The 72,089-nt window shown below is 36.7% G+C and overlaps 3 protein-coding genes and 2 non-coding genes across 5 annotated transcripts; 1 reads left to right on the forward strand and 4 right to left on the reverse strand.

Moving 5' to 3' along the window:
• Window positions 1-6,899: 6,899 nt before the first annotated feature.
• On the reverse strand, window positions 6,900-9,760 carry LOC112775721 (protein FAR1-RELATED SEQUENCE 1). The gene is made up of 3 exons (XM_025819553.3): window positions 9,037-9,760; window positions 7,514-8,950; window positions 6,900-7,434 (listed from the first exon to the last, which is right to left on the reverse strand). Exon 2 carries the CDS (start codon window positions 8,458-8,460, stop codon window positions 7,543-7,545), a length of 918 nt encoding a protein of 305 aa, XP_025675338.1. The 5' UTR covers window positions 8,461-8,950; window positions 9,037-9,760; the 3' UTR covers window positions 6,900-7,434; window positions 7,514-7,542.
• On the reverse strand, window positions 8,539-9,493 carry LOC140182246 (protein FAR-RED IMPAIRED RESPONSE 1-like). Its single transcript, XM_072228386.1, has 2 exons — window positions 9,037-9,493; window positions 8,539-8,933 (listed from the first exon to the last, which is right to left on the reverse strand). Exons 1-2 carry the CDS (start codon window positions 9,491-9,493, stop codon window positions 8,539-8,541), a joined length of 852 nt encoding a protein of 283 aa, XP_072084487.1.
• An 899-nt stretch (window positions 9,761-10,659) lies between the features above and the next one.
• On the reverse strand, window positions 10,660-12,973 carry LOC112775723 (uncharacterized). The gene is made up of 3 exons (XM_025819555.2): window positions 12,420-12,973; window positions 12,156-12,246; window positions 10,660-11,100 (listed from the first exon to the last, which is right to left on the reverse strand). The coding sequence occupies exons 1-3, from the start codon at window positions 12,487-12,489 to the stop codon at window positions 10,998-11,000; spliced, it is 264 nt and encodes an 87-aa protein (XP_025675340.1). The 5' UTR covers window positions 12,490-12,973; the 3' UTR covers window positions 10,660-10,997.
• Window positions 12,974-42,375: 29,402 nt separating this feature from the next.
• LOC112781823 (small nucleolar RNA R71) lies at window positions 42,376-42,483 on the reverse strand. Its single transcript, XR_003192577.1, has one exon. It is a non-coding gene; the product is annotated as a small nucleolar RNA R71 (small nucleolar RNA).
• A 7,261-nt stretch (window positions 42,484-49,744) lies between these two features.
• LOC112780591 (small nucleolar RNA R71) lies at window positions 49,745-49,852 on the forward strand. Its single transcript, XR_003191416.1, has one exon. It is a non-coding gene; the product is annotated as a small nucleolar RNA R71 (small nucleolar RNA).
• Window positions 49,853-72,089: the final 22,237 nt, after the last annotated feature.

Here is a 72,089-nt window from a genome sequence, read left to right on the forward strand (position 1 = left end):
TAACGTTGTTGTCTCTTTTGTTCGAAATAATATTATCTGTCGCTTTGGATCACCACAAGCAATCGTGAGTGATCAAGGCACTCATTTCTGTAACAGGAGACTGACAAGTTTGTTAAAGAAGCATGGCATTGTTCACAAGGTAGCGACGGCTTACCATCTCCAGAACAATGGACAAGCCGAGGTGTCCTACAGAGAGATAAAGTGCATACTAGAGAAGATTGTGAATCCTCACAGAAGAGACTGGAGTACTAGACTGGCAGATGCGCTTTGGGCTTATCGGACCGCTTACAAGACACCAATCGGAATGAGTCCATTCAGCCTAGTCTACAGGAAAGCGTGTCACCTTCTAGTGGAGGTAGAGCACAAAGCTTTCTGGGCGGTAAGGAAATGCAACATGGGATTAGAGAGAGCCGGGGCTGAAAGGAAGCTGTAACTACAAGAATTGGAGTGCCTTCGGCTAGAAGCATACGAGAACTCGAGGCTATACAAGGAACGGGTGAAAGCTGTGCATGACAAGAACATCAAGAGAAGGGAGTTTAGATCGGGGGAGTTAGTCCTAGTCTACAACTCAAGGCTGAGACTCATGCCAGGCAAGTTGAGATCAAGAAGAGAAGGACCCTACAGAGTAGAAAAGGCAGAACCATATGGAGTCTTCCACCTGAGTCATCCTTTAAGCCCCAACTTCTTCAAGGTCAATGGCCATCGCTTGAAGCTATACCATGGTGACAAGATGAAGAACAATAAGGAGCTGGAGATCTTCCTCTTGGCGGATCCAGCAACAGCAGAAGACTGAGCTTGTGGACCGTCCAACTTAAGGACGTTAAAGAAAAGTGCTAGGTGGGAAACAACCCACCATGGTATGATCTTCCATTTTTATTCTTATTCCTATTTTATTTTTTATCAGTGTTCAGTTTTGCATAATTACTTCTATATATATGAATGCAATATAGAAGTAATTATGCAGAACTGAACACTGATATATATATAAAGCATTCAACGTGCAAGCATCTATGACGCGTACGCGTCATTCGTGAATGCGCAACACATTAGAATTGAACAGAGAGTTACGCGGGAGTTGAGTAGGAAGCGTGCCTTGCGCACAACGCGTACGCGTCACTTGCAATTTTGGCAACCCACGCGTACGCGTCCAGGACGCGCACGTGTGGACATGGAAATCGGCGTAAATAAGTGTTTGAACAGAGAGTTGTGATGGTCTGGCGCTGGCATTGTGCTAGAGGCACAAATTCACCCACGCGTACGCGTACGCGTCATTTTCGCTTTAAGGCCATCCACGCGTAAGCGTGTTACGCGCGCATGCGTCATATGCGATTTTGGCCCCAGTGCATTTCGAACAGAGAGTTGTGCGTGCATGCGGCTGGATTCGCGCGACTGGCACGACCAAGGGCACGCGTACGCGTGCCAGACGCTTACGCGTCGCCTTCACTTTTGCGCAACCCACGCGTACGCGTGGGGTACGCGTGCGCGTCGCATGCGCCGCATCACTTATCCAGCTCGCCGCATAGATTTCAATTCTTTCCCCCTCTCTAATCCTAATTTTCATTCAATCCTAATTCTTCCTTCTTTCTTCTTCCTTCTTTCCCTCTTCTTACTTCTTACTTCTTTCTTCTTCCCTTCTTCCACCACCACCGGAGACCACTAACTCCGGCAACTACAATTTCCTTTTCTTTCTCCTCTACCATTCCTACTCCTATTCTCTCATTCTTACTTCTACTCACCTTCCTATTTTTATCTTCTTCCTAAGGTTTCTTTTCTTCCTCTCCTCTACTCTTTCATTCTTCTTTCATTTATTGCATTTAATTATTTTTCCTTCTTCTCAATTTTATATTAGCTTAGTTATTTATGGTTTCTTTTTCATTCTTTTATCATGCATTTTTATGTTGGTGTTGGAGCTTTATTTGGGTATTATTTTATTATATTTGAGCTTGTGAATATTATGAAGAGTAATTTGACAATTGACATTTTATTATGGATCTCATATACACTTGAATTAATTATTTTAATTCCTATTTTAACTTGCATACCAAGTGTTTGTGAAAAAGCTCTCATGGCATTTTGAATCCCATTCTATTTTACTCTCACACTTTAATGCCTCTTTTCACAACACTTGCAATCCACATGTATTGGGATTATCATTCACAATTGTCATCATACAAGTTCTCTTTAATTTGGTACATTTAATAATTGATGCTTGAGTTATGCTTCTCATGCCTATTACTTGCATGCCTTTAACCCTCTTACATCTAATTGTTATGAATTGCCTTCATGATTCTACTTAATGTCTTCCATGCATGTTGTAGCTACCATGTATAGGACATCCCTTTTCCTTTGGCATTCATTATTACTTGGACTTTATTCCTTCCAAATGTTAGTTATCTATACTTGAAATTAATTCTCCTTCTTCCTTCTTTAGTATGGCCACTAAAAGAGGAAAGGAGAAGGCTTCTGACAAGCCGCCGACAAGGAGAGGAACCAAGAGAGCACCAGCTAAGGCACCACCATCTACAAGCGTCAAGCCACCAACAAAGCGGGTGAAGAGGATCATCAAAGTTGATGAAGCGGAGAAAGCTTTTCCCGCACGGGACTCCACACAGTTCACTAACCGTTACTGCGAGCAGATGTTCCCCATCCTAGCCAAGAGGAAACAATAGTGAACATCTACTCATTCTCCCAACACATTTTGTTGATTTTGTGGAGCCCCGCATCGAAAGGATACAGTGGGGATTCTTGAGGAGGCAACTGCGGGAGGCCAACCTATCATGGGTAGTTGAATTCTACTCTAACTTCTACTCGCCTACCCTACAGTCTGTCTATGTTTGTCAGCAGCAAGTCCCTATCTCCGACGATGCTATACAGAGAGTACTGGATCTTCCACCAAACCCAGAGGGATTGGATGCATATTAAGAGGCCCAACTTAAGCGCCAGATGTATCAGTTTGACTAGGACAGCGTCCTTGGCGTTATAGCCCAACCTGGCAGCACCTGGATCTACAGGAAACACCGGTTAAAACCCAAAAGTATCTCAGCCCAAGCACTTACATTAGAGGCTCGCGTGTGGGCACAGATTATGTCCCACTATATCTTTCTAAGCACTCACGAGTCCACCTTCACAGCGGACATGGCTGTTCTCATCTGGTGCATCCTTACGGAACAACCTCTCAACCGACCCCGACTCATCCGGTAGGCAATAGGACATGTGCAGATCACAGGTAACCTACCTTTCCCCACATTGGTTTCAGATTTAGTCTCTGCAGCAGGTGTCTCCTATCGGGCTGGGGACACGAAGGCCATGATCCCGAGGGCCAATCAGTATGTCCCGAATGAGAAGTCCATCAGACCCCCAGTCCCTTCTACGAGCTGGCCTCCAGGCCCATCTTTGGACACTCCTCCTTCTTCTGCTCCACTATTATCCACACCACAAGCACCATCCACCCATCAGATGTTCCTTCAGATCCTTCAGAGGTTAAATTGGCAAGACCGGCGGATGGAGCAAATAGAGCGCCGCAACAAGCGTCGATACACCTATCTGAAGGAGCTCATTGTTCGTACTCACCCACCTCCGGAACAGAAGGACACCCCGGACTCCCCTTCACCTAGTTGCACAGGGAGCCATGTCGAGCCAGACAGCGGAGGCGATGCTACCAGCCCCACCTTGCTCCTTACTGATGGCACAGAGGACCGTGCCAAGCCTTAAGTGTGGGGAGGTCAGTCCTTGACTTCCAGAGGTAATCTCTCTCTTTTAACACCAACATTTTATTTTTCTCTTGTTAGATAGGATAAATTGCATGATAGTAGTTGCTTGCATATATGTATTGCTTGGTTGAAGTAATGAATTTCTTTTTAAAACCCTATTTTATGGTATTTCACTCATTCAAATTAAAATTTGTGTTAAACTTGTTTGAAGATTGTAATTTGGAACATGATTTATAGCCAAGAACACACAACCTGTGAGATTTTGAGCTTAATTATATGGTTACATTATTTAACCATGATTTTTATTCTTGTGTGTTTTCTTCTCTATGATTGTAATCTATGGTTTGTTCCATTCTATATGTCCATTGTTTATTATATTTGCATGCATACATATGATTGAGGCCATCATTTGTTATTAGCTCACTTATCCCAAATAGCCTACCATTTCATTTACCCTTGTTTGCCACTTTGAACCTTTTAATCCCCATTTGTTCCTTATATTACCACATCACTAACCTTAAGTAAAAAAATAATTAATTACCCCATTTGAATCTTTGGTTAGCTTAAGATAGAGAGTGTGTGTCAACTAAGTGTGGGGAATTGTGCGAACTGTGTTAATGAGAATGTGTTTTGTTTTTATTGACAAATTTTGATAATTTGGGTGCTTGCTCATGTGAAACTATAGAAATCATATGCATTGATATATTATGGTTTCATTTATATAAAAAAAATAAATAAAAATAAAAAAAATAAAAAAAGAGAGAAGAAATAAATGAATAGGGGACAAAAATTACCCCAATGTTAAGTCCAATAGAAAGATCAATGCATATGTGGTGGAATTAAAAATTGATACATGAGTATATGATGCAAAAGTGGGATTTTGGGTAGCTAGGCATGATTTTAGAATTATATAGAGTGTGTGTGTGTTAGTTGAGAACTTAGGTTAGTCAAAGATTCATATTATAGCTCACGTGACCATACATATATCCTCACCTTTACCTTAGCCCCATTACAACCTTGAAAAGACCTCATGATGTTTGCATTTGTATACTAGATATTTGTTAATTAGTTAGATGAAGAACAAAGTTTTAGAAAGCATGACTAGAGGAGATTAGAGTGGATTAACCCTAGACACCTGAGAGATTAGAGTGCATATACACTTCCAGTGAGGGTTCAATACTTGATTCTATGTTTCTGGCTTTCATGAGCTATCTTCTTGAAAGTTTACTTGCCTCTTATTGTGTGATTTGAATTAGTAGAATCTGATTATTATTTGTCTTGGAGAACTTGCCTACTTTTAACCAAGTAGATAGAAACATCTTAGCATATAGTTGCATTCATATACATAGGTTGTATTGCATGAGTTTTACTTTCCCCCATTCATTCTTTTGGTCTCCTTGAGTTTAGTATAAGGACATGCTAATGTTTAAGTGTGGGGAGATTGATAAACCACTATTTTATGGTTTATCTTGTGCTAAATTGAGTGGTTTTTATTAGTTCTTTGCACACTTATTCATACAAATTGCATGGTTTTACAAATCCTTCCCAATTCTGTTCTATGGTTGAAAACTTGCTTCCTAAGCCTTTAAATTATCAATTTTTAATGTCCTTTTATACCATTCGATGTCGTGATCTGTGTGTTAAGTGTTTTCAGGCTATATAGGGCAGGAATGGCTTAGAGGATGGAGAGGAAGCTTGCAAAAATGGAAGGAATACAAAAAACTAAGGAGCTGACCAGCGAGGATCGACACGCACGCATGGCTCACCGTGCGCGTCACTTATGCGTGACTGACGCGTACACGTGATTGACGCGTACGTGTGACACGCGCAGAAGACCATCGACGCGTACATGTGACTTACGCGTACGCGTGACGTGCGTCACGTGCTGAAATTGCAGAAGATGCTGGGGGCGATTTTGGGCTGGTTTTGGACCCAGTTTTCGGCCCAAAAACACAAACTAGAGCCAGGAGACTCAACACACATTCACATACACTTAGTTTTAGTTTTATTTTTTGAATCTTAGAGAAAAAACACTACTTCCTCTAGGGTTCCTCACATTCTTAGATTTTTAGTTTTATGCTTTTGGATTGGATCTTGAGAGAGTTACTACCTTCGATTGAAGTATCTATCATTACAGTTTGCTTTCTTATTTCCTTACTCTTTTACTTTCCATTCAGTTTGTTCAGAGTTACATATGGATATCTTTGATTTTGGGAATTATTAATGCAAGATTTATTTTTACATTTAATTTCATTATTTGTTTGATTATCATCTCCCCTTAATTTATTAGCTCAAAATTTGCTTTTACTAAATTAATTTTTATTACCATGTCTCCTTTCTACTCCCTTTACATGTTTGCGAAAATGGCAACCATGTCAATGGAGTAGACTCCCAACTTGACTTTGGAGTTGATTAATAGGAGATCCTTGAATTGGAATACTCAAGTGTTAATTTGTAATTGGAAGTTGTTGGCTGACTCTCTAGTCACTAACTCTAATCCTTCCCTAGGAAGGGATTAGGACTTGTGAATCAGAGTTGGTTAGTTACTTGACTTTCCTTTATTAGGTAAAGGATAACTAAGTAGAAGCAACAACCTCTTACTATTATACTTGGGAAAATTCAACAAGGATAGAAATTCCGATTAATCTTCTCGTAGTCAAGGCTTTTTATTTCAAATATATAAAACCTCTTGTTAATTTTTATTGCTTTAATTGATAATCATTTTATTTTTCTAATTCCCAACTCTAAAACTTCTCTAAAAATTCCTGACCAATAAATTGCACTCTTTTGTCAACTCGTTGGGAGACGACCTGGAAATTCTACTCCCAGTATTTTATTCTTAAATTGTGACAACTCTTTTTAAATTGATAAGTGAAATTTTCGTCAGTTAAGAACTGTACTTGCAACGCTGTTTTCATTATAAATTCTTAATCGACAATTTTCTGCCCGTCAAACACCAAAAAACATAGTGAACCAAAATTAATACACTGGCCGAACCAAAAGTTGCAAACACACAGAAATTCTAAGAGCTAATTACAAAAAAATGTTTCTACCAGTATTCGGTTTCAGAAACACCTGAATTCTCTGACATAGCAAAATAAATTGACTATTCAATAAAGGAAAAATTGACTTTTGGAATAAAGAATTTCACAAAAAAATGACTATTAATTAAAGACTAACAACTAAAACTCATATAATCCTCTCTTGGATAATTCATATCTGGTGCATTGTAAAGAATGGAGTTTGACTGAATCGATGATCCGGTGTCTAAAAGGTTCATGTTAGTTTATAAATATCTTGGAACTGTCTGGTTGCTGTTTTATTCCAGGTTCTCGGTGATTACAATCAGTGTATTTACCAATACATTAGTAACACCAAAAAATACAGTGAACCGAAATTAATACACTGGCCGAACCGAAAGTTGCAAACACACTGTACAGAAATTCTGAGAGCTAATTACAAAAAAAAATGTTTCTATCAGTATTCAGTTTCAGAAACACCTGAACTCTCTGACATAGCAAAATAAATTGACTATTCAATAAAGAAAAAATTGACTTTTGGAATAAAGAATTTCACAAAAAAATTACTATTAATTAAAGACTAACAAAAATTTATACTAATAAAAACTAAAACTCGTATAATCCTCTCTTGGATAATTCATATTTGGTGCATTGTAAAGAGTGGAGCTTGACTGAATTGATGATCCAGCGTCTAAAAGGTTTAGCTACAAAAGACATAATTAATTATATATCAGCAAAATGCACAATTGCATTTTTAGCTAATCGAAAGCAAGTCAATTTTACCTCACTTGGAGCTGTCTTTTTCTATTTCTTCATGGCATTTGAGATCTTTTTTTCCAAGTTTGATCCAAGTCTGTTCTTGAGCCGGCCTCTTGTTTTGACACGTGCGGGCTTTGAAGTTCATTCACATCACTCAGTGTCGCTTTTTCGTGGCATAACGAACTTTTTCCTTTGCTTCTCTCTTTGTATTCTTGCATCTCAGCCATGACCTTGTCAAACTCCCAGTGCAGAATTCTGGTCAACTCCTCGGACTCGGATTCAAATTCGCATATATTGTGCGACTGAAACACCAATTCGTCGAATCTCTTACTTCTCGGCTCCAATAGAGGCTCATCTTGGCTGCTCTTGATGTGTGTGTGCCTCCTCTTTATGTTCTTGCTCCAGCGTTCCAGTATGTATTTCAGTGTCATGTTATCCACTCGATCAAAGCTTAGGATGCTTATGGAATGGTGGCACAATATGCCCCTAGACTCGAACAGCAAGCACTGGCACTTTACCTCTCGTGATACTGCATCGTAGGTGATGAAAAACTTGTTGAATGTGGAGTTAAAAACCTGCTCTATGACTTCATATGTTGTGAAACCTAGGGTAGAATGCATTGATCTTGTGATACAGTTCACTTTACCTCTGAATTGAGCTTGAACTTCCATGAACTTCTCATGGGTATATACATGCTGAAACTGTGCCCCTATTGCTGATTTTGTTGCACACGGTATCACGGTGTAAAAATATGCAACATCGAATTCTCTCTCTATTTGCTCTCTGCTTGCTAGGCAATTGTCGTATTGCTTCACGAATTGTCTCAAGGAGCTATTTCGTGTAATGAACTTGTTGAAAAATAAATGCATGCTCTCACTCCTTTGTGTGCTTCTCATCCCGGCCCAGAAGTGGTGATCCAAGTAAACTGGAATCCATATATGCCAATCCTCGTACAGTTTTGTAAAACCCATAAGGTGCGATGAACCGAAAACAGTGTATGTTTTGAAAAAAAAAAAGGTATGGGCATGAAAATAATTCGAATTGAAACCTCAATTACTGGAAAGCCACTTGTTGCCTCCGAGGCCATACTTTGTGAGGAAAACGTTCCAGTTTCTGTGAAATGCGTCTTTTGTGTACGAGTTCCAAACAACATGGCTCATCTCTTGTTCAATATCGATGTGTCCCTTGTAGCCGTTTAGTTTGTTTGGGATCTTCTTCATGATGTGCCAGATACACCAGCGGTGAATTGTTGTTGGCATGTATAGCTCAATTGCCCTTTGAATCGATGCGCATTGATCGGTAAGAATGACTTTTGGTGCCTTCCTTCCCATGCAACATAGCCAACACTCAAATAGCCGTTTGAATGATTGAATGTTCTCGTTTTTTATCAGCGCACATCCAAGAAGTGTCGACTGGCCGTGGTGATTCACGCCAACAAAAGAACCTAAAACCAAATTGTACCTGCATAAATAAGTGCACCCAGACCATGGTGAACCGAAAGATATTCTTTCAAAGAACATGAAAATATATGTCACTAAACGAAATACCTGTTTGTATTATAGGTGGTGTCAAATGAAACCACGTCTCCGAATACTCAAATGCAGCCCTGCTTCTTGCATCGGCCCAGAATGCATGTTTAATGTAGTGATCGCTTTCAAGGTTGAGCTTGAAGAAGAATTTTTTGTTCTTCTCTTTCATTCTTAGTAGGTACTTTCCAAATTCTTTGGCATCGTCTTCTTCGGAAATATTCCGTACTTCCCTTGTGATGTAATTCCTCACATCTTTTTCTATAAAACCTAGTTCACGGTGGCTACCAGCTGCGGCCACAAATGATTGGTAAGTTTTGCTCGGTCTGATTCCAGCTTTCTCGTGGATTTCAATGGTGCGACGCACAAACATGCTAAGCTCCCTGTGTTGTTTGAGCATCTCTACCCGTTCTGGACAGCAAGGATGTGAGTGATTCAAAACAACTTTGGAAATTGTCCAAACACCAACGTCCTTCATTATGTGTACATAAATCCTGGCTGGACAGTTTAACCCAGCTGAGGGGTTTGTCTTCAGAGTTGGAGATATCTTGGATTTCCACCTCCCTTCTCTGGTGCACACAATTAGTTTATTCTTGATTTTGTCTCCATCCCGAGTCGTGTTCCTTATTTTGGTAGAAAAACCGGCAAGTTTGGAATAACGTTTATAGAACTTTGCAGCTTCTTCTAGTGTCTCAAAAATCATCCCCACTTTTAGGATAAATCTTTCATCCACAATACAACTGGTCTGCACGGTGAACCGAAAACGTCATTAACGGTGAAACAATTCTATAATACTTATCGAACCGAAAGGTTACTCACAGTAAACGAAAGATAATCCATTATACAAAACCAAATTCAAAACAACTCTATCTACAATTTAGATATTATCAATTCAATTCAATTCAGATTCAGATCACCTCTGTCCATTCAATTCAATTCAAACAAAATTAGCAATTACATTCCATTGAATTCGATTCAAAATTTAATAATCCAAACCTCATCAAATTGATGCGTTTCGGAAGAATAATCCAAATCGCACTCATTCAACTGAATTGAAGTTTGATTCATTCATTGTTTCAATTCAAAAGTCCAGATCGAAGAAAAAAACAAAAAAGAAGAAGAACGACGAAACTAATTACGTCAAAGTCAATCCAGATCCATAATGCTGAGAACAAGGAATTTTATTAGATTGAAGTTAAAGAAGAAAAACGCGAACAGAAAAAAAGAAGAACGAAAACGCGAGAAAAGAACAAGGTTTACGTTCAAAAAAATTTATCACGCAAAAAAAATTTACGTTATATACGTTATATGAGGCACATGTATAACAAACGACTATAGGATGGAAGAACGCACGCATGTGGAGGAAATTACTTGGATAACATCCATGTATTTTTTACATGGATACAGAGCTTTTCCGATTTAAAAAATCAAATTAGTTAAAGTTGTTTCTACATCAAATTCTTGATCCAATTCATAAAACATTCTATTTCTTTTCTGTTTCAAATTGTTAATGATAAAATTTTAAAAATAAAATAGATAATGAATAGTAAAATAATTTATAAAATAAAAAATAGATTTTAAAATTATATAATATATAAAAAAAAACTAATTAATAAATAAAATTAAAAGATAACTATTTGACAATTATTTAAAAACTTAAATATATTATTTTATTAGTAGAATCATTTAATAGTAGTCTAAACGTTGAGGAACTATATAATCCTTTGCCAACTTAAAGGAAAAGCTAAACAAGTTCATCTAGAACACAACTGAACTGGATCATTCCGGCAACTTACATTCACTCTGTGTCTGTCTGCCACAGGCAACAAAGAATTTCAATGTTGTGTGTGTTTCATTTTATGAAAGAATATTCCACAACATAATAAGATATGTTTATTCCCTGGTTTAAAATAATCCCCACACAGACCAGAGAAAAATGTGCTGGGGAGAGAGATAATTAAGGGGAAAATCTTGCTGTCCATTCATCGTCGTTGCTCTGCAGCCTTATCGCTCATCTTATGATCATAGTACTCCACTACTGCTGCACCGGCTAACGCAGCCAGCGTAAGAGCCTGTGCATGCAACCTGAAACACAGTTTGAGAAAGAAAATTAGCAAAAGAACATTAGTTGGAATGTTATGCAGGGTGTTCCATTAAAAAAAAAAACAGAACAATAATCCTTCAAATATGCACACATTGTGCTGAAATAACAGGAGAAAAGTTATAACACAAAGGTATCACATAAAACCAACTTCTATTAAAATTACCAGTATGTAAATATATGAAGCCTAAGTAAAACAAAAATAAATAAGACAACAAAGAATATAATTAAGTAATTAACCAAACAATACAGCAGAATTCCCAACAATCAAGACCCTTTATTGACCAATAAAAACTCATTGCCACATGAGATATATAGAAACAAGATTGGATTTTAACACTAGTAGCTATTTTGATTATTAACTTCATGAAATATGTTAAAAGGGTTCATATGTCTAACTCTTAAGGGAAGTGGCAAATATAAAAAAAGTTTCAAGAAGCATAGACATGCTCAAGTGTATTGGTGAAACATGGACATTAAGAATTTAACATACATCTAACTCTTAAGCCAAATTTAGTTACTTTCATTCATTCATATATATGTTAAAGAATTATTGCAGCTCATTGCTCCGTCCACAAAACAATTTCTTTTAGTTAAAGAAGTTTTAAGAGATTAAAAGGGACCAAGTTGCAAAGTGGGACAAGTTAAAAGTGAGAACACTCGGCAGAAAACCTCAATGAAACAAACCAAGGAGCAATGAAACCAATTATTAACCCAAATGCAGGATTCATTTATCCTAATAAGGCTACTCATGGCACAAAAAAAAAAAAAAAACATGAACGCAGCTCCAATATGAACACATGATCAATCATAAAGCTCATATATTCAGCTCGTAGCTAACATACTCATCTTTCATAATGAAATCACGAAACAGCTCCTCGGAGAATAAATATGAGAAACTGGATTGCATTAAATGCAAAAGAATAAAAGCAAGCTACTTGAAAGGGCAAACAAATCAAGATAATTTATCTCTATCTCATTTTAATTTTCTCAAAAAAAAAAAAATCGCAAACACAACATGAGAAATTATATAACTTGCCTGGCGTGAATGATCTTAACACTGGTTTTCATGTTAGGTCGAGACCAATTGTATGCAATTGAACCCGTGATGCCGCTAAGCCACAAACACCCTGATTCCAATAACAATCGCAACAATTCAAATCAGAAATAAATTAGGTATCCTTCAAATCAAAATTTATCAACAAAATCACAATCCAAAATTCCAAATATCACGCGCAAACAACAAAAAAGATGTTTCAGAAGAATCTAATCTAATCTGAAATTAAAAAGATGATAAACTGACCAACAGTACGGAGCTTGTGCTCGACGACCCACTTCCTTACAGATTCAAATTGGGTCTTAGCATCAGCCATTGCAGCGATTCAGAGAGAGAGAGAGAGAGAAATTTGGGGAAAATAGCAAGGATTTAGAGAAGGAAGAGGAATCAGGAGACGGAACCGAACAAAAAAGGATTAGGAAGTTATATGGATTTAAGGGTTTCAAGAAAGTTTGATTTATATACGATTTTAGGGAGGGAATAGAAATAGAAAATAGAAAATATAAAGTACGTTGCAAAAACGAAGTCGTAATGGAATTTGAAAACCTGTGATGCCAAAATTGGTTGGCTGGGGCTGGGGTGGGCAGGCAGCCGCCAGTCGGCCAGTGGCATGTTATATTTCATGTTGGGTATATTAAGTATTAACATGTGGCAATATTAATTTTAATAATTTGTAACTCGCCCAGTAGTCGCCCATTGTTTTCACGAACGAAAACCATCTTGATTTTAGACACTTCACAGACCATCCAAGTTGGGGAGTGGATCCTCTCAAGCGGTCAAGCCTACGTAATTTTTGGTTCACAAAACCTTAGGTGGTCAACACGGATAAAGCAAACCGGGGAAATCTCTGATTGACCCTCCCAAGTTTGAACTTTGAACGTCTAAGTGATTTTCTTTCTTTAATTGTTAAAAAAGTTGTTATATCAATTAAAAAAATTATGATTATACTTATTTTTATGTAGTTTCTTTTAAGTTTAATTCAGTAATTTTTTTATTAATCTATATAATTTTATCATATTTATAATTAAATTTTTATATTTTTTATTTTAATTTTTATATTATTTTTAATTTTATAATTATTTACCAATATAAAAAATATTAAAATTAATAGAATATTTTTTTAAATTAAAAGTATTTATAATTAAAAATTTAATTAAATTTTTTATCATATATTTTTAGAGAAATAAAATTTTAACATTTTTTATACAAAAATATTTTATTACAAAATTAAAAATAATATAAAAATTTAATTAAAAAATATAAAGAAACTTAATTACAAATTTAAAAAAATTATAAAGACTAATAAAATAATTAAATTTTTTTGTAGTATAATATAATTTTATTTTTTATCAATTATTTTTAATGTTAAAAGCGATATATATAAAAGTGTTGTATATAATATTTTTCATATATATGATGTGTTATATACAGAAAATAATTTAAAAATGGAAGAAAAAATAGTGTTATGCACACATATGTATATATGGTGAGTTGTCCACAAATGTGGACTTGCGTTGTTCAAGGACCTGCAAAACGCAGGTAACGTTTTGCAGGCGATAAAAACAAAAATCTGCAGCTCCTGCAAAACGCAAGCTGCAATTGAGTTGGGAAGGAAATCAGGTTGCGAAACATGGGTTGCATGCGGAGAGGAGCAGTGTTGACCAGCATAGGGTTAGGCAAAACGCAGGTTGCATTTGTTAGTCTTGCACAGCCAAACGGAGGTTGCGTTTTGCAGCGTTCCTAGCTGCATGCGCGACACGTGTCTTTGCGGGTGTTCACTTTGATGCTTTTTAAAGCCAAAACGCAGATGGCTAGTGGAGCAAAGTAAAAAAACGAAGTAAGCTATGCTGAGGAAGAGTTGAACCTGAGTGAGGAAGCTGGTGTGAAGAGAGTTAAGAGTGAAGAAGAAAAGTGTGGGAGAAGAAGAAGCAAACGGTGCAGCAAAGAAAAATGATGCGGAATTTTACCAAATCGAAAGAACATATTATTGAGTATTTGAATCATTCTCAATAGGTATATAAATTTTTTTTTTAATATTTAACGATGAATATATACATATTTATTCGAATTTTATTTATTTGTGTTGTAATTAGTACTATTATGATTATTAATATTATTATTATTAATATTATATTATTATTTATTTCTCATTACGGTAAATATTTTTATTACTGTTATTTACTGTTATTATTATTATTATTATTATTATTATTATTATTATTATTATTTGTTTTTATAGTAGTGGGTATCATAACAAGAATAATTTATTAATATTTTTTAATAATAATATTGTGTAATAATCATAATATTGTTTAGCAAACGGTTCTTTTTAACAATGTTTAATTAAAAAATTATTATTTTTTAATAATTTATTAATATTTTTTAATAATAAATAATACTGTTTATTCATAAAATACCATTTAAGATAATGATAATATAATTAATGGTTATTATTATTGTTATTATTGTTATATTATATTTAAGTAATTATTATTATGATAGTGAGAATAAGTTATTTTTATAATAGTAGTGTGTAGGACAATAATAATAAATTATTATTATTTTATAATAATAAATAAATAAATAATACTGTTAATTAAATAAATGTTAATCATTTGTTAATAATTTATTAATATTTTTTTATTAATATAATAATAAAATATCGTTTAGAATAATGACAAAAAAATAATAATAATGATGACAATAATAAGTTGTTGTTATATATTTTTTAATAATACAAAATTTTTGAATAAATTATTAACTGATATTATATAAAATTTAAATAATTATTATTTTTCTTTTTGCAAGCTATCAAGAATTTGTTGTCCAGAAAATTCGATCCGTCAGATACTTTTAACGAGGTAGCTGCAGTGGCATTGGCATTAACTGGGTTTCAACACGTTTCGCGAGTAGGCAAAATGAGAGGCCATTCTGTACTGTTGAGTGCCTTGGTGGAACACTGGAGGAGATTCACACATTTCATCTTCTGGTCGGTGAAGTGACGGTGACGCTGGAAGATGTGAGCTATATTCTTAGTCTCCCGATTAATAGGGAGGCCGTTACGGGTAGATCAGACAGCAGTCACCAGTTTTTGGTGGAGAACTGCATTGCGTGTTTTGGTTGGGAGTCTAGTCTGCAAGATCACGTGTTGGGGAAGGTTAATATTGCATGGGTCCGGCGGTGTAGAGACACCGAGCCGTGTCACACTCAGGAGTCTGTTGAGCGGTATGTCCGGGCGCGCATTTTCTGCGTGCTCGGAACAGTTGTGTTTCCAGATAAGTCGACCATTTCATTGAACTTGAAGTTTCTGCCGCTACTTCGGGATTTTCACCGGATTTCAGGATACAGTTGGGGGGCAGCCAGTTTGGCACACCTATACAGATCGTTGTGTCGTGCTTCACGATACAACTGTAAAGAGATGGATGGACAACTAATACTGCTTTTTGTTTGAGCGTGGGAGCGTATGATGCTCTTGGCACCTATACCCCGCGATCAGCTCGGCGATGTTGGTATTTCACTTGGGATACGACTTGCAGCACTGGTATGATGTTGGTGGATGAAACGAACTGGATTTCTGATGGTAAAGAATTTCATAAAAGTAATCACGTTGCAAGTATAGTTTCTAAACCAACAAAGAATCCTGTCGTACAAAAGTTTTGGTTGTCACAAGTAACAAACCCCTAATAAAATTGATAACCGAAGTATTTAAACCTCGGGTCGTCTCTCAAGGAATTGCAGGGAAGTATGATTTATTATTGGTTATCGAAAAGTATCTTTTTGGGGTCTTTGAAAATGAAATGAGAAAAGTAAATTGTAAGAAAGTAAATTAATAATTAAAAAAATTCTTAGCAAGATATGAAAACTGGAAATCCTATCCTAGTTATCTTTATCAATTGTGATGAGAATTGTTCATTATTCCCACTTAGTTAACCCTTACTAAATAAAGAAAAGTCAAGTGGGCTATTCAATGGGACTCCTTAAGTCCTAGTCAACTCCTATGGAAAGACTAGCTTTAGAGGGATCCAAATCAATAAGCAAATTCCAATTTTCAATCAACAAGGATTTTGATAATTCAAGTGTCACCAATTACTCAATTCAAGCTAAGAATGTAAAAAGCTAAATTAAAATCATAAATCTGAAATACCTCAAATTGCATTAAATATAAAATCAAATCTAACATGGAGTTCATAAATCAAATAGCAACATAAAGTGATCAATAGAGGAAATAGATCAACTATAATGCTAGAATAAATTAAAGTAGAAGAGAACATAAATTAAAGGGACATTGAACCTGGAATTGGGAAGAAACAAACCTAAAACTAAGAGAAATCCTAAATCCTAAAACCTAGAGAGAGGAGAGAGCCTCTCTCTCTAGAAAACTACATCTAAAACCTAAATTGTGAATTCTGAATGAATGATTAATAAATGTTGAATGAATTGATTCCTCCATTCTCCAGCCTCTATTTTGTGTCCTCGGGCTTGGATTTGGGCCGAAAAGGGGCCCAGAAATTGCTGGGGGCGAATTCTGCAACTTTCTGCACGTGGCGTCTGTCATGCGTACGCGTAGGTCACGCGTGCGCGTGATTTGGCATTTTCCTTGTCACGCATCCGCGTCATTCATGCGTGCGCGTCACTGTCAGTTTCTTCAAAACTTCATTTTTGCGCGTTCCTTCCACTTTTGCATGTTTCCTTTCTGTCCTCTAAGCCATTCCTGCCCTATAAAGCCTGAAAATACTTAACACACAGATCACAGCATCGAATGGTAATAAAGGATAATTAATATTAACAGTTTTAAGGCCTAGGAAACATGTTTTCACATATATCATAGAATAATGAAGGAATTGTAAAACCATGCAAATTATATGAATAAGTGAGCAAAGACTTGATAAAAACCACTCTATTGAGCACAAGATAAATCATAAAATAGTGGTTTATCAGTGGAGCGAGTGCTCTGGGGATGAGTGGCTCCGGTTTGTATGACACTGGTGGTGCGAGCATGACAGATTTTGGTGGTCCTGGCGTTGGCAGTGGGCTGGATGCCGGTGTGGCTCAGGGACATACGTATAACTTACGGACACAGACTGCGCCTCCGGACAAATACACCCCATCCTTGTATTCAAAGAAGGCGTCGAGGAAGTAGTCTGTTGCAGTTGATCTTGTATTCAGTATTGTATTCAGATTTGTGTTCAGTGTCGTATCTTATATTTAGATGATTCTGTTTAGTATTATTATTATGACATATTTAGCTTTGTTCTCGTATAACTCTGTTTGGATCGAAATGTTCATTCTCTAAAAAATTAAATAACGAGGTTAAAAACTTTATTTATTATAAATTGTTAACTAGGTTAAAGTAAATGACAACGTTACAAAAAAAGTAACATATAATTGTGAAGTAAGTCATAACAAAGTTACATTGAAAAGCTTAACCACTAATGACCTCCAGCGGAGCTTGGACCTGCGCGCTGAGGACATCGGCTGCGGCTATGTCCCTCGTGTCCACATATAGTGCACCGGCGAGGACCATGCATATCCCGCGAATCCATCTCATTCAAGTAGCAGGTTGACTTCGGTTTTTTCCTTTTGTTGCGCGCCTCAATATCCAGTTGGCGATCACCTTCGCTCCTTCGTATCTATCCCACGTAGATGGGTCACCCATCGGAACAAACTCGCCACTATAAACCTTGCAAATTTCAGACATCTTGTACACATCATGCACGTATACTTTCCAATCAAGACGCTGGTTTGCGCAACATGCAAGCACGTGGCGACATGGAAGTCACTCGACCTGGAAATGGCCACACTCGCAGTGTCGTTGCATAAGGTTAACAGTGTAAATGGTACCATCTTGCATTTTGCGAACCTCAAACATCTCGTTGCGCCTGTTGAACCGGTTGACCACACTGTTTCCTACACGTCAAAAGCTTTCTTCAACTCTCTTCGTTGAAAATTCTGAATACGTGAATCCGTTGCGGAGATGCTCATGAGCCTCGATACTCTTCCGAGTGAACAATTCATTCAGCCGATAGAAAGTTGACCGGACAAGGGCAGTTACAGGAAGGTTGTGTGCACCCTTCAGGACAGAAATTATGCACTCTACCAAGTTTGTCGTCATATATCCCCAACGATGACCACTATCGAATGCTAACACCCATCTCTCAACACCGATCTCATCGCACCATTGAGTATATACCTCACCCCGCTCTTTAACCCTTTCGTAGTTTTTGTTGTACTCCTGCTCCGTCCTAGAATAGCCTGTTGAACAAACCATTTAATCATAAGCAGATGCCACAAATTTACTATGAATAAAACCATAACAGCGAGTTGAAATACCTGTGTTCACCACGAGTTTATGCAAATATGGATCCTTGAACCTCCTTAAGAAGTTGGACCCGATGTGCCAAATGCAGTACATGTGCCACGCCCTTGGTGGTGACCATGCACCGTTACTGCGAGCTATTGCAGTGTCGATGGAGGTATGGCGGTCAGAAATAATACCCACACCATCAATGGTAACAACATATCTCCACAAATTGGTTAGGAAAAACTCCCATGCGTCTGCTGTCTCGCCCTCGACTATCGCAAATGCAATAGGCACAATGTTTTGATTCCCATCTTATGCAACCACTACTAGAAGTGCACCTTTATATTTTCCGTACAGGTGCGTGTCATCAACCTGCATTAGTGGCTTGCAGTGTCTGAATGCTACAATACACGTATAGAAGCTCCAAAAAATACAGTGCAGAACTCTTACAGCTTGAACCTCCTCACTCTCACGGTAAACGGGGAGCGTTTTAATTTGAACACGAGACCTTGGCATCTTCACCGTCATTACTTTTAACCATACTGGAAGAGTCTGGTAAGAAACTTTCCAATCACTGAAAACCTTTGTGATAGCTTTCTGCTTTGCCAACCAAACCTTGCGATAACTCACAGTGTAGTTGAACCTGGATTGAACTTCTGCAATAACAAACTTCACCTTTATCGAGGGATCTGATTCGACCAACGGCCTAATGGCATCCGCAATTGTGTCCGAGTCCAACTTGGCATGATCTTGTGAAATCGTGCCATGGTGCACGTGTGCTTGCCATTGTATCTCCTGATCTCCCAACAAGCTTTTTTCCGAATCAAGCTAGCTCGGATAAGCCAGTCGCACCCCGCACCATACCCCTTGCATTTCGCATAGAATGTTTGCAGCTCAGACTCATACACAGTGTAATTAACTCCTCTAGAGATGGTGTAGCTTTTGATTGCAGATATCACCGACTCTCTCGAACCAAATTCCATTTCGACACTAAACTCGCCATCTTCCGCCACAGTGTTGCCTTCACCTACGACATGCGCACCACCATCAGTCAGACAAGGAAAATAAAATAGGTGCTATAGGAAACTTGAGTTAATAATCATATCATACCCATATTCGCAAACTCAAGAAATTCTGGGGCATGCATGGCTTCGAGATCTAGAGTCCGCATAAAAGATGGAACACCAAACGGGTGCTGCCTTACAATCGCATTCGCTTCATTTTGCACCGCCGGATTACCTGCCAAGTCTTTGTCATCGTTTTCGTCATCGACTTCATAGTTAGCTTCGAATTCCTCTTCACTGTCATTATTATCTTCTTCCCAATCTATATCCCCGAGTTCATCAACATTGACCTCGTCGCCGACTGCACCCATCCCCGACTGCTATTCAAACTCAACGTACAGCTCTATCATCGATACTTGAGGTCGGGTTTATTGATAAATATACAACATCTGCTGCATACTGGCATCATCAGTGATGGGCATTATTTGAAACTGAATTAGCCCACCAAATACTTGCACAGGACTTCTATATAAAAGATTGCTCACCCTTTTCAAAATGTGGCTTTGAATGTTATTACAAAGACCATTTTGCAACTCGACAAAACTCATGGTACATGGAATAGCAAATGAAAATGGACATTTTCAAACAAAAGTCACTCCTTCATGCGTGTTTGATATAACCTCACCGTTATAATATACTCGCAAATTTGCAACATTTTCCATAACTTCAGCCTCAACTAACTCTATTTTTTTGACATAGTTAACTGCCAAAAAACACACCACTAAGGACTTTATGCAAGAAAGAGTAAGAGGGGAAGTAAAGATGAAGATGAATGAAACCGGACTTCGTATTTATAGGCAAAGCTGCAAATTTAAATATTTTTTTTGTGTACAAAACGCAACTTGCATTTTGGGCTTCCAAGAAAAAGTTTCTGACACTCAAAAAACGCAACCTGTGTTTGTGGGCTTCAAAAAAATTTTGAATTTTCTGGCTCCCAAAACACAACGTACGTTTAGCCTAAAACAAAATAAAAAAAATGGAAATGACAAAACGTAACTTACGTTTAGTGTATTTCAAAATTAAAAAAAATAAACAGGTTCAAAACGCAACTTGCGTTTTAGTTCTTACACCATAGCAGTACAATTTTTTGGTACACGTCCATTTCATGGTTTAACATGTTATTACTTTCCATAACAAAAAAAAAAAAAAAAAACAGCCATGTTATATACACAATTTAATTTTTAAATGGGAGAAATAGTGGTGTTGTACTGCATGAATGTGGATGATACAGGCAGAGATAATGTATGCGAAATGAGACTATATAAACCTGACTTCTTTTTTTTTTACATAAAAAAGATTATTTATCAATTTAAATTAATATACAAAAATTTATTAATTTGTATATGTACCCCGACAGACCATCCTCCACGTCCGGCGGCCCCTTCCTAGCCTCCTGCACACCCGGTGGACCTGCACCTACGTTCGGCGTATATGTACTTCCTGGAAGCAGAATTTTTGGATTTTTTGCCCAATTTTCTCTAATATAAACCTGACTTAAAGTTAATTACAATTCTAGGAAGAAACAATTAAGGTCCAAGCTTAATTATCCACATCATTAGAAGTGTTAATCACATATAAAAGATTGAATACTTTAGAATATTAGTTATTAATTCTTTCTAAAAACATAATAGATTTGGTTGTTATGATTTGATTTGAGTTATTGTTTTGAATTTGAAATTGAAGTCGGTAAGTAGTTATCTTATCTTTCTTTTTGAAAGATAAGATTAGGATAGTTTGAATTTGAATTCTAGAATTTAAGATATAAATAAGTGAACCTTATTCACAGAGAAGGAGATTCAGTTCCTCCACTTAACTTCTTTTCATTGTTTTCTTTCGTTTTTCATGGGTAACTCAAAAGGGTAGAAGTTCTGTTTATGTTTTCTATGGGTTATTAATATACGTTTATTTTATTTTGAAGTCTTGCATTGATCTATTTCATGATTGAATTATTCATTCTTCATTCGGATTAGTATCATCGGAAGCCATGCTAATCCCTTTTGAATTCTTTTATTATAATTGGAAAATTTGATATTTGAATTAAACCTTGAAAACTCTTTCACATGGCTCTTTGAATTCGGCTAGGAATAGTGGTTTAATTAGTGTACGACACATGCATGATTTTCAATCACTCTAATTTTGAATAAGTGACATATAATTCGGATTAGAATAACTTTTGAACGTGACATATAATTCGACCTAAGGACTACATTTGAATTTTATTAGAATCTAAATAAGTTTTTGTCATAGTTCTGAAAACTAAACTGGACTGACTGGTTCAACTGGAATAACTGAGAATCGGTTACCAGACTAGTTAGTTTGCAAAAAACCGGTCAAAAAATCGATCGAACCGATGGTTAACCGGTAAACCGCTGGAATCGACCGATTTTTTAAAGGATTTTGGGTTTAAAACCTCTCCAAACGGTGCCATTTTAAATTCCTAAAAAAGAAAGAAAACCCCTAAATCCCCATTTCCTAACGCACCCAAGCCCCATTCCTCTCCTCTCTGAATCCTCTCTGAAACTGAAGTGAACATTAGAAATTCACTAATTTAGAGCATAAAGAACCCTAGCCCTCCAGCTCTCTGGCCCTGCAGCCACCGCATCCCCCACAGCCACGCTTCGTTGTCATCGCCAAACTCGTCTCCACTTGGAAGAGGCATCGCATGCGAAAGCTCCGTCGCTGTCGCAGGAGCTGTGTCACCGTTGTAGGAACCTCCGTTGTCTCTTCTATTCGAGCTCTCTTTCTCTCTCTGTGTTTGCTGGTGTCGCCATCTCCTCTGTTGTGGCCGTCACTCTCCTTCCTTCTCGCCGCCGGTAAGCATTGTGACTTGGATTATATTGTGTTTGCCGGTGTCGCCGCTTCCTCGTCGTCTCTTCTAAATTTGCTGGTTTTACTGTTGTTAATAATTGAGTTGTTGATTTAGGGTTCGTCATTCTGAGTTACTGATTTTGTTAATTTTTTCTTATTTTGTTTTGTTGAGTTGCCTATGTTTATGAAACTGGAGTTGGTTCTAATGATTCTCAGATTCTGAATTGCTATTTTTGTTGATTTTAGAGTCTAACTAGTGAAGTGCCCCGTGCGATGCACGGTATGATAATTTTAATGAAAAATAAAGTTATAATTAAGTCATGGACATCTTATGATAAAAGTGCCTCTGTTAAATAATAAGCAAAACATATTGTAATTGTAATAATATAATGAACATGTTAACAAAGTGGTTTACGAAGGCTAACTTTATAATCATGTATAAAATAATAACTTGATAGACGACAGAAAAGTTGTGATTATTATATATTGACAACAAAATTTTGGAATTATACACGGTCACTGAGGTTCTTAAATACTTCTCTATAAACAACATTGATGGTATTACCTTTTGTCTTTAATGAATTATTCTCAATTAATACCTTTAAACCGGATTTTGATTTTACCCTTGATAGAGCAACATATAGTTGACCATGGGTAAAAATAGGTTTCGGCAAGTACAATCCCACAGTTGTTAAAGTTTGACCCTGAGACTTGTTAATAGTCATAGAAAATGAAACAACTAATGGAAATTGCCTCCTTTGAAACCTAAAAGGAATAGTAGCATTGTTGGGTATCATGTTCATCTGTGGTATCAAAACCACTTGACCTGCTTTATCTCCTGTTAATGTGATACATTCAATAACATGATTACCTAACCTGCGTACCTGTGATCTTGTGCCATTGCATAGCCCATTTGATTGATTAATGTTTCGTAGTAACATTACTGATACACCTTCTTTAAGAGTCAACACGTGAGGAGACAAGGCTGAACAATTTATAGAATTGAGAACATCTGAAGTGATTGTATCTAATTCAGATTCCATGTTACCTTCCTCTACGGACAATGAATCAGAGCTAAGGTAGGTCTTCGCCTCTCTAATTAAAGATTTCATTATGTGCTTGTTAACATTGTTGACAATATCAAGTGTAGGGGCAAGTATTGTTCTGTCTCTAAAGTACGACCCATTGTTTAAATTTAGCAACAAATTTGGATACACAAAATTAACCAAAGAATTGAAACCATCTTCATTGTCATGAATAAGGATGTCTTCAGGTATGTTAACTTTGCTTTCTCCATCAGTAGAATCACCTGCCAAACCATCACCAATAGTCAACAACCACTCAGCAAATTGTGAAATCTATCTTAGTTGAGTGTGGTTAGCTCCAACAGTAAGCCGCATGTTGGTTGTTAGCTTCATAACTGTGCGGAATTCCCAGAGATATGATGAATTTATCGAAGACTGCACAATGTCTTGACGTGAGCCCATTGGTATGTGATAAACCACTATTTTATGGTTTATCTTGTATTAATTGAGTGGTTTCATCAAGTCTTCAACCACTTATTCATACTAATTGCATGATTTTATATTTTCGTTCCTAGTATTGTTTTATCGCTGAAAACTTGCTTCCTAGAGATCTTTAATTAGTATATTTTAATTCTCCTTTATACCATTCGATGCCGTGATTTGTGTTTTAAGTGTTTCAGGCTTTATAGGACAGGAATGGCTTAGAGAATAAAGAGGAAGCTTGCAAAAATAGAAGGAATACAAGAACTTGAAGAAATTGCTAAGTTGTCCAGCCTGACCTCTTCGCACTCAAACAGTCATAACTTGAGCTACAGAGATCCAAACGAGGCGGTTTTAGTTGCGTTGGAAAGCTAACGTCTGGGGCTTCGAAATGATATATAATATGCCATAGTTTCTCTGACGATAAGTGACGCGCATGCATGAATCCACGCGCATGTGTGGTTCTGCAGAAAATCAGCGACCTGCACGTGGCAAAATTCGCCCCTAGCAATTTTTGGGCTGTTTCTGACCCAGTTTTCGACCCAGAAAACACAGATTAGAGGCTATAAAGTGGGAGAATCTATCCATTCAAAAATACAATATTCATTATTCATAATTTTAGGTTTTAGATGTAGTTTTAGAGAGAGAGAGGCTCTCTCCTCTCTCTTAGGATTTAGGATTAGAATTTCTCTTAAAGGTTAGGTTTACTTCTTCTGCATTCCAGGTTCTATGTTCTTTTAAATTTAGTTTCTCTTATCTACTTTTATTTATTCTATTACTTTAGTTGCTCTATTTCTCTTGGTAATTACTTATTTAGCCAATTTGGCTTATGAACTCTTCATGTTAGATTTGAATTTATGTTTAAATGCAATTTGAGGTATTTCAGATTTGGGATTGCTTTTTTTTTATTTATGTTATTGATGCTTCCAATTCAAGGCATTTTTATTCGAGTAGATTTTCTCCCTTTTTGGCTCTGGTTGAGTAATTGGTGACACTTGAGTTGTCAAACTCAGCTGTTGATTGAAAATTGAAATTCTTGCTGGTTGATTTGGATCCCTCTAAAGCTAGTCTTTCCACAGGAGTTGACTAGGACTTGAGGAATCAAATTAATTGGTCCACTTGACTTTCCTTTATTTAGTAAGGGTTAACTAAGTGGGAGCAATAACAATTCTCATCACACCTGATAAGGATAACTAGGATGTGATTTCCAGTTCTCATACCTTGCCAAGAGTTTTTCTAATTATTAATTTATTTTTCTTGCCATTTAAATTACTTGTTCCTTATTTCAAAAACCCAAAAAAATATACAATTTCATAACCAATAATAAATCATACTTCCCTGCAATTCCTTGAGAGACGACCCGAGGTTTAAATACTTCGGTTATAAATTTTATTGGGTTTTGTTACTTGTGACAACCAAACTTTTGTACGAAAAGATTCTCTGTTGGTTTAGAAACTATACTACCAATGCGATTACTTTTATAAAATTCTTTACTAGCAGAAAATCAGTTCGTCAGTATGACTGGAAGAATCTGCCTAAAATCATCGCCTAACAAAACAACCTTGCCACCAAAAGGAAGATCTGGATTATAACATTTCTCATATCTCAGAATATCCCGCAAGCATTTGTCCAATTCTTCATAACATAGCTTATTCAATATTGGTGCTTCATCCCATATAATAAGCTTTGCTTTACATACCAATTTGGCTAACGAAGTACGTTGCTTGATACAACACATAGAGTCTTCATTTAGATCAAGTGGTATCTTAAATCTTGAATGAGTCGTACGACCATTGGGGAGTAATAAGGATGCAATCCCACTGGATGCCACATTTAGAACAATTTCACCTCTACTCCGTATAGCAGCTGATAGTGTCTTGTAGAGGTATGTCTTTCCAGTACCACCATATCCATATACAAAAAAAAAAAGCCTCCAACATCATCATTTACAGCACTAATCACCTTATCAAATGCTTCACGCTGCTCCAAATTCATTGTGGGTAAATTATTCTGCAACTCCTCCTTAAGCAGGGATAAATCGAAGTTCATCTCATCCATTATTAGAGGATCATCTATGGCATCTAGAGCATCGATAGTAGGGAGAGGCATCTGATCATACTCCTTAAGCGATCTACCCATTAGCTTGTAATTTTTCCTCAATCTTGGAAAGAGTTAGATTAAGAATTTGCTCTTCAGAAAGTTGTAACTCTGCAGTACATACAACAACTATTGTTAGTGTGGTGTTATGTATATACATAATAATAGAATATAATTAAATATACAACCTTCGCAATGCATAGCCTTCCTATGAGAATAAAGGATATCTTCACATAATATATGATAACACTGTTCCCAAACCTTTATAGGACTCGAGATGTTGTTTGATAGTAAAAGAACAACAAATAGATCTCGAATGTATCTTGCAAAAGCCCACGTGCTTGCTTCCAACATAGCGTCAATAAATTCTTTATCATCTTGCAACAAACCTAAAGCATAACACGCTTCTTTGAATGTTGAATACACAACACCATCTACCGTTCAAAGATGGATGAAACTCATGCACCCTTTCTGAATGTTCAGAAGAAGTCTGAGGTAGTAGTCTTCTCCATTGCCACGCGGCACATGGGTCAACCTACAAATTGAAAATCCTTGCTTCCTTGGCATCTACATTGATATGTCCTCTTTCCATACAAATTTCTTAGGGAATTGGCTGTATGTAAGAGACCGGCCAAAAGGAAACAACTGATTAGCGAGCATCCATGCTAACAACTTAGTGAGCTTGCCATCCACCCTTTCTATGACATCAATGATGTTTTCATGATCTCTAAAGACAACTGGATGTTCATTGGGTAAATGAAAAGGTAGTCTAATTACCAAAGGCTCTTTTTGTTGTATGTCATACCCAAATACTCTCCAAGCAGCCTCACAGGCAGATATGTACCTACAGTTATAATAATTACGTATCTCATCAACAACTTGTTGGCAATCACCATCACCTGTTGATTGATAAAAAGCAGCTGTGACCCTATCATTGCCTTTGTGAACATACTTGAATAGATATTTTATTGGAGATGTCTGACATGTATGCTCGACATTAATGTGACAACCATACTTTAAAAGCAGTGATGGATTGTAGGGTACAATGAAAGAATTGTCAAGAACTGCGTTCTTTTTTAAAATTGTGCGCCTATTGTCAAGCCTTTTATATTTTGGGAAACCAGCTTCATCAATGATAGTTGTTCTTTGAAATTATTTTAGGTAGAATTTAGAGCAACGACCATTGATCATGCAAGGACTGTTCTTATTATGACGACCACATGGTCCATGAACCATGAACTTCTCTATTGCTGCATAGAGCTTAGGTCTACGTAACTTATCTGGTATCTCAGCACAAATCATGTTGTCAATGTCATTTGGAGATTTAGGTGTGTGTTTGGGATCCATGAACAATAGAATATGAGCATGTGGTAAGCTGCGTTTCTGAAATTCTACAGTACATATATCTGCAAAAAATTAGACAATACGTTAAAGATATTAGATGAAATCTAGTTAAATAAAGAATAATATATTAATCACATTCAGATATCTTGCCAAAGAATCTCCCGTGCTTAAAGTCCATAATAAGCTCATTCAACTTTATGTGAAAGATCCTAGACACTATGTCGGGTCGATCTTCAACTTTAAGACCTGTGTCCTTTAATAGACGTTTAATCTCATCCCATTCAGGATTGCATGTTATTGTGATAAAATAACTTGGGTATCATACATATTTGCAAATTTCAAAAGCATCTTTACAATTATTAAACATATATCTTGGACCACCGGTGAAACTACTTGGAAGGATTATACGTTGACCAGTAGCCACAGCATTTGCTTCGCCTCTAACTAATGACTCATGTAGAGAGCTGTACTTATCAACCCTCAATTTAGGTTTGGTTGTTTTGTATGAAGCTAAGACGTTCAGACTCTATCATAGTGTAAGCATCCACCAAGAACTGCTGAAATAATCTCCTAGAATAAAATAAAATCGGAGAATCTTCAAATCTCATCTGAATTTGATATGAAAAGAACTCTCTCGTGCTTATATTTTTTCTCTTATGTGAAGAAGTACTTCCATGGCGTACAGAAGTTTCAATTCCTGGTCTAAAACCGTCTTCTCCATAGGGGAATAATAAGGGATACTGAAGGGGCAAGTACAATGGGTGAAGAACGTCAATCCTTTGTAACTTCTTGGAAGTGGTTTCGATGATTATATCTCTGTCTAAAATAGATTCATCAATGTCTCCAACAATTAAAATAGCAACCTCTAAAGCAGTTGGTAAATTGTATAGTCTTCCATCCTTAACCCTGTTATGAATAAGCTTCATCTTAATATCCGGACTATTCTCATTCTTGAACCTTTCTCTAGCATAACGAAAACTCCTCGCCAGTTGATTGTGGTTATCAACATTTCCTTTAGGTCGTGGACAATTTGTCTTTCAATAGCATTTGATGAATCAACGGAATTGGTATAAAGTTAATGAAAATAAATTAAATCTTATTTTTAAAAGAATTGAGAAATAATATTTCATCAACGTAAAAAAAATGCAGAGTATTATATACCTCACAGAAGATATTCGATTTTCGATTTCATTCTCTGTATCATAAATATAAAGCTGGGCAAATTTGGGCCTATAATTTTCAACTGGAAGTAAACTACCAATTGAAAGGTAATTTTGATCGCTGATTGAAAGTGTAGGTGGAGCTGAGCCATTATTGACGCTACGATTAATTTTTTCAGCCATCGACGTGAAAGCAAACATTGAATTAAACTTACGTATGTGTTTTCGAAAGTATTTTCCTTTTTCATTATCATTACAATGCAACTCTTCGAGACAGATAGGAACTTCTTTAAGATTTGGGAGCTCAACCTTTTCGTCCATGCAACATAATCCAAACTTTGCAATTTTGTTTCTCACACTTTTTGAGAGTCTCTTACCTTCCTACATTGCTGCTTTACAATAAACACGATTATAAATCAGATCACCAGCATCCCAAGTATCTGCATATGTATCAATTTTAAGATTGTGTAATAATAAAATATTAATAATGTAATTTCATAAATTAAATGAAAAAAAATTACATGAGTTACCTTCTTTAACTAAAGGAGTAAATAATGTACCACATACATTGTGCTCTACGTCTAAAAATTATTTTTTATATAAATTAAACAAAACCATACAGATAAATTTTATGTATAAAATTTTTGTTGTTGTATTAAGTGATATAATAATACCTTCATTGTTATATGAATTATCACGATCAATGATATCATTCTCTAATACAATGTTGTCAAATCCATCTATAACTGAAAGGCATTTATGCATAATTGAATTTAATATTAAATAAATACCGCATATTAATATTTATTACACATAAATAAAATAATACTTTCGTGATCTTGATGAGCTTCTAGAATTTCTGAATCACATTGATGGTTAACTGAATTGGTAATCTGCCTGTTACGTTGGACTATAGACTGGGGTCTAACATTCAAACTAAAAAAGAAATTCTTAAACTAATAATTTGACGTCTTCATAAAAAAAATTAAACTAAACATTATAATAATTAAGTATCTAAACTAATAGTTCCATTAAAAAAATAGCTTAATAATAATTAGGTACAAAGACTACAGTATAACATTAAAACTAAAAAAATTAATCTTAAACATCTAATTTGAGTTCATAAAAAAATTTGAGCTAAACATCATAATAATTAAGTATATAAAATAATAATTTCATTATAGATTAATTTAATAATAATAACGTACTTACCATTCAGGTGAATTCGATCTGCCACTACTTGTGATATTTGGAGAAAACTTCATTATATAACAACTCGAGGAAGGTTGATCACCCATGCAATTCGTTTGATGATATGAGTTCTCTTTCCCAGTTGTTTTGATTCTAGACTGAATGGAGAAATGCGAAGAACAATTCGCTGACAACATAAACATTAGTTAATGGCCAATTGATTCTGTGGACATAAAAATTAACAGTATTTTGTTCCAAAAAAATTATATTTATTATTAAGAAGATAAAAAATTAAAAGTACTTTAATTAAATATTTACCTACCAATCGAATTATTTGATAGTAGCTGACGTAAATCATTATTGCTATGCAATATTTTTTTGCATATACTCGTTGATTTGTTTTTCTCACGTGGCCCAATGGCCCATCATGTACTTTATCAATAAAGACATGAGACTCAGCAGTAGAAGAATCCATAACATTTTCTTCGGTTGAGTTTGAAGAATAATTTCTTAGAGATGTTGCTGGTTTTTTGAGAGGAAGAAATGGATAGTGGACGATGGCTGAATTATTTTTTTAACAATATTCAATAACACATGAATACATAGCAAATTTGAAAATCAATATATTGAAATACTTTGTAGTTGTCAAACTAACCAGTACTCAGCCCAGCCTCAAAACTTCTTTGATTCCTCTCTCTAATTTTCTGCTTCATGATTAATCTTCTCCTTAGCTTAGCTAACTTTGGGCTAATATGGTAATCGATGGAGTCCATTCAAGATTGACTTGCTTAAAGAAAAATTGTTGTAACTAATTTAAAACTACTAATGAATAGTAAAAAGATAAGGTAAGTATATATTTCTCTAAAATTAATAAATTATAATTGATAATTGATAATATATATATATAAATATATGTGCAAGTGATTAACAGTGTGGTTGAACGAATCCTTATAACAATAAATTGTAATAAAAATAGGAAAATATTACATTTTATGACGGAGGAACGAAAAAGTGGTAAAGAAATGAAAGTTTAATAATGTGAAGTGTAAAAAAAGTTTAGCAAGTTAATTAATCAATTAAAAGGCATGAGTTTGAGGACTACACATAATACGTACGTATGTTGGGTAGTTCATCATAAAAAGGCATGAAAAGAATGACTATAATAATAGAAATGACAGTGTGTAGTTCAATCACATTGAACTATGCATGAGTGAATAAATAATTATTTAAGGTTACTTGTTAACTATAATTATTTTGAGATGGCTACATAAATATAACGTAGGTTAAATTCTGTATGAAAAAAATATCTCAAGCCAATTTAGTATTATATTATTTTTTATTTAGATACTTCGTTCATTAAAATTATACAATATCAAATAATCAGGGAAGAGGCTTAGAAAATTTTAGTAATAGAAACAAAAATAACTTGGGTTAAAAAATTAACATCAGCGTATTTAAACTATGAGATCTAAAATTATTGAGTCAAAATTTAATTACTTTAATTAACACATCAAAATGTATATCAATTAAGAAATATTTTTTCTTAGTTATGAATTTTAGCAATGTTACATAATATGTTTATTATTACTATTAATTTCCTTTCAAATATTATTTGTATCCATCAACTCACATTTTATTTATTATTTTTTATATAGTACAAAAAAAATTATAGCATAATAGTTAAAGAATCTATAAAAAGTATAGGATTAAGGAAAGAAACACAAAAAAAATGGCTAGAACGACAAAAATTCAAAACAAAAAAAACATTATTATTTAAATATACTTATAGATAGTTTCTCTTTTTTCTATCAATCAATTATTCAAATATTTTTTGTCATTGAATTGTAGATTTAATAATTTAATATTCGTGGAAGAAATTTTTTTTAATCAAATATTTATTATATGTAAATCGGAATCAAATAAAATAAAATAATAAAAAGATAAACAATATATAATATATGTTATCTAAATTAAATTTCAAACAAAATATTAAACATTAATAGTCTCAATTTTTATTCGAGTAATTTTTTATGTTGAATTCTACCCAATCCTCTCTAAATTAAAAGGTAAGTTACCCCTTGTGACATGTCTTACTTATTAAATGAAATGAAATAAAAGGGTTTAGTATGGTTAAATTTAACCTTTAATCTAACTTGTTAATCTAATCAATTAATCATGACGTAACCTTTTTTTACAAATTATAAACATTATTAAAAAGATTAAATTTATAAATTTTTTATTTTTTCATAATATATTTTTATTAATTAATTTTCAATCATAAAATAAAAAAATTCTCAAAATAAAAAAAGAATAAATAAAAAATTCAAGGGACACCAAAATTTTAAAATTCTAAAAATGTTATGTATCTTGGTTTCTTAACTTTTTTTAAAAAATCTTCTTCATTACTATTATTAACTAATTATATCTATTTATTATCGATCATTTCCATTAATTTGAAAGCCAAATATGTAAAAAATTTGATTATTTTGAAATGTTTTCAATAGATCTAATTTAATTGTAAAGAGGAATAAAGAAGAGTTTTGAAAGCATAAGGAAAGTTAGAGAAAATTATTAAGAAAGTGTTTTTAAAATTTTAAATTTTGTGTCTCTTTGGTTTTTGTATTTGTTTTTTTTTTTAGATTTTTTATTTTGTGATTGAAATAAATTAATAGACGTGTGATTTATTCTTTTAAAAAAAATTATAAAGTAGTCAGCTTCTAGTGATTTTTATAATTTGTAAAAAAGGTTATACCATAATGAGTTAATTAGGTTAACATAATTTAGGTTAGATTAATAATTTAACTATGATAAGTGAACTTATTTTATCCAATAATAATAAGATATTTCATAAAGGAATAAATTATCCTTTATTTAGAGAGAGTTAGATAGAATTTATCTTTTTGGATACATACATTACAAAAAATAAAATAGGGGACAAACGTATTATTTTAAAGTGGACATTTTATACTTATGTATATACTTACCGTGTGTTTTTTAAAATTTAATAGGAAAATTGCCTCCACACAAACGCGAGTAAATCCATTCCGGCAAGTAATAAGTAAACTATACTAAAAAAAATGGTTAGAACCTTATCAATGAAAACTCAAATAAAAAAATTTGTATACTCTAAATTTTTCCCATATTTGTTGTGACATTGTCTAAATTATCTTATCGAGATGGGTGATTCTAAGTGAAATACTGTCAAATATCATGGGTTCCATGAAGTTATCAAAATTAAGTAGTAGATGAAAAAAGAAATAAAATGTAACAGAAGATGAGTCAAAAAGTAACATAGGCAAAGTAACTTGATGAACCACTTAATACAAACACTAATAAGAATTTGAACTGTTTCTCCTAGTGGCTGATGAATATGAGTGATCTTTAGTGACATGGTTCAATAAGTGAGTTAACAAAAGAGTTGTGGAATATAAAGAAAGTTCAGCTAATAAACCAATTAACACTTATACTAACCAGCCAAATTCAACATTTCAGCACCTCTGCAAACATTAATGTCTCATTTAAGGACGACACCATAAATCTCAACATGCTTCCATGGTGAAGAGAATTATAATTTGCAAAAGATCTCCATCCCTTGTTCATTACTGCATGAAAGAAACCATTCATAGAAGTCTATCGCAGCCCCATGTGGTATGAGATTCCACCTTTTTAAACCACACGAACGTAATCAAACTTGGATGGGAATGCATGCATAACAAATTCAGGGTGCAAAACTTGTATGAAGAATTAACAACCATAATAAGCTAATAAATTAGAGTTTATAAATATTAATGAAGACTAATGAGAAGAAAAGCTAAAAAATGCATATAAATTACCAGTGTGCCGTATTCAATCTCATCCTTGGTTACAAAGCATATGTAAGAGTACGTATAAATCTTCTTGTTACATGCATCCGGTAAGAACTCGATGAATGATGGTGCATTGAAACCAGAGGAGAAAAAGGGACGGTTAGGCAGCTGTACATATTGCTCATATGGTGACACATTTAAAAAGTCATGGAACTTAATAGGAAGGGATGAATATCTTGAAGGGTCACTATACTTCGGTACACAGTTATTAGTAATATTGCCAAACTTTACGTTTTGGTTCATAGAAAGCGCACATTTTGGTTCTTTCTAAGCAGGTATAATGTTTGAAAATTCACGGTTATTAAAATGGAATTTTGAATCCTTTGGAGAAACATTTAAAAAATATGTAACTTCGAATGAACAAAAGAACCAGTGCATGGCTGACAAATGTTTTCAACACAGAGAGTTGGAATATTACATCCCATGGAGTTATGGCTAAATGAAGACAAATCGTTTGATTCATGGTTAATTGGATAAAGGTTCAGATCTAAAACATGGTGGGCAGAAATGGGATTAAATGACTTAAACTTACTTACAGATGTATTTTTCTTATATGAGTTAATTCGGGTTAAGTTCGATTTTGGTCCCTAACGTAGGAGTTGAAAATTTGTTTTGTCCCCAACTTTTTTTTGGCTACAAAATGGTCCCCAAAGTTTCAGTTTGTTTTAAAATCGTCCGACGGACAAAAATACCCTTCCCTCCCCTCTTCTTCCTCAACATTAACCAGAAACCAGAAGCAGATGCACAAACCCAAAAGAACAACAATGGATCTAAGCAGCATCAAAATTCCAAATTCAAGCCAAATCAGAACTCAGAACTCAGAAAAATCATCATCATCAAAACTCAAGAACTTAGAAAAAATCATCATCTGAACTCAAACAAACAACAATAAAAAAAGCAAGAAATAGAAGAACAACAATAATAGAAGAACAACAACCCAGAACTCAAAATCATCGTCATCTTCAAAACTCAGAACCCAAAATCAGAAAAACAAAACCCCATAACTTATAACTCAATGGATAATGGAATCAAAAGAACAACAACAACACAAAAACCAGATTGATAATCATAAGCATGCAGAAGCAGCAGAACCAGAAGAAACCACAAGAAACCAGAAACCAGAAACCGGCGAGGAGCAGCGACCCCGTCGGCCGAGCGAAGAGCGGCAGCGTCCGTGAAGATCGGTGGCAGCGGCGAGGACCCTTCCCCCTCTTCTTCCCGAAACCCCCTCCCCCCCTCTTCTTCCTTCTCGTTCCCTTCCCCCTTTTCCCGAGGAGCAGAGCGGCGGCGGCAGCGAAGAGCGGCGGCGGAGGTAATGAAGACCGGTGGCGGTGGCGAGGAGAGAAGAAGAAGAAGAAGAAGAAGAAGAAGAAGAAGAAGAAGAAGAAGAAGAAGAAGAAGGTGGTGGTGCGGTGGTGCGGTGGTGCGGTGGTCCCCCTTCCCTCCCCCTCGCCCCTCCCCCCTTTTTCTCGCGCCCCCCTGCTTTCTTTCTCTCCCCACCCCCTTCTCGTATCCCTTTCTTTCTTCTTTTTTTATTTATTTATTTTATATTTATTTTATTTTATAATTTTTTAATGAGGGGTAATTTGGTAATAAAAAAATAAAATTGGTAAAAATGACGATTTTAAAACAAACTGAAACTTGGGGGATCATTTTGTAGCAAAAAAAAAAGTTAGAGACGATTCCGATTTTCGACCCCTACGTTAGAGACCAAAATTAAACTTAACCCAAGTTAATTCCCAGAGCGAAGGAATTTTTTTTCTGAATGCCAATTTTTCTCTGTTTCTTGATATAAATTTGATCTCCAATACATATACTCATGAGCCTCTTTTTACTTTTACTTTTTTTGTAGGTTGACCAATGGAATTTCTCAACCTCATAGAAGAATGTGTCACCCGAAATTAGTTTTTTCCCTGATCAATAAGGAATCAACTAATGAACCTTTAACATAACTATAAAGTATTGCCTTCGTGAACATGTTATGGTCCTTCACTCTAATGACATAGAAGATATCTTTATGTAGATATCGGAGCTTAATGAAACCACCACGAAAAAGACGATATAACGTGACCAAATTCTGAAAGCCTTCGACAATCCGTGCTGTTGAGTAACCCTTTCTAATGTGCAACTGAATGAGATTACGATTAACGTCAACAATCCGCATAGAATCTTTTAAGTATTTCTGGTATTGCCTGTAGAATAAAGTTGGTAGCTCATGTTGGTCTTGTACCAAAAAAAAAAGAAAAAAAAGATAAGAATTAATAGACTTGGTAAAGACAATTAATAAAATTCATGAGATGCAGAACTTGATTTAATGGAGAAGAGTTATATACTTATTTATAATTTTATTGTAGTATATGTAAATTAAAACATGAATGGAACAATCGTTCTAGAATACTAAACAGCAACAAAGAAAAAGAAATAAATTGGTAAGACCATGTAGACTATGATTATGAGCAGATAGATCATGATTGTCTGAATTCTAATAGGTTCAGCTATTATAGGTAAAAGTTTAAAGAAAATGAATACATTGGAAATATAAAACGTTTGTATAAGGGATTGCCACTTTTGAAGTTTACAATCACACTCAATTAAATATAAGTGGTGGGATATTGATTGTGCGTGTGTGAAAAATTGGCACGATGAAATAATATGGCGATAACATGTATAAGCAAGATAAGAAATTGTAGAAGGGTAGATAGCAGCAGAATAATAGCCAATTGGGTTATTTGTATGGCACGTTAATTTAGAAGGTAAACAGATGGCTGTAATTTGTAATGATGTGAAATACATCAAAAGAAAAAATATTATAAAATTCTGATAAAAAAATTTTGACTATTAAGAAATTTTTTTTGGATAAATTTTGATATGATAATACCCATAAAAATATATACTCAGCATGATTTATATTTAAATTAATCCAAAAATTTACATTTAAGTACTTCACATAACCTATAAAATACTGAATTAACGTGTATATAAACAAAATAAATGAGGATACATATATATTCTATTGTGCAATCTTAAAATGTGTTAGTTATTGGAATTTAGTTAACCTCGACTAAAGAAATATGTATTAACTATAATAATTATGAATTCTTTTATATTCTCATTTTATTTCAACCTCATTTTATTTTTATTTTATTTCACCTTCCTTTTATTTTCATTTTCTTACCCAACTACTTTTCTCATCTTTTCTACATGTATAGTTATTTTGTTTAAGGGTTAAGTATGGTTTTGGTCCCAAAAGTTTTGCGCCAGAATCGAAACCATCCCTCATCTAATTTTCTATTTAAAATCATCCTTAACGTTTTTTTTCGTATTAAAATCATCCTTTTTATTTAAATTTTTAATTTTATTCCTAAACTACCCCTGCTTTAAAAAAATTATAAAATTTAAAAAAATAACACGTGTGTGGGAGGAGGGGAAGGGGACGCGGGGTGCGGGTGGGGGTAGGGGGAAGGGGTGACGGGGTTGGGGTGGGGGTGGAGGGAAGGGGAGGGGACGCGGGGTGGTGGTGGTGGTGGTGGTGGGAAAGGGGACGCGGGGTGGGGGTGGGGTGGGGGAAGGGGAAGCAGGGTGGTGGTGGGGGGAAGGGGAGACGGGGTGGGGTGGGGGTGAAGGGGGAGGGGAGGGGAAATGGGGGAGGGTATTTTTGTCCAAAAAAAATAAAAAGGACGATTTTAATACGAAAAAAAATGTTAAGGACGATTCTAAATCGAAAATTAGATGAGGGACGATTTCGATTCTGGCGAAAAACTTTTGGGACCAAAACCATACTTAACCCTTTTGTTTAATTTAGTTTCATAACTACCATTCTACATCCTTTTTCATTTCCCATCTTCGTTGAGTAATTTAGCTTTTTACATTCTTAGCTTTGGTTGAGTAATTGGTGACACTTGAGTTATCAAACTCCTTGTTGATTGAAAATTGGAATTTGCTAATTGATTTAGATCTCTCTAAAGCTAGTCTTTTCATAGGAGTTGACTAGAACTTAAGGAATCCCATTGATTAGTCCACTTGACTTTTCTTTATTTAGTAAGGTTAACTAAGTGGGAACAATAAACAATTCTCATCATAATTGATAAGGATAACTAGGATGGGATTTCCAGTTCTCATACCTTGCAATGGTTTTCATGATTATTAATTTACTTTCTTGCCAATTTATTTTCTTATCCCCTATTTCAAAAACCCAAAAAAGATACTTTTCCATAACCAATAATAAATCATACTTCCCTGCAATTCCTTGAGAGACGACCCGAGGTTTAAATACTTCGGTTATCAATTTTATTGGGTTTGCTTTAGTGACAACCAAAACTTTTGTACGAAAGGATTCTCTGTTGGTTTATAAACTACACTTACAATGGGAATTTATTTGTGAATTTCTTTACTAGCAAAAATTAGTTCGTTCAAAATGGCGCCGTTGCCGGAGAATTACAATTGTGTGCCTTATTATTGGTTATTGTAAATATTTGCTTTTTGCTTATTTATTTGTTTTTGTTTTTAATTTTTATTAGCCACTATGAATTCTCACCCCTGTCACTTTGAGTTTGGTTCCAATGTTGTTGTAAGGAATGGGCACCATAATAAGAACATACATCAAGGTTGGAATAATCAAGGATGGGCGAAGCCACAAGGATTTGATCAACCTTCTTGGCGACAACCCCCTCCAATACGCTATAACCAACAACCATTCTATGATGCATACCAAGACAATAGTTATGGTGGACCTTTCTGTGACAACCAACCTCCACCAAATTACTATGGTCAAGAGCCATTCCGAGGTGCATACCAAGATGATAGATATGGTGGACCCCCTTGTAGTTACCAACAAGCCCCACCATATGCCTATGAACCCCCTCCTCAACATAACTTTGAACCACCACACTCACAAGCCCCCTACTACCAAACACCCTCACATGATCCTAACCCCTATCCACCAATCAATCACCTGATGAGCGGATAATTTATACGCTTTTCGGCATTGTTTTTAGTATGTTTTTAGTATATTTTAATTAGTTTTTATTATGTTTTTATTATTTTTTAAATAAAAATCACTCTTCTGGACTTTACTATGAGTTTGTGTGTTTTTCTGTGATTTTAGGTATTTTCTGGCTGAAATTGAGGGATCTGAGCAAAAATCTGATTCAGAGGCTGAAAAAGGAATGCAGATGCTGTTGGATTCTGACCTCCCTGCACTCAAAGTGGATTTTCTGGAGCTGCAGAAGCCCAATTGGCGCGCTCTCAATTGCGTTGGAAAGTAGACATCTTGGACTTTCCAGCAATATATAATAGTCCATACTTTGCCTGAGATTTGATGGCCCAAACAGGCGTTCCAAGTCAGCTCAAAAATTCTGGCGTTTAACTCCAAAATTGGCACAAAAGCTGGAGTTAAACGCCCAAACTGGCACAAAAGCTGGCGTTTAACTCCAAGAAAAGTCTCTACATGAAAATGCTTCAATGCTCAGCCCAAGCACACACCAAGTGGGACCGGAAGAAGATTTCTGCATTAATTACTGATTTCTATAACCCTAGGCTACTAGTTCTCTATAAATAGGACCTTTTGCTATTGTATTTGACACACTTGAAACACTTTTCATATACTTTCATAGTTCTTTTCACATTTGGGGGCTGGCCTCACGGCTATGCCTAAACCTTGTTCTTATGTATTTTCAACGGTGGAGTTTCTACACACCATAGATTAAGGTGTGGAGCTCTGCTGTTCTTCATGAATTAATGCAATTACTACTGTTTTTCTATTCAATTCACGCCTACTTCTTCTCTAAGATATCACTTGTTCTTCAACTTGATGAATGTGATGATCCGTGACACTCATCATCATTCTCACCTATGAACGTGTGTCCGACAACCACCACCGTTCTACCTTCGATTGAGTGTGTATCTCTTGGGTTTCTGATCTAAGATTGGAACCTTCGTGGTATAAGCTAGAATTATTGGCGGCCATTCCTGAGATCCGGAAAGTCTAAACCTTGTCTGTGGTATTCCGAGTAGGATCTGGGAAGGGATGACTGTGACGAGCTTCAAACTCGCGATTGTGGGGCGTGTGACAGACGCAAAAGGATCAATGGATCCTATTCCAACATGATCAAGAACCGACAGCTGATTAGCCGATGTTGTGACAGAGCATCAGGACCATTTTCACTGAGAGGATGGGATGTAGCCATTGACAACGGTGATGCCCAACATAAAGCTTGCCATGGAAAGGAGTATGAATGATTGGAAGAAGACAATAGGAAAGCAGAGGTTCAAGGGGAACAAAGCATCTTCATACGCTTATCTGAAATCCACCAATGAATTACATAAGTATCTCTATCTTTATTTTATGTTTTATTCATCTTTTAATTATCAATCCTCCATCACCATTTGAATCTGCCTGACTGAGATTTACAAGATGACCATAGCTTGCTTCAAGTCGACAATCTCCGTGGGATCGACCCTTACTCACGTAAGGTTTATTACTTGGACGACCCAGTGCACTTGCTGGTTAGTTGTGCGGAATTGTGACAAAGTGTGATTCACGTTTGAGAGCACCAAGTCTTTGGTGCCATTGTTGATGATCACAATTTTGCCTACCAAGTTTTTGGCGCCGTTGCCGGGGATTGTTCAAGTTTGGACAACTGACGGTTTATCTTGTTGCTTAGATTAGGTACTTTTCCTTTTTATTTTTCGAAATTTTTTTTTTCAAAAATACAAAAAGATTTTCTATTTTGTTCTTCAGAGTTTTTAAGAATGAATTCTAGAGTTTCATGATGATTTGTTGAAGTCTGGTTGGCTGAGAAGCCATGTCTAATCTTTTGGACCGAGGTTTCAACTTATCATCACAAGAGCTTGTTGATTTCTATCAATTTTGCTGTTGAAAGCAATGATCTGCTAAAGCTTGGCTGGCCATTGGCCATGTCTAGTGTTTTGGACCGGAGCTTTCATTGAAATCTTGGCTGACTAGTAAGCCATGTCTAATTCCTGGACCGGAGTCTTAGACTAGCATTGCAATGATTCCTGGAATTCTTATTAAAAGTTTTGATTCTCTTTATTTTATTTTTCAATATAAGTTTCGAAAATCACAAAAAAATTTTAAAAATCATAAAACCAAAAATATTTTTATGTTTCTTGTTTGAGTCTAGTATCAATTTTTAAGTTTGGTGTCAATTGCATGCCTCTAATTTTCGAAAATTACATGCATTATGTTCTTCATTAATCTTCAATTGTTCTTGATGATTTCATTGCTCTGATCTTTAAATTCTCTTGTTTTGTGTGTTTTGTTGTTTCTCATATGCATTCTCAATTTGTTAGTGTCTTTTATATGAAAATTTTTAAGTTTGGTGTCCTGCATGCATTGTTTATTTTATCTTAGTTGCATTCTTATTGTTTCTCATCATTAAAATTCAAAAATATTTTCAAAATTGTGTCTTTTCAAGTCAATAATACAGAGAATTGAAGATTCAAAACATTCAGCAGAGGAATCAAACAGAAAAAGATGGGCGTTCAAAACGCCCAGTGAAGAAGGAAAACTGGCATTTAAACGCCAGCCAGGGTACCTGGCTGGGCGTTTAATGCCCAAAAAGGTAGAGATTTGGGCGTTAAACGCCCAGAATGGGCACCATTCTGGGCGTTTAACGCCAGGATGACACTAGAGGGAAGATTTTGTTTTTAATTCACATTTTTTTCAAGTTTTCATATTTTTTTCAAAATCAAATCTTTTTCAAATCATATTTTTTCAATCATATCTCTTTCAAAATCAATTTCTTTCCATTTTATATTTATTTTTGCTATTTTCAAAAATCCTTGCTTCAATTAAAGATTTACTTCAAAATTTTCAAGTTGTTACTTGCCTATTAAGAAAGGATCAAACTTTAAATTTTAAAATGATATCTTTTAATTTCTTGATAGTCAAGTAATCAACTTCAATTTTAAAAATTTTCTTTTTCTAAAATTGATTCTCAATCATATCTTTTCAAACATATCTTTTCAATCACATCTTTTTCAAAATTAATTTTTTCAATCATATCTTTTTTCTAATTTCAAAATCTTTTTCAAAAATAACTTTATTTCTTTCCCAATCTTAGTTTTCGAAAATCTAAATCAAATTTTTAAATTTCTTTTTAAAATCTTTTAATTTATTTTCAAAAATTCTTTCCCTCTTTTCACATCCTTCTATTTAAAGGACTAAGACTCCTCATCAAGGTGCAATTCGAACTCTGTCCCTCTTGATAAGTTCGAATTCCCTCTTCTCCACCTCCTCCTTCTATTCTTCTTTTCCTCTGACACCTCAAGGAATCTCTATACTGTGACATAGAGGATTCCCTACTTTCTTGTTCTCTTCTCTTTCATATGAGCAGGAACAAAGATAAAGGCATACTTGTTCAAGCTGACCCTGAACCTGAAAGGACCTTGAAGAGAAAGCTAAGAGAAGCTAAAGAACAATTCTCTTTAGAAGGCCTAACAGAGCTCTTCAAAGAAGAAGAAACCATGGCAGCCGAAAACAACAACAATGCCAACAATGCAAGGAGGGTGCTTGGTGACTTTACTGCACCTACTCCCGACTTCTATGGGAGAAGCATCTCAATCCCTGCCATTGGAGAAAACAACTTTGAGCTTAAGCCTCAATTAGTTTCTCTAATGCAACAGTGAAGATCCTCATTAGTTCTTAGCTGAATTCTTGCAAATCTGTGACACTGTTAAGACCAATGGGGTTGACCCTGAAGTCTACAGACTTATGCTTTTTCCTTTTGCTGTAAGAGACAGAGCTAGGACATGGTTGGATTCACAACCTAAAGAAAGCCTGAACTCTTGGGAAAAGCTAGTCAATGCCTTCTTGGCAAAGTTCTTTCCACCTCAAAAATTGAGTAAGCTTAGAGTGGAAGTCCAAACCTTTAGACAGAAGGATGGTGAATCCCTCTATGAAGCTTGGGAGAGATACAAGCAATTGATCAGAAGGTGCCCTTCTGACATGCTTTCAGAATGGAGCATCATAGGAATCTTCTATGATGGTCTGTCTGAACTATCCAAGATGTCATTGGATGGCTCTGCTGGAGGATCTCTTCATCTGAAGAAGATGCATGCAGAAGCTCAAGAACTCATTGAAATGGTTGCAAATAACCAATTCATGTACACCTCTGAAAGGAATCCTGTGAATAATGGGACAACTCAGAAGAAAGGAGTTCTTGAGATTGATACTCTGAATGCCATATTGGCTCAGAATAAAATATTGACTCAGCAAGTCAATATAATTTCTCAGAGTCTGTCTGGAATGCAAGCAGCAACAGGCAGTACTAAGGAAGCTTCCTCTGAAGAAGAAGCTTATGATCCTGAGAACCCAGCAACGGAAGAGGCGAATTACATGGGAGAACCCTATGGAAACACCTATAATCCTTCATGGAGAAATCATCCAAATCTCTCATGGAAGGATCAACAGAGACCTTAACAAGGTTTCAACAACAACAATGGTGGAAGAAACAGGTTTAGCAATAGCAAGCCTTTTCCATCATCTTCTCAGCAACATACAGAGAATTCTAAGTAGAGCCCCTCTGACTTAATGGTGCACGAAATTGTGATCTCAGGCAACGGCGCTAAAAACTCTGTACGCACGTCTTAATAAATCATTTTTCATTCACAACTTCGATACAACTAACCAGCAAGTGCACTGGGTCGTCCAAGTAATAAACCTTACGTGAGTAAGGGTCGATCCCACGGAGATTGTTGGTATGAAGCAAGCTATGGTCACCTTGTAAATCTCAGTCAGGAGGATATAAAATAGTTATGGAGTTTTCGAACATAAATAATAAATAGATAGAAAATAAGGATAGAAACACTTATGTATATCATTGGTGAGAATTTCAGATAAGTGTATAGAGATGCTTTCGTTCTTCTGAACCTCTGCTTTCCTGCTGTCTTCATCCAATCACTCTTACTCCTTTCCATGGCTGGCTTTATGTAAGGACATCACCGTTGTCAATGGCTACTTTTTATCCTCTCTGGAAAATGGTCTGATGCGCTGTCACTGCATGGCTAATCGTCTGGAGGCATCACCCTTGTCAATGGCTGCATCCCATCCTCTTGTGAAAATGGTCCAAATGCTCTGTCACAGCACGGCTAATCATCTGAGGTTCTCAATCATACTGGAATAGGATTCACCCTCCTTTTGCGTCTGTCACTATGCCCAGCACTCGCAAGTTTGAAGTTCGTCACAGTCATTCAATCCCAGAGTCCTACTCGGAATACCACAGACAAGGTTTAGACTTTCCGGACTCTCATGAATGCCGCCATCAATCTAGCTTATACCACGAAGATTCTGATTAAGAGATCCAAGAGATACTCATTCAATCTAAGGTAGAACGGAAGTGGTTGTCAAGCACGCGTTCATAGGGAATGATGATGATTGTCACGTTCATCACATTCAGGTTGAAGTGCGAATGAATATCTTAGAAGCAGAATAAGTTGAATTGAATAGAAAAACAGTAGTACTTTGCATTAATCTTTGAGGAACAGCAGAGCTCCACACCTTAATCTATGGAGTGCAGAAACTCTAACGTTGAAAATACATAAGTGAAAGGTTTCAGGCATGGCCAAGAGGCCAGCCCCCAAAACGAGATCACAGGATCAAAAAATACAATCCAGGATGTCTAATACAATAGTAAAAAGTCCTATTTATAATAAATTAGCTACTAGGGTTTATAGAAGTAAGTAATTGATGCATAAATCCACTTCCGGGGCCCACTTGGTGTGTGCTTGGGCTGAGCTTGAATGTTACACGTGCAGAGGCTCTTTCTGGAGTTGAACGCCAGGTTGTAACGTATTTCTGGCGTTCAACTCTGGTTTGTGACTTGTTTCTGGCGTTTAACTCTAGACAGCAGCGTAGAACTGGCGTTCAACGCCCTTTTTACGTCATCTAAACTCGTTCAAAGTATGAACTATTATACATTGCTGGAAAGCCCTGGATGTCTACTTTTCAACGCAATTAGAAGCGCGCCATTTTGAGTTCTGTAACTCCAAAAAATCCACTTTGAGTGCAGGGAGGTCAGAATCCAACAGCATCAGCAGTCCTTCTTCAACCTCTGAATCTGATTTTTGCTCAAGTCCCTCAATTTCAGCCAGAAAATACCTGAAATCATAGAAAAACACACAAACTCATAGTAAAGTCCAGAAATGTGAATTTAACATAAAAACTAATGAAAACATCCCTAAAAGTAACTAGATTCTACTAAAAACATACTAAAAACAATGCCAAAAAGCGTATAAATTATCCGCTCATCACAACACCAAACTTAAATTGTTGCTTGTCCCCAAGCAACTAAAAATCAAATAGGATAAAAAGAAGAGAATATACTATAAATTCCAAACTATCAATGAAACATAGCTCCAATCAGATGAGCGGGACTTGTAGCTTTTTGCCTCTTGAATAGTTTTGGCATCTCACTTTATCCATTGAAGTTCAGAATGATTGGCTTCTCTAGGAACTCAGAGTTCAAATGGTGTTATTGATTCTCCTAGTTCAGTATGATGATTCTTGAACACAACTATTTTATGAGTCTTGGCCGTGGCCCTAAGCACTTTGTTTTCCAGTATTACCACCGGATACATAAATGCCACAGACACATAATTGGGTGAACCTTTTCAGATTGTGACTCAGCTTTGCTAAAGTCCCCAATTAGAAGTGTCCAGGGTTCTTAAGCACACTCTTTTTTTTTTGCTTTGGACCTTGACTTTAACTGCTCAGTCTCAAGTTTTCACTCGACACCTTCACGCCACAAGCACATGGTTAGGGACAGCTTGGTTTAGCCGCTTAGACCAGGATTTTATTCCTTTAGGCCCTCCTATCCACTGATGCTCAAAGCCTTGGGATCCTTTTTATTTGCCCTTGCCTTTTGGTTTTAAGGGTTATTGGCTTTTTGCTCTTGCCTCTTGATTTTAAGAGCTTTTGGCTTTTTCTGCTTGCTTTTTCTTTTTCTTTCTATTTTTTTCGCCTTTTTTTTCCTGCAAGCTTTGTTCTTTGCTGCTTTTTCTTGCTTCAAGAATCATTTTTTTATAATTTTTCAGATTATCAAATAACATGTCTCCTTGTCATCATTCTTTCAAGAGCCAACATATTTAACATTCTTAAACAACAACTTCAAAAGACATATGCACTGTTCAAGCATACATTCAGAAAATAAGAAGCATTGTCACCACATCAATATAATTAAACTAAGTTCAAGGATAAATTCGAAACTCATGTACTTCTTGTTCTTTTGAATTAAAACAGTTTTCATTTAAGAGAGGTGATGGATTCATAGGACATTCATAACTTTAAGACATAGTTACTAACTACTAATGATCATGTAATAAGACACAAACATAGATAAGCACTTAACATAGAAAACGAAAAACAGAGAATGTAAGAACAAGGAATGAGTCCACCTTAGTGATGGTGGCGTTTCCTTCTTGAGGAACCAATGATGTCCTTGAGCTCTTCTATGTCTCTTCCTTGTCTTTGTTGCTCCTCCCTCATTGCTTTTTGATCTTCTCTAATTTCATGAAGGATGATGGAGTGCTCTTGATGTTTCACCCTTAGTTGTCCCATGTTGGAACTTAATTCTCCTAGGGAGGTGTTGATTTGCTCCCAATAGTTTTGTGGAGGAAAATGCATTTGAGGCATCTCCGGGATCTCATGGTGATGAGCTTCCTGCGCCTCTTGAGCTCCATGAATGGGCTCTCTTGCTTGCTCCATCCTTTTCTTAGTGATGGGCTTCTCTTCCTCAATGGGAATGTCTCCTTCTATGAAAGCTCCAGCTGAGTAACATAGATGGCAAATAAGATGAGGAAAAGCTAGCCTTGCCATGGGGGAGGACTTTTCGGCCATTTTGTAGAGTTCAAGAGAGATGACTTCATGAACTTCTACTTCCTCTCCAATCATGATGCTATGAATCATGATGGCCCGATCCACAGTAACTTCAGATCGGTTGCTAGTGGGGATGATGGAGCGTTGGATGAACTCCAACCATCCTCTAGCCACAGGCTTGAGGTCCAGTCTTCTTAGTTGAACCGGCTTGCCTTTGGAGTCAATCTTCCATTGAGCTCCTTCCACACATATGTCCATGAGGACTTGGTCCAACCTTTGATTAAAGTTGACCCTTCTAGTGTAGGGGCGTGCATCTCCTTGCATCATAGGCAAGTTAAACGCCAACCTTATATCTTCCGGACTAAAATCTAAGTATTTCCCCCGAACCATGGTGAGATAATTCTTTAGGTCCGGGTTCTTACTTTGATCATGGTTCCTAGTGATCCATGCATTGGCATAGAACTCTTGAACCATTAGGATGCCGACTTGTTGGATGGGTTTTGTTAGAACTTCCCGACCTCTTCTTTGGATTTCATGTCGGATCTCCGGATACTCATTCTTCTTGAGCTTGAAAGGGACCTCAGGGATCACCTTCTTCTTGGCCACAACATCATAGAAGTGGTCCTGATGAGCTTTAGAGATGAATTTTTCCATCTCCTATGACTCGGAGGTGAAAGCTTTTGTCTTCCCTTTCCCTTTTCTAGAGAATTCTCCGGTCTTAGGTGCCATCAATGGTAATAGAAAAACAAAAAGCTTATGCTTTTACCATACCAAACTTAGAATATTGCTCGCCCTCGAGCAAGAGAAGAAAGAAGAGATGAAGAAGAAGAAGAAATGGAGGAGAGGGAGAGAGATATGTGTTTCGGCCAAGAAGGGGAAGAGAGGGTTGTGTTGTGTGAAAATGAGGAAGAATGGAGGGCTATATATAGGGAAGGGAGGGGGTAAGGTTCGGCCATAAGGGTGGGTTTTGGGTGGGAAATTGATTTTGAATTTTGAAGGTAGGTAGAGTTTATGAGGTAGATTTATGGGGAAGAGTGGATGGATGTGAGTGGTGAAGTGGTGATAGGGAAGAGAGATTGAGGTGATTGGTGAAGAGTTTTGGGAAAGAGTGTTTATGGGATTGTGTGAAAGAGGAGTGAGAAGAAGTGAGTAGAGGTAGGTGGGGATCCTGTGGGGTCTACAGATCCTGAGGTGATCCTGTGGGGTCCACAGATCCTGAGGTGTTCAAGGATTTACAACCTTGCACCAAATTGGGCATGCAAAATGCCCTTGCACACAACTCTGGGCGTTCAGCGCCAGATTGGTGCTTGTTCTGGGCGTTGAACGCCCATCTGTTGCCCATTTCTGGCGTTGAACGCCAGAACCAAGCTTGTTCTGGGTGTTCAGCGCCAGCTCTTCTCCAGGGTGCAATTCTGGCGTTCAAACGCCTAGATGCTGCCCATTTTGGGCGTTCAGCGCCAAAACCATGCTCTGTTCTGGCGTTGAACGCCAGCCGGATGCATCTTACTGGCGTTTCTCCAGGGTGTGATTTTTTCTTCTGCTGTTTTTGATTCCGTTTTCAATTTTTATATTTATTTTGTGACTCCACATGATTATGAACCTATAAAGACATATAACTAAGAAAAATATAATTAGATAAATAAAAATTGGGTTGCCTCCCAACAAGTGCTTCTTTAATGTCAATAGCTTGACAGTAGGCTCTCATGGAGCCTCACAGATGTTCAGAGCATTGTTGAGACTCTCCAACACCAAACATAGAGTTTGGATATGGGAGTTCAACACCAAACTTAGAGTTTGGTTGTGGCCTCCCAACACCAAACTTAGAGTTTGACTGTGGGGGCTCTGGTTGACTCTGCAATGAGAGAAGCTTACTATGCTTCCTCTCCATGGGTACAGAGAGAGATCTTTGAGTTTTAAACACAAGGTTGTCCTCATTTAATTGAAGGATCAATTCTCCTCTGTCCACATCAATCACAGCTCTTGCTGTGGTTAGGAAGGGTCTTCCAAGGATGATGAATTCATCCTCATCCTTCCCAGTATCTAGGACTATGAAATCAGCAGGGATGTAAAGGCCTTCAACCTTTAATAACACATCCTCTACTTGTCCATAAGCCTATTTTCTTGAATTGTCTGCCATCTCTAATGAGATTTTAGTGGCTTGCACCCCATAGATTCCCAGTTTCTCTATTACAGAGAGGGGCATGAGGTTTATCCCTGAACCAAGGTCACACAGAGCCTTTTCAAAGATCATGTTGCCTATGGTACAAGGTATTACGAACTTTCCAGGATCCTGTTTCTTCTGAGGCAATGTCAGTTGATCCAGATTACTTAGTTCATTGGTGAACAAGGGAGGTTCATCTTCCCAAGTCTCAATACCAAATAATTTGGCATGCAGCTTCATGATTGCACCAAGAAACTTGGCAGCTTGCTCTTCAGTAACATCCTCATTCTCTTCAGAAGAGGAATACTCATCAGAGCTCATGAATGGCATAAGGAGGTTCAATGGAATCTCTATGGTCTCTAGATGAGTCTCAGATTCCTTTGGTTCCTCAAAGGGAAGCTCCTTATTGATCACTGGACGTCCCAGGAGGTCTTCCTCCTTGGGATTCACGTCCTCTCCTTCCTTCACAGGTTCGGCCATGGTGATTAATTCAATGGCCTTGCACTCTCCTTTTGGATTTTCTTCTGTATTGCTTGGGAGAGTACTAGGAGGGATTTCAGTGATCCTTTTACTCAGCTGGCCCACTTGTGCCTCCAAATTTCTAATGGATGACCTTGTTTCATTCATGAAACTCACAGTGGCCTTGGATAGATCAGAGACTAAGTTTGCTAAATTAGAGGTATTTTGTTCAGAGTTCTCTGTCTGTTGCTGAGTGGATGATGGAAAAGGTTTACTATTGTTAAACCTATTTCTTCCACCATTATTAAAGCCTTGTTGAGGCTTTTGATCCTTCCATGAGAAATTTGGATGATTTCTCCATGATGGGTTATAGGTGTTTCCATAAGGTTCACCCATATAATTTACCTCTGCTATTGCAGGGTTTTCAGGATCATAAGCTTCTTCTTCAGAAGATGCCTTTTGAGTACTGTTGGATGCAGCTTGCATTCCGTTCAGACTCTGAGAAATCATATTGACTTGCTGAGTCAATATTTTGTTCTGAGCCAATATGGCATTCAGAGTATCAATTTCAAGAACTCCTTTCTTCATAGGCGTCCCATTACTCACAGGATTCCTTTCAGAAGTGTACATGAACTGGTTATTAGCAACCATGTCAATGAGTTCTTGAGCTTCTGCATGCGTTTTCTTTAGGTGAATGGATCCACCTGTAGAAGTATCCAATGACATCTTAACCAATTCAGATAGACCATCATAGAATATATCCAGGATGGTCCATTCTGAAAGCATGTCAGAAGGACACTTTTTGGTCAATTGCTTGTATCTTTCCCAAGCTTCATAAAGGGATTCACCTTCTTTCTGTCTGAAGGTTTGAACATCCACTCTAAGCTTGCTCAGCTTTTGAGGAGGAAAGAATTTGGCTAAGAAAGCCTTGACCAGCTTATCCCAAGAGTTCAGGCTATCTCTGGGTTGAGAGTCCAACCACACTCTAGCTCTGTCTCTTACAGCAAAAGGAAAAAGCATGAGCCTGTAGACTTCAGGATCTACTCTATTAGTCTTAACAATATCACAGATCTGCAAGAATTCAGTTAAGAACTAAAAAGGATCTTCAGATGGAAGTCCATGAAACTTGCAGTTTTGTTGCATCAGAGAAACTAGCTGAGGTTTCAGCTCAAAATTGTTTGCTCCAATGGTAGGGATGGAGATGCTTCTTCCATGTAAATTGGAATTAGGTGCAGTAAAGTCACCCAGCATCCTCCTTGCATTATTGTTGTTGGGTTTGGCTGCCATCTCTTTTACTTGTTCAAAATTTTCAATAAGGTTGTCTCTGGATTGTTGTAATTTAGCTTCTCTTAGTTTCCTCTTCAGAGTCCTTTCAGGTTCTGGATCAGCTTCAATAAGAATGCCTTTTTCCTTGTTCCTGCTCATAAGAAAGAGAAGAGAACAAGAAAAGAAGAGGAATCCTCTATGTCACAGTAAAGAGGTTCCTTATTGTTAGTAGAAGAAGAAAAGGAATAGGGGTGAAGAAGAATGAAGAATCCAAACACAAGGGTAAGGATAGGAGCAGTGATGTGGGATGAAGAGAAGTGTTAGTAGATGAATAAATAATTAGAAGGAGATGAGGGAGAAGGATTTTCGAAAATTATTTTTGAAAAAGGGTTAGTGATTTTCGAAAATAGTTTTTGAAAAAGGTTAGTTTTCGAAAATTAAAATCAAAAGTTAAAATAATTAGTTAATTAAAAAGAAATTTTGAAAAAGAGGGGAGATATTTTCGAAAATTAGAGAGAGAGAGAGTTAGTTAGGTAGTTTTGAAAAAGATAAGAAACAAACAAAAAGTTAGTTAGTTAGTTGAAACAAATTTTGAAAACTAATTTTGAAAATATAAGAAGATATTTTTGAAAAGATATGATTGAAATTAGTTTTGAAAAAGGTTTGATTTTTAAAATCACAATTAATGACTTGATTCACAAGAAATCATGAGATATGATTCTAGAACTTAAAGTTTGAATCTTTCTCAACAAGCAAGTAACAAACTTGAAATTTTTGAATCAAAAAATTAATTGTTATTGTTATTTTCGAAAATTTGATATAAAAATAAGAAAAAGATTTTTGAAAAATATTTTTAAAAATTTTCGAAAATAACTAAGAAAAATGAAAAAGATTTGATTTTTGAAAAAGATTTTGAAAAAGATAAGATTTTTAAATTGAAAATTTGATTTGACTCATGAGAAACTAGATTTTTAAAAATTTTTGAAAGAGTCAAATCTAATTTTCGAAATTTTGAGAGAGAAAAAGGGAAAGATATTTTTTGATTTTTAAATTTTTAATGATGAGAGAGAAAAACATGCAAAATGATGCAATGCATGAGAATTTTAGATCAAAGTATGTGATGAATGCAAGAACACTATGAATGTCAAGATGAACACCAAGAACACTTTGAATGTCAAGATGAACATCAAGACTTATTTTTGAAAATTTTTATATGCAAAGAAAACATGCAAGACACCAAACTTAAAAATCTTTCATGTTTAGACTCTATGGATGCAAGAATGCATATGAAAAACAAGAAAAGACACAAAACAAGAAAACATCAAGATCAAACAAGAAGACTTACCAAGAACAACTTGAAGATCATGAAGAACACTATGAATGCATGATTTTTTTTCGAAAAATGCAAGATGAATATGCAATTGACACCAAACTTTCAACTTGACTCAAGACTCAAACAAGAAACATGAAATATTTTTTTATGATTTTATGATTTTTTTTTGGATTTTTTTTGAAAATTATTTTTTTGTATTTTCTTTTAATTTTTTTCGAAAATTATTTTGAAAAAGAAAAATAAGGATTCCAAAATTTTTAATATGAATTCCAGGAATCTTATGCTCTTTAGTCTAAAGCTCCAATCAAAGGGTCAGGCATGGCTTAATAGCCAGCCAAGCTTTAGTATGTAACTCAGACATGACACGCCTGACATTCCCTACCCAGAAGGATTAGACATGGCTTTACAGCCAGCCAGGCTTCAACATTCTTCATGAAACACTAGAATTCATTCTTAAAAATTCTGAAGAAAAATATATTTTTGAAAATATTTTTATTTTAAAAATTTTTTCGAAAATAAAGGAGAAATTCTTTTTAAAAGATTTTTGAAAATTTTTTGAAAATAAAACAAAAAGAAAATTACCTAATCTGAGCAACAAGATGAACCGTCAGTTGTCCAAACTCGAACAATCCCCGGCAACGGCGCCAAAAACTTGGTGCACGAAATTGTGATCTCAGGCAACGGCGCTAAAAACTCTGTACGCACGTCTTAATAAATCGTTTTTCATTCACAACTTCGATACAACTAACCAGCAAGTGCACTGGGTCGTCCAAGTAATAAACCTTACGTGAGTAGGGTCGATCCCACGGAGATTGTTGGTATGAAGCAAGCTATGGTCACCTTGTAAATCTCAGTCAGGCGGATATAAAATAGTTATGGAGTTTTCGAACATAAATAATAAATAGATAGAAAATAAGGATAGAAACACTTATGTATATCATTGGTGAGAATTTCAGATAAGTGTATAGAGATGCTTTCGTTCTTCTGAACCTCTGCTTTTCTGTTGTCTTCATCCAATCAGTCTTACTCCTTTCCATGGCTGGCTTTATGTAAGGACATCACCGTTGTCAATGGCTACTTTTTATCCTCTCTGGAAAATGGTCCGATGCGCTGTCACTGCATGGCTAATCGTCTGGAGGCATCACCCTTGTCAATGGCTGCATCCCATCCTCTTGTGAAAATGGTCCAAATGCTCTGTCACAGCACGGCTAATCATCTGAGGTTCTCGATCATACTGGAATAGGATTCACCCTCCTTTTGCGTCTGTCACTACGCCCAGCACTCGCGAGTTTGAAGTTCGTCACAGTCATTCAATCCCAGAGTCCTACTCGGAATACCACAGACAAGGTTTAGACTTTCCGGACTCTCATGAATGCCGCCATCAATCTAGCTTATACCACGAAGATTTTGATTAAGAGATCCAAGAGATACTCATTCAATCTAAGGTAGAACGGAAGTGGTTGTCAGGCACGCGTTCATAGGGAATGATGATGATTGTCACGTTCATCACATTCAGGTTGAAGTGCGAATGAATATCTTAGAAGCGGAATAAGTTGAATTGAATAGAAAAACAGTAGTACTTTGCATTAATCTTTGAGGAACAGCAGAGCTCCACACCTTAATCTATGGAGTGCAGAAACTCTACCGTTGAAAATACATAAGTGAAAGGTTTCAGGCATGGCCGAGAGGCCAGCCCCCAAAATGAGATCACATGATCAAAAATACAATCCAGGATGTCTAATACAATAGTAAAAAGTCCTATTTATAATAAACTAGCTACTAGGGTTTACAGAAGTAAGTAATTGATGCATAAATCCACTTCCGGGGCCCACTTGGTGTGTGCTTGGGCTAAGCTTGAATGTTACACGTGCAGAGGCTCTTTCTGGAGTTGAACTCCAGGTTGTAACGTATTTCTGGTGTTCAACTCTGGTTTGTGACTTGTTTCTGGCGTTTAACTCCAGACAGCAGCGTAGAACTGGCGTTCAACGCCCTTTTTACGTCGTCTAAACTCGTTCAAAGTATAGACTATTATACATTGCTGGAAAGCCCTAGATGTCTAATTTCCAACGCAATTAGAAGCGCGCCATTTTGAGTTCTGTAACTCCAGAAAATCCACTTTGAGTGCAGGGAGGTCAGAATCCAACAGCATCGGCAGTCCTTCTTCAACCTCTGAATCTGATTTTTGCTCAAGTCCCTCAATTTCAGCCAGAAAATACCTGAAATCACAGAAAAACACACAAACTCATAGTAAAGTCCAGAAATGTGAATTTAACATAAAAACTAATGAAAACATCCCTAAAAGTAACTAGATTCTACTAAAAACATACTAAAAACAATGCCAAAAAGCGTATAAATTATCCGCTCATCACTTAACAACCATTGTCTCTGATCTAATCAAAACCATTCAAAGTTTCATGACTGAAACAAGGTACCCCCTTAGAAATTTGGAGGCACAATTGGGTCAGCTGAGTAAGAAAATTACCGAACTCCCTCCTAGCACTCTCCCTAGCAATACAGAAGAGAACGCAAAAAGAGAGTGCAAGGCCATAACCACATCTTACATGGCCGAACATGGAGAGGAGGAAGAGGCAGTGATTCCCACTGAGGAAGACCTCAATGGACGCCCACTGACCTCCATGGAGTTCCCTAATGAGGAACCATGGGAATCTGAGGCTCATACTGAGACCATAGAGATTCCATTAAATCTACTTCTGCCATTCATGAGCTCTGATGAGTATTCTTCCTCTGAAGAGGATGAAGATGTCACTGAAGAGCAAGTTGCTAAGTACCTTGGAGCAATCATGAAGCTAAATGCCAAGTTATTTGGTAATGAGACTTGGGAGGATGAACCTCCATTGCTCATCAAAGAACTGGATGACTTGACTAGGCAGAGATTATCTCAAAAGAGATAGGACCCTGGAAAGTTCTCAATCCATTGTACCATAGGCACCATGACCTTTGAGAAGGCTCTGTGTGACCTAGGGTCAAGCATAAACCTTATGCCTCTCTCTGTAATGGAGAAGCTAGGGATCATTGAGGTACAAGCTGCTAGAATCTCACTAGAGATGGCAGACAATTCAAAGAAACAAGCTTATGGACTTGTAGAGGATGTCTTGGTAAAGGTTGAAGACCATTACATCCCTGTTGATTTCATAATCCTAGAAACTGGGAAGGGTATGGATGAATCCATCATCCTTGGCAGACCCTTCCTAGCCACAGCAAAAGCTTTGATTGATGTTGACAGAGGAGAATTGATCATTCAAGTGAATGAAGACTCCCTTGTGTTTAAAGCTCAAGAATATCCCTCTGTCACCATGGAGAGGAAGCATGAAGAGCTTCTCTCAATACAGAGTCAAACAGAGCCCCCACAGTCAAACTCTAAGTTTGGTGTTGGGAGGCCACAACCAAACTTTAAGTTTGGTGTTGAACCCCCACATTCAAACTCTAAGTTTGGTGTTGGGAGGTTCCAACATTGCTCTGAACATCTGTGAGGCTCCATGAGAGCCACTGTCAAGCTACTGACATTAAAGAAGCGCTTGTTGGGAGGCAACCCAATTTTTACTTATCTATGTTAAATTTTTATTTTCTTTTGTTATTTTATGTTTTCTGTAGGTTGATGATCATGTGAAGTCACAAAAACAATTGAAAAAAGCAAAAACAAAGTGAAAAACAGAATGAAAAATAGAACACCCTGGAGGAGACAGTTACTGGCGTTTAAACGCCAGTAAAGGTAGCAGAATGGGCGTTAAACGCCCAGTCTGGCACCATTCTGGGCGTTTAACGCCAGAAAAGGGCACCAGACTGGCGTTTAACGCCAGGAATGGGCAAGAAGCTGGCGTTAAACGCCAGAAATGGGCAGCAGCCTGGCGTTTAACGCCAGGATTGGCAGAAAAGGGCATTTTGCACGCCACTTGGTGCAGGGATGAGATATCCTTGACACCTCAGGATCTGTGGACCCCACAGGATCCCCACCTACCCCACCTCTCTCTCTCTTCTTCACCCATTCACCAATCACCTCAATACTTCTTTCCCAAAAAACCCCTCACCTATCAAATCTCACCATTCTCTTCACCAATCACATCCATCCTTCATAAAACCTCACCTATCTCACCATTCAAATTCAAACCACTTTCCCTTCCAAACCCACCCTCTATAGCCGAACCATACACCCCCCTCTCACCCCTATATAAACCCATCTTCACTCCTTCATTTTCACACAACCTAAACAACACTTCTCCCCCTTAGCCGAATCACAAAGCCCACTCCATCTCCTCTATTTCTTCTTCTTCTACTCTCTTCTTTCTTCTTTTGCTCGAGGACGAGCAACCTTCTAAGTTTGGTGTGGTAAAAGCTAAAGCTTTTTGTTTTTCTATAACCATTTATGGCACCAAAGGCCGGAGAAACCTCTAGAAAGAGGAAAGGGAAGGCAAAAGCTTCCACCTCCGAATCATGGGAGATGGAGAGATTCTTATCAAGGGTGCATCAAGACCACTTCTATGAAGTTGTGGCCAAGAAGAAGGTGATCCCCGAGGTCCCTTTTAAGCTCAAAAAGGGCGAATATTCGGAGATCCGACATGAGATCCGAAGAAGAGGTTGGGAAGTTCTCACCAACCCCATTCAACAAGTCGGAATCTTAATGGTTCAAGAGTTCTATGCCAATGCATGGATCACCAAGAACCATGATCAAAGTGTGAACCCAGACCCTAAGAATTGGCTTACAATGGTCCGAGAGAAATACTTAGATTTTAGTCCGAAAAATGTAAGGTTGGCATTCAACTTGCCCATGATGCAAGGAGATGCACACCCATACACTAGAAGGGTCAACTTTGATCAAAGGTTGGACCAAGTCCTCATGGACATATGTGAAGAGGGCGCTCAATGGAAGAGAGATTCAAGAGGGAAGCCGGTTCAACTAAGAAGGCATGACCTCAAGCCCGTGGCTAGGGGATGGTTGGAGTTCATCCAACGCTCAATCATTCCCACTAGCAACCAGTCCGAAGCTACTATAGACCGGGCTATCATGATACATAGCATCATGATTGGAGAGGAAGTGGAAGTTCATGAGGTTATATCCCAAGAACTCTACAAGGTAGCGGACAAGTCCTCTCCTTTGGCAAGGTTAGCCTTCCCTCATCTTATTTGTCACCTTTGCAATTCGGTTGGAATTGACATAGAGGAAGACATCCTCATTGATGAGGACAAGCCCATCACTAAGAAAAGGATGGAGCAAACAAGAGATCCCACTCATGGACAAGAGCATGAGGAACTTCCTTATCATGAAATCCCTGAGATGCCTCAAGGGATGCATTTTCCTCCACAAAACTATTGGGAGAAAATCAACACCTCCCTAGGAGAATTGAGTTCCAACATGGGACAACTAAGGGTGGAGCACCAAGAGCATTCCATCCTCCTCCATGAAATTAGAGAAGATCAAAGAACCATGAGAGAGGAGCAACAAAGGCAAGGAAGAGACATTGAGGAGCTTAAGCACTCCATAAGATCTTCAAGAGGAAGAACAAGCCGCCATCACTAAGGTGGACCCGTTCTTTAATTTCCTTGTTCTTTATTTCCTGTTTTTCAAAAATTATGCTCTATGTTTATTTATGTTTGTGTCTTTATTACATGATCATTAGCGTCTAAGTGTCTATGCCTTAAAGCTATGAAAATGAATCCATCACCTTTCTTAAATGAAAAATGTTTTTAATTGAAAAAGAAAAAGAAGTGCATGAATTTCAAATTTTAAAACAGTTTAATTATTTTGATGTGGTGGCAATGCTATTTTTTTTCTGAATGAATGCTTGAACAGTGCATATTTTTGAATTTGATTGTTTATGAATGTTAAAACTGTTGGCTCTTGAAAGAATGAAAGGAAAAGGAGAAATGTTATCTGATGATCTGAAAAATCATAAAATTGATTCTTGAAGCAAGAAAAAGCAGTGAAAAGCTTGCAAAAAAAAAAAGGAAGAAAAGCAAGCAGAAAAAGCCAATACCCCTTTAAACCAAAAGGCAAGGGTGATAAAAAGGATCCAAGGCTTTGAGCATCAGTGGATAGGAGGGCCCACAGGAATAAAATCCTGGCCTAAGCGGCTAAACCAAGCTGTCCCTAACCATGTGCTTGTGGCGTGAAGGTGTCAAGTGAAAACTTGAGACTGAGCGGTTAAAGTCGAGGTCCAAAGCAAAAAGAAGAGTGTGCTTAAGAACCCTGGACACCTCTAATTGGGGACTCTAGCAAAGCTGAGTCACAATCTGAAAAGGTTCACCCAGTTATGTGTCTGTGGCATTTATGTATCCGATGGTAATACTGGAAAACAAAGTGCTTAGGGCCACGGCCAAGACTCATAAAGTAGCTGTGTTCAAGAATCAACATACTTAACTAGGAGAATCAATAACACTATCTGGATTCTGAGTTCCTATAGATGCCAATCATTCTGAACTTCAAGGGATAAAGTGAGATGCCAAAACTGTTCAGAAGCAAAAAGCTAAAAGGCCCGCTCATCTAATTAATACTAATCTTCATAGATATTTTTGGAATTTATTGTATATTCTCTTATTTTTTATCCTATTTTATTTTCAGTTGCTTGGGGACAAGCAATAATTTAAGTTTGGTGTTGTGATGAGCGGATAATTTATACGCTTTTCGGCATTGTTTTTAGTATATTTTAATTAGTTTTTATTATGTTTTTATTAGTTTTTAAATAAAAATCACTCTTCTGGACTTTACTATGAGTTTGTGTGTTTTTCTATGATTTTAGGTATTTTCTGGCTGAAATTGAGGGACCTGAGCAAAAATCTGATTCAGAGGCTGAAAAAGGACTGCAGATGCTGTTGGATTCTGACCTCCCTGCACTCAAAGTGGATTTTCTGGAGCTGCAGAAGCCCAATTGGCACGCTCTCAATTGCGTTGGAAAGTAGACATCCTGGGCTTTCCAGCAATATATAATAGTCCATACTTTGCCCGAAATTTGATGGCCCAAACAGGTGTTCCAAGTCAGCTCAAGAATTCTGGCGTTTAACTCCAAAACTGGCTGTTGATGTTGCTATTCATTGCTGTTCGATATTATTCTGCTTCATCGGATCTTAATTGATTGATACCAATGCTTATATACATTCATATACATTAGCATTCTTGTTGCAATTTTCTTTTTCCTTGTTGATTCAATAAGCTCAACACATTGCATCCATATCTTAAATTACTACTTGCTTTCTGAATTTGATGAGGCCAGGCTAATTGCTTATACCTGCGTATTGATGTTTTGGATTGGCTAAATTGCTGGATTCTTCTGGTTTTACATGGTTTTAATGCTTGAAATGGTTACTACCTTCATAAGAAATCCAAACGGCTAAACTGAGTTTCCAAGAAGCATGCTGCTTTGTTTTGCTTTCTAATGCCTAAGTCACATGAGTTATCTTGTTCTTCATGCTGTTGCCTTATAACAATATTCATGTGCTGCTTGAAATTGCTGGCTTATTGCATGTTTCTGTGCTGCTTTTCTGAAATTTCATTTGCTTCCTAAAGTGCTCAAATTCAATTTTTCCCATTTTAATTCCGCACTTGCATCTTTAAACTCAACCATGCTGCTTTGGTTGTTAATTTACCTTGACTTTATATTGATTCAATTTTCTACTCACTGGCATATTACTTGCTAGTTGGGTACAACTTGTTATGCGATTCATATAAGCTGCTAATTCTGTTTGAAATTGCTGTTGCTTACATTATTCATTCTGCTGTTTGATTTTCCGGAAATGTCCATTTTACTGCCGAAATGCTGGCCAAATATTTTTTGAAAAACTGTTTTACTTAACTTTCACTCATGATTTGACTTTGGCACTTATGACAATGCAATTTACTTGGCTTACACCAAAGCCATGTCATGAGATACTAGGCTAGCATTTCCATTCCATTTGCTTCCTTTCTTCATTGCATTGCATTATTGATGATTTTACTTCTCTTTGTGCCTTCTTTACCTGATTTATCATCAATAATCTGCTTCTCTGCTTGAATGTGAGTTGCTTGTTCTTCAAGTTTGTGCACTTCTGTTAGCTAGAAACTACAGTACCATGCCACTAACTTTAACTTCCCTTTTTAACTCTTGACTTCATTAACTTTCTAATTTCTCTCTTAGTTTTACACTAACTCCTTTCAACCCATTTCAAGGCATGTTTGTTTCTTGACAAACAAGCATTCTGTATTTCATTTAATAGTTTTTGGATTGTAATTTCTGATTGAATTCTTTGAATTTTCACTTGCATTCAATCCAAAATTATATATCTCTCTGACTCACTTCATGCTTTGATTTTCATCCCTCTTTTGGCCATGTACAGCTTATATTGCTTGCATACTATTTGCCTTCCTATTTTCTTGCTCTAGTTTGATAAATTATATCCTGAAATTTTTGTTTTTTAGGATGTCTGACCCAAAAGAAAAGGGTAAGGCTAAGGCCACCACAGGAAAGAGGAAAAAATGCCAATCATCTCTGACTCTATCAGATATTCTGCATGATGATTCCTGGCATGAAAAGAACTTGACTCCGCAGGAAAAAGCAGATCAATTAGTGCCTACAACTGATCCAATAAAGTTTGCAAATCGCTACTGTGAACTGAAATATGAGGTCTTTACGACTAAGAGGCACCTGTACTTGAAAAAGACCCTCAAAATACCCAATTAATTACAATAGTATACTACAGAACAGATAAAACAGAGGGGCTAGTTCTTTCTAGAAAGGAATTTGACTGAGGTTAATGCATCCTGGGTCAGGAAATTTTACTGCAACTATTATAAGACATCCCTGGATGCAGTACAACTCAGAGGGAAACAGATTTTAGTCACTGAGGAGGCCATTGAGGATATCCTTCATTTCCAGCCTAAATCAGACGAGCCAGATGGCTAACAGAAGGCTGAGGAATCCATGAGGTTTATGAGCTTTGACTGGGAGGCAGTGAAGCGCACCATAGCCATTGATCCTGCTGTCCCATGGGCTATGGGTAAGTCGACAGTGAACCCAAAAGGCATAAAAATTATTTATCTTAATGATGAGGCTCGGATATGGCAACAAATCCTGAGCAACTATGTGATGCCGAGCACTCACGCGACAGAGGTGCCAGCTACTATGATCCTTCTTATCTGGTGCGTTATGGAAGGCAAGGATCTGTACCTTCCACGGTTCATCAGGCACTCCATGGCTAGAGTTCATGTACGAGGCACTCTGCCATTCCCATATCTGATTACTCAGATGGCCCGCCGGGATGAGGTACCATGGGAGCTTGAGGATGAGAAGCCCGCAGCTGCTGACTGCAGGAAGATCATCCCACACGGCAAGAGGTTCAAAGCTCTGGGCCACAGACCTCCTTCTCTCACTGCCTCCGCTGATGCAACCACATCATCTGCTGCCCCTTCAGCACTTGCTTCACCACCCACACCTACAGCACCTAGTGCACCCTCAGCCGCTTCCCAGTCCATATACCACCTAGTGCACCGCCTCTTCGAGCACCTGGATCAGATGGAGCGTCGCAACCAGCGGTGCTATGAGCGGTCTGAGCATCGCAGTAAGCGACGATACGAGCATCTGAAGCTAATGATCAGGTCAGGACACACTGACATCCCTTCCAAGCCTGACACACCATCGGAGCCATCTAAGGAGGAGGCAGATGATCAGGAGGACGATGCACGGACAGAGGATGAGCAGGCAGAGCCCGAGCAGGCAGAGCCACAGCACGAGGAGCCTCAGTAGACACAGCCGGCAGATCTACAGGCCCCTATACAGGTAGAGGCTCAGGCACCTTCATTGCCAGAGCTTATAGAGACAGCATCAGCACACCCTTCAGAGGGTGATGACCCTTCACACCCAGCTTGACTGAGCATCGAGGACGATGCTATTATATAAGTGTGGGAAGGTCGCCATCTCTGGTGGATCTTATTTTGGTGAACTACTTTAGACCTTTTCTTCCTATTTTATTTCATTTTCTATATTTTTATTTTATTTTATCTTATTTTCCTTCCAGTACTTGCACATTTTCTTTTACTGTACTTTTGTTTATTTCTACTTTATTACATTTTGCACTTTGGGCTGTATATATCTTAGATATTTAGCTTGATTTTCACTCTTAGTTATTAGTTGTGATATAGAAAAATATGGATTATTAAGTTTAATTTACCCTTTTTAGCATATGAGAATTTGGTTTAATTGAAAATAGAGAGTAAACTAGAAATTTTTAGATTTTCACAATCACAACAATCCACTTAGCATAGATATATAATAATAAATGTTGGTAAACTGACAACATTTACAAGGAATATATTTATTTTTATAAAAGCCATTCAAAGATTCACATTGATTTGAGTGGAAACTCTTTATTCCTACTTGCATGATATACATGACTGATATATGGTTTGTGAGCCAAAGAACACACAACCTGTGAGATTTGAGCTTAATTACATGGTTACATTTTTTAGCCATAAATTTTTATTCTTGTGTGTTTTTTCACTATGATTGCAGACTTTACTTTGTTCCATTCTATATGTCTACTATTTAATGTATTTACATGCTTGCATATGATTGTGGCCATTACTTATTTTTTCTCACTTATCCCAAATAGCCTACCTTTTTTATCACCTTTGTTAGCCACCTTGAGCCTTTTAATCCCCATTCATTCTGAATTTTACCACATCACTAGCCTTAAGCAGAAAAACAATTTAATTACCCCAAAATTGAATCTTTGGTTAGCTTAAGATAGAGATTGTGTATCAATTAAGTGTGGAGAAATGTGGGAACTTGGGTTGATAGGAAAGTGTTAAATTGACAAAGTACTTGGAATTTGGGTGCATGCTCATGTAAGGCCAAAATAATTAAAATACCATGTGCATTGATATGTTATAATTTGAAAAAAAATCCTATAATCAAATAAATAAGCTTAGGGGACAAAATTACCCCAATAATAAGTTTAGTAAAAGATCAATGCACATGTAATGAAATTAAAGATAATTTGATGCATAACAAAAGTAGGAAATTTGGGTAGCCAGGCATAATTTTAGAGTTATATAGAATATGTGTATGTTAGGTGAGATCTTAGACTAATCAAGGATTTAATTTATAGCTCACTTGGCCATACATATATCCTCACCCTTGCCTTAACCCCATTACAACCTTGAAAAGACCTCATGATGTTTGCATGTGTACATTAAATATTTGTTGATTGGTTAGATGAAGAACAAAGTTTTAGAAAGCATGACTAGAGAAGAGTAGAGTGATTAACCCCAAACACTGAGTGATTAGAGTGTATATACAAATCTAGTGAGGGTTCAATAGCTCATTTCCATATATCCATGTTTGATTATTGCTTGTCTTGCAAGTTTGTAAACTTTTTTGATTGACTCAACTCAACTGTGAATGTGTTTTAATATGATTTAGCCCTTGGCTGTGCATATGTGATTCCTTGAAAAATTTGACTCAATTTAACCACATGTAAGCTTTATATATCTAGGTGGATAGTAATTAGAATTGCATGATCTATTTAGATAGCTTGCATTTAGATAGATTGCATTGCATAGATTCCACCATTCTACCTTCACTCTTTTTCAGTTTCTCTTGAATTTAGCATGAGGACATCCTAATGTTTAAGTATGGGGAGGTTGATAAACCACTATTTTATTATTTATCTTGTACTCAATTGAGTAGTTTTTGTCAACCCTTTACTCACTTATTCATATAATTTGCATGGTTTTACAATTCCTTCCTTATTCTGTGATATATGTGAAAACATGTTCCCTAGACCTTAAAACTGTTAATTTTAATTATCCTTTATTACCATTCGATGCCGTGATCTGTGTGTTAAGCATTTTTAGGCTTTATAGGGCAGGAATGGCTTAGAGGACAGAAAGGAAACATGCAAAAGTAAAAGGAACGTGCAAAATGAAGTTTTGAAGAAAAGGGCAGCGATCCGCGCGCATGGATGACGCGGACGCGTGCCTAGCGCAGAGCATAAGCGACGCGTACACGTGACTGACGCGTACGCGTGACAAGGAAAATCTCCAAATGACGCGCACGCGTGACCTACGCGTACGCATGACAGACGCCACGTGCAGAAAGTTACAGAATTTGCCCCCAGCGATTTCTGGGCTCTTTTTCGGCCCAAATCCAAGCCCGGAAACACAGAATAGAGGCTGGAGAATGAGGGAATCAAAGGAATTCATCAATCATTCATTCAATTATTGACAATTGGAGGTTTTAGATGTAGTTTTTAGAGAAAGAGGCTCTCTCCTCTCTCTAGGTTTTAGGATTTAGGATTTCTCTTAGTTTATGGTTTATTCATTCTCAATTCCAGGTTCAATGTTCCTTTAATTTAGTTTTTCTTCTACTTTTATTTATTCTAGTACTTTGGTTTATATATTTCACTTGTTAATTACTTATTTTCCCAATTTGGTTTCTGAACCTTCCAATGTCAGATTTGATTTTATATTTAATGCAATTTGAGGTATTTCAGATTTATGATTTAAATTTAGCTTTTTACATTCTTAGCTTTGGTTGAGTAATTGGTGACACTTGAGTTATCAAACTCCTTCTTGATTGAAAATTGGAATTTGCTGATTGATTTGGATCCCTCTAAAGCTAGTCTTTCCATAGGAGTTGACTAGAACTTGAGAAATCCCATTGATTAGTCCACTTGACTTTCCTTTATTTAGTAAGGGTTAACTAAGTGGGAGCAATAAACAATTCTCATCACAATTGATAAGGATAACTAGGATGGGATTTTCAGTTCTCATACCTTGCAATGGTTTTCATGATTATTAATTTACTTTCTTGCCAATTTATTTTCTTGTCCCCTATTTCAAAAACCCAAAAAATATACTTTTCCATAACCAATAATAAATCATACTTCCCTGCAATTCCTTGAGAGACGACCCGAGGTTTAAATACTTCGGTTATCAATTTTATTGGGTTTGCTTTAGTGACAACCAAAACTTTTGTACGAAAGGATTCTCTGTTGGTTTAGAAACTATACTTACAACGAGAATTTATTTGTGAATTTTTTTACTAGCAAAAATTACTTCGTTCAGAGGGTTCTCAGGAGGGACCTCCGCAGTCTCCACCTGCCCCTGGTCAGCCCCAGTGACCTGGCCACTAGCCTCACCATTGACCTCCTGGTCATGGCTCGCCGAAGGGGTTGCCGAGGAGTCCTCCTCATCACTTCCTTGAATGAGGTTCATCAGCTCAGCCATGGTAGTTTTCCCACCAGCCATGAAAACAGCAAACAAAAAGCAAAGGCATGAGCAAGGAGAAATAAAGCACCAACTAAGGATACAAGTAAACAAATGAACTTACCCACATAGGCCCGACCTGTCTCCCGGTCCCCCATAACCATACGAGGATTAAGGTTTTTCTCGCCAAAGATAGCCAACAAGACGTCGGCAATATTGCGCTCCTCCAAACTCAACCAATCGTAAGAAATTTTTATCAAATAATCGGACCCTGTCCCAAAACTCCAGTAGGTCGGGATCCGCCCTTCCCCCTCTGCAGTAAGCCAAAAAAGTTGATGGCCCTCAACCAATTTGACCTTGAAAAAAGTTGACTTAAAGCCATGGAAGGAGTCCTCAAAAAGGCCAAAGATCCTCCGACCTTGTTGGGCCCTAAAAGACATATACCCATTCTTCGTCTTTCTCTTTCGAGAAGGGTTAGTAAGGAAGAAGAGGTAGAGGAAGACGTTCACGGAGATCTGGATCTCCAGATATTCGCAGACCATCTCAAAGCATCGAATGGCAGCCCAGCTATTCGGGTGCAGTTGTGACAGAGCAACATCACATCGATTCAGCAAACCCATGACAAAGGGGGAAAAGGGCAAACAAACTCCCAAGGTGATGAACATGGGTTCATAAACCCACAACCAGTCAATAACTCATGGAGATGCCAGGTTCTTTTGACAGACATGTTCCCGGTCAGTAGGAACATAAACTCGGTACAATGCTTCCTTGGGACCACCTCCGCATAATAGCCCAGCCTGGCGCAAATCCTGGAGGCTCTCTCGGGTGACCTTAGAGGGGGTATCCTTCACATCGGAAGTAACCCAAGAATAATGGTCAATGAAATCGGCTAGCGGCCGCTGAGCCAAGTTTGGGAGTACAAGGCATTCAGCCATACCTATAGCGGGGGCACCACTTAGTCAGCATGGGAGGTCGGGAACCCTAAAAAACAGTAAAAACAAACTACAACTCCCTAACCCACCCCCTAGGCTCCCCTACGCTAACCCAGAACTTAGGTAAAAATAAGAAAATACCCAGTGGTGCCCCCTCTAAAAAAAGAAGCAGCAAAAAGTAAAAGAAACCCAGGCATGCACAAAAAACGCACAAAAACACCAAAGGATACCAGAAAGCAAGAAAAATTGTAACAACGTACCAGGAAAATGTTGAATCCGCAAAAGTTGAAGGAAGAATCTGAATGAGAGAAGGAGCACTGAAAGCAAGAGAGTGAAGCAGCGGCAGGGAAGAGAATAGAAGCAACAGCAGTGTGAGAAAATAGAAGAAGAAGAAAAGAATAATGGAGTTATGAAATAAAAAGAGGGCAAAAAGCGTAACCGTCGAGGAGGGGCGCCAAAAGGCAGGGGCATAATCGCCATTTCACGTGAATTTTAAATCATGATGTGATGGGCATTTAATGCCCAGCACAAAAGACAAGGAGGCAACACCAAGGGAGAGACGAGCTGACTACGCGTAAGAAACACGAAACGTCACCAACGAGCTCCCGAGAAAAAGAATGCGTCCCATCTCGGCGAGTAGGACAAACGCGCCTAGCCAGGAGCCCTAAACCTCAAGGCTGGCACGTTGGGGGCACTGTTACGGACTGTTGCAAGTGCAGCCCGCCTAGCCGTCGGGTCGGGGCACCACCCCTGACCCAAGCCCAAACCATCCCACAGCAGGGAGAATTCGACGGGTCGGTTCCTGACACCCGACCCGAGAAACGCCCGACTTGCCATCTGTACGGCCCAAGTCACCGCGACCAGCAACCAGTGGGGTCGATTCCCTCGGGGCAGCACCTGAAGCCCCGACCCGGAAACCAGAACAACCTGCTCCTCCCACGTGGACTAGGACAGGTCATAGAAGCTTCCTGGCCAGTGGGCTAGGTCACCTATGGGCCCACCCAACACAGTATATAAGGGAAGATGCCAGCTCTTCCCCCAAGTTACACACTATCTTACCTAATTTGGCTATCACCTCGTACGGACACTAACTTGATCGTCGAAGTACCCTTGCAGGTGGCCACCCCCCTCGTCCACATCACCTCCGACATTGCCAGCTTTCAACCTACATCCCGACACCCGCTTCAAGCCACTCCGAGGCCTCACCCTCTCATCCTCTCCTCGCTACCCGACTCACTGAGCACCCGATATTCCCAGGTAACGAACAATTTGTATTCATATGTTGTATTGAATTTTTGTATTTTATTTCCATTATTTTTATTTTTCTTAAATTTTATCAAATTATTTGTCCTTTATTATTATAGTTTATCAATTATATATATATATATATATATATATATATATTTAAGTTAATATTTTATATAATATTAATATATTATAATCTAAAATTATGTAATATCAAAATTATTAAATTAATAACATTAAAAGTTTAATCTAAAATTTAACCTTTTATAATTGTATATCTAAAAGTATTTTTTGTCCTTGTTATGTTAACAATATGTTATAAATAATAATTATATTTTAATCAAACTCAATTTTAATCAAAATGAATTCTAGTAGAATAAAGTTGAACTCAACCCCCAATTTACAAAAGTTTAACCAAAGACACACTTTGATTTATCAAGCTATACTCTTTCATATACTGTTTTTAATTGGATTAATTTTCTATTTTATTGAAGTATGATGGTTTCATTGTAAAATAAACTCATCGTACTAATATGTATGGAGACAAAAGCAGAAGGCCATAAATCTTAAAAAACATAATTGAAAACTAAATCGAATCGTAAAAGTAATGTGGAAGAAAATGTATCAGCGTTTATTAGATTAAAAAGAAATATGTTTTTCAATTAACATTTATTTGTTTTACTTTAATAGTAGAATTATGCTGAAATTGAATTATTAATTAATTAAAAATATATAACATAGCTAGAATTTAATTTTCATTGCAACACATGCTTTAGTACATGATTAAGTTGAAAGAAAAAATTAAAATTTACGAAGTGATTAACATATGGTCTTTCAAAAAAGACATGATAGAGCACTCAATTTGAAATAAACCATGATCTATATATTCATTATCTTCACATGTAGCGTGGACTCATCATTAGGAGATTCAGAGAACTTCGATAAGGTGCCATCTCTAAATCTATTGCTAGTGGTAAAATTCTTCCAACCCCTTGTCAAGAATAACTACTTTTTCTTGTCTTTGTTCCATCTCAATCCCATTTGATAAGAGCAGCCATCTTGTAAAACAACCTTCACAATGTCCTTCTTGCTTTGAAAGGCATTTTGTGCAAATTTGATAGGAATAATTGATAAACCTCATTTTTAAAGTTTATCATGTGCTTAATCTAATGGATTTTACCCATTATTCTCACACTTATTCATACAATTTGCATGTTCTACGTTTTTCTTCCTGATTTTGTGCTATGATTGAAAACACGCTTCTTTGGCCTTATATTTGCTAATATTAATCCTCTCTTATTATCATTTGATGCCGTGATATGTGTGTTAAGTGATTTCAGAGTTTATAGGGCAGGAATGGCTTAAAGGATGGAAAGGAAGCATGCAAAAGTGGAAGGAATACAAGAAATTGAAGGAACTGCTAAAGCTGTCCAGCCTGACCTCTTGGTACTAAATCGACTATAACTTGAGCTACAGAGGTCCAAATGATGCGGTTTTAGTTGCGTTGGAAAGCTAACATCCGGGGCTTTGCAAAGATATATAATTTCCCATAGTTTGCCCAAAGCCAGGCGACGCGCACGCGTGGATCACGCAGACGCGTGACCAAGCAAAAACTCAATCTGCGCGAACGCGTGGACGATGCTTCCGCGTGACTTTGCAGCGACCTGTACGTACCAGAAATTGCTGAGAGCAATTTCTGAGCTGTTTTTGACCAAGTTTTCGGCCCATAAAACATATATTAGAGGCTATAAAATGGGAGAATCCATCCATTCATAAAGACAACTAAAATACAACATTCATAATTCATAATTTTAGGTTTTAGATGTAGTTTCTAGAGAGAGAGGCTCTCTCCTCTCTCTTAGGTTTTAGGATTAGGATTTCTCTTAATTTTAGGATTGCTTCCTCATTCCAGGTTCAATGTTCCTTTAATTTATGTTCTCTTCTACTTTTATTTACTCTATTACTTTAGTTGCTCTATTTCTCTTGGTAATTACTTATTTAGCCAATTTGGCTTATGAACCTTCCAATGTTAGATTTGATTTTATATTTAATGCAATTTGAGGTATTTCAGATTTATGATTGCTTTATTCTCTTTATGATATAAATAATTTAGATTTTTCCCCTTTGGGCTATGGTTGAGTAATTGGTGATACTTGAGTTGTCAAACTCAGCTGTTGATTGAAGATTGGAATTCTCGCTGATTGATTTAGATCGCTCTAAAGCTAGTCTTTCCACAGGAGTTGACTAGGACTTGAAGATCAAATTGATTGGTGCACTTGACTTTCCTTTATTTAGTAAGGGTTAACTAAGTGGGAGCGATAAACAATTCTCATCACACTTGATAAGGATAACTAGGATGGGATTTCCAGTTCTCATACCTTGCTAAGAGTTTTTCTAATTATTAATTTATTTTTCTTGCCATTTAAATTACTTGTTCCTTATATCAAAAACCCATAAATATACCTTTTTCCATAACCAATAATAAATCATACTTCCCTGCAATTCCTTGAGAAGACGACCCGAGGTTTAAATACTTCGGTTATAAATTTTATTGGGTTTTGTTACTTGTGACAACCAAATTTTTGTACGAAAGGATTCTCTGTTGGTTTAGAAACTATACTTACAACGCGATTATTTTTATGAAATTCTAAATTAGCAGGAATTCTAATCGTCAAAATGGCGATAAACCCCATTTTTAGGGTTTATCCTGTGCTTAATCTAGTGGATTTTACCCATTATTCTCACACTTATTCATACAATTCGCATGTTTTACGTTTTCCTTCCTGATTTTGTGCTATGATTGAAAACATGCTTCTTTGGCCTTATATTTGCTAATATTAATCCTCTCTTATTACCATTCGATGCCGTGATATGTGTGTTAAGTGATTTCAGAGTTTATAGGGCAGGAATGGCTTAAAGGATGGAAAGGAAGCATGCAAAAATGGAAGGAATACAAGAAACTGAAGAAACTGCTAAAGCTGTCCAGCCTGACCTCTTGGTACTAAATCGACCATAACTTGAGCTATAGAAGTCCAAATGATGCGGTTTTAGTTGCATTGGAAAGCAAACATCCGGGGCTTTGCAACGATATTTAATTTGCCATAGCTGCCCCAAAGCTAGGCGACGCTCACTCGTGGATCACACGGACGCGTGACCTGGCAAAAACTCAATCCGCGCGAACGTGTGGACGACGCTTCCGCGTGACTTTGCAGCTAATGCGTGAGCATCTTTCCTATCTTTTCCTAGTGAATTTGCATCTAAATTGTTGAGTTCAATAAAGAATTAATTATCTTTTAGCCAATATAGATGCTACTTTGAATCTTGCACAATTCTGTTTATTTTAGGTAGCATTCTGCTGGATTTGATGGAGTTTCTGCAGAAGAAGAGATGAAGGCGAATGATGCTGTCAACCCTGACCTCTCTGCACTCAAACCTGAATAACTCGAGCTACAGAGGTCCAATGGACATTATTCTAGTGGCGTTGGAAAGCTAACCTTCATAGCTTTCCAACGATATATAATAGTTCATACTTCTTCTCTGAACTCGCTGCCAAGGCTATGCCTAACTTGAGATTTCTCAAGTTAGGCGCAAGACACAACAACAATACGCGAGATTGGTTTTGCCCACTTCAAGTTAGGCGCACTAAAGCCCAAGTTAGGCGCAGCTTCACTCAACTAAACTCCAATTCATGCTGCCAAGCCCAAGTTAGGCGTGGATCCTAGTGAAGCCAAGTGGTCCCCATCCATCAATTGAAGATTTGCTGATTGCTATAATTAATTCTAATTTAAATTCAAATTTTAAAAATAGAAAAAGATATTATTTTAGTTTTAAAGATAGATTTTAAATTAATTAGGATTAGATATAAATAGGGGGATACCACCTCAACATTATTTGATTCCAGACTTCTAATTCTATACAAATTTACATTCCATAATCCTAGTTTTTTACTCTGAACCATGAGCAACTAATCCTCCATTGTTAAGGTTAGGAGCTCTATCTATTTGTATGGATTGATTTTATTGCTTTATCTATTTTAATTCATGTATGGATTTATAATTTAAGAATTATTTTCGCTCTTTATCTTATGAATTTGGGTGGAACGGAAGTATGACCCTCTTTCTATTTGAGTTCTTGTATAATTTGGAAAAGCACTATACTTTAACAACAGCTTGAAAACATATTCTCATAAATTTTAATTATCTGGATTTAACGGGATACATGACATATAATCCTTTTATTTTTGGGTAATTAGAGTTTTTGTGGCATATAAACTGAAATTTGATCATGTAGCTTCTAATTGGAATTAATTGACCCAGGGAATTGACAGTTAATGAATTTTAGAGGAGACTAGAAAGGTCCAAGGAATTAGGGTCTAGTCACATATAGTTTGCCATAAATTAAATCCTACATAATTAAAATAGTTAGTAAGAAAAGTAAATCCGAAAAAATAGATAACTCTGAAGCCTTAACTGCCTTCTCAATATTTTATTCCCAACTTATTTATCTGCCTATCTTTAATATTCTAAATTTACTGCTAATACTTTTAAACTTCCAAACACTATTTTCTGTTTGTCTAACTAGGCCTATTAAACACTATTGTTGCTTAATCCATCAATCCTCATGGGATCGACCCCTTACTCACGTAAGGTATTACTTGGTATGACCCAGTGCACTTGCCGGTTAATTTGTGGGTTATAAATTCCGCACCAAATTTTTGGCGCCGTTGCCGGGGATTGACTGTGATTAACAACTATTCGTTGTTTGATTGTTTAGATTAGATAATTTTTATTTTAATTAGTTTTGTTTTAGTATTATTAATTTTTTATTTTCCATTTTATTCCTTTAACGTCGTCCTTTCCTTTTTCATTTGTTATTCCCTTCCCCCTGTTTTTCTTTTTTACTTCCGTTTTGCTTTTGATCTTTTAATTACTTTTGCCTGTTTTTAATTTTTGTTATTTCATTTTTATTTTATTTTTATTTTCTTTTACTTTCGTTTTTGTTTCCTTCCATTAATTTTTTCTATATTCTATTAGTTTTGTTTTATTTTTATCTTTAATTTTAAAAAAAAATTAAATAAATAAATAGCACTAATATTTTTCTTAATTTTTGAAATTAAGTTTGGTGTTTCCTAGTTAGTTTTATTTTAATTTTTTTTTA

Source organism: Arachis hypogaea, chromosome 19 (genome assembly GCF_003086295.3).
Source record: "Arachis hypogaea cultivar Tifrunner chromosome 19, arahy.Tifrunner.gnm2.J5K5, whole genome shotgun sequence".
NCBI classification, from domain to species: domain Eukaryota; kingdom Viridiplantae; phylum Streptophyta; class Magnoliopsida; order Fabales; family Fabaceae; genus Arachis; species Arachis hypogaea.

What these genes read in the sequence shown, in the direction of transcription:
- LOC140182246 (XM_072228386.1), bottom strand. Translation starts at nt 9,493, where the DNA reads ATGAAGGACGTTGGTGTTTGGACAATTTCCAAAGTTGTTTTGAATCAC. An exon ending in ACCACCTATAATACAAACAG is followed by an intron (nt 8,934 to 9,036) that starts GTATTTCGTTTA and finishes ATTTGGTTTTAG; the next exon opens with GTTCTTTTGTTGGCGTGAAT.
- LOC112775721 (XM_025819553.3), bottom strand. Translation starts at nt 8,460, where the DNA reads ATGGGTTTTACAAAACTGTACGAGGATTGGCATATATGGATTCCAGTT.
- LOC112775723 (XM_025819555.2), bottom strand. Translation starts at nt 12,489, where the DNA reads ATGGCTGATGCTAAGACCCAATTTGAATCTGTAAGGAAGTGGGTCGTC. An exon ending in GCACAAGCTCCGTACTGTTG is followed by an intron (nt 12,247 to 12,419) that starts GTCAGTTTATCA and finishes TATTGGAATCAG; the next exon opens with GGTGTTTGTGGCTTAGCGGC. An exon ending in GTTAAGATCATTCACGCCAG is followed by an intron (nt 11,101 to 12,155) that starts GCAAGTTATATA and finishes ACTGTGTTTCAG; the next exon opens with GTTGCATGCACAGGCTCTTA.